Source organism: Coffea arabica, chromosome 1c, assembly GCF_036785885.1.
Source record: "Coffea arabica cultivar ET-39 chromosome 1c, Coffea Arabica ET-39 HiFi, whole genome shotgun sequence".
In the NCBI taxonomy this organism is placed as follows: Eukaryota; Viridiplantae; Streptophyta; class Magnoliopsida; order Gentianales; family Rubiaceae; genus Coffea; species Coffea arabica.
The window spans coordinates 58,922,256-58,989,175 of record NC_092310.1 but is presented as its reverse complement, the minus strand read 5'-3'; the positions used below and the strand labels follow the sequence as shown (position 1 = coordinate 58,989,175).

At 39.6% G+C, this 66,920-nt stretch overlaps 11 protein-coding genes, 1 long non-coding RNA gene and 1 pseudogene across 22 annotated transcripts in view; 4 read left to right on the top strand and 9 right to left on the bottom strand.

Moving 5' to 3' along the window:
- LOC113733313 (uncharacterized) overlaps positions 1-821 on the bottom strand; it is a 3,494-nt gene extending 2,673 nt beyond the window's left edge. Inside the window, exons 1-3 of the mRNA XM_027259639.2 lie at positions 611-821; positions 320-505; positions 1-165 (exon numbers count right to left, since the gene is read on the bottom strand). The exon at positions 1-165 is cut by the window's left edge and continues 16 nt beyond it. Coding sequence (XP_027115440.1) covers positions 1-165; positions 320-505; positions 611-744 — 485 coding nt within the window. The 5' untranslated portion in view covers positions 745-821. The remainder of the gene's footprint in view (positions 166-319; positions 506-610) is intronic.
- Positions 822-993: 172 nt separating this feature from the next.
- On the bottom strand, positions 994-5,913 carry LOC113733319 (F-box/kelch-repeat protein SKIP30-like). 3 transcript variants are annotated; one of them, XM_027259652.2, is made up of 2 exons: positions 5,685-5,913; positions 994-2,481 (listed from the first exon to the last, which is right to left on the bottom strand). In XM_027259652.2, the coding sequence occupies exon 2, from the start codon at positions 2,424-2,426 to the stop codon at positions 1,383-1,385; it is 1,044 nt and encodes a 347-aa protein (XP_027115453.1). In that variant the 5' UTR covers positions 2,427-2,481; positions 5,685-5,913; the 3' UTR covers positions 994-1,382. The 3 variants fall into 3 exon arrangements, with proteins under 3 accessions (XP_027115453.1, XP_071939335.1, XP_071939333.1); XM_072083234.1 differs by lacking the exon at positions 5,685-5,913 and adding an exon at positions 5,501-5,674; XM_072083232.1 differs by lacking the exon at positions 5,685-5,913 and adding an exon at positions 4,063-5,488.
- Positions 5,914-10,714: 4,801 nt separating this feature from the next.
- On the bottom strand, positions 10,715-12,037 carry LOC113730278 (non-specific lipid transfer protein GPI-anchored 5-like). Its single transcript, XM_027254907.2, has 3 exons — positions 11,545-12,037; positions 11,284-11,442; positions 10,715-11,065 (listed from the first exon to the last, which is right to left on the bottom strand). The coding sequence occupies exons 1-3, from the start codon at positions 11,873-11,875 to the stop codon at positions 10,947-10,949; spliced, it is 609 nt and encodes a 202-aa protein (XP_027110708.1). The 5' UTR covers positions 11,876-12,037; the 3' UTR covers positions 10,715-10,946.
- Positions 12,038-13,789: 1,752 nt separating this feature from the next.
- Positions 13,790-14,988, bottom strand: LOC140004269 (non-specific lipid transfer protein GPI-anchored 26-like). Of its 2 annotated transcripts, none has more exons than XM_072049175.1 (3): positions 14,564-14,988; positions 14,354-14,470; positions 13,790-14,210 (listed from the first exon to the last, which is right to left on the bottom strand). In XM_072049175.1, the coding sequence occupies exons 1-3, from the start codon at positions 14,862-14,864 to the stop codon at positions 14,080-14,082; spliced, it is 549 nt and encodes a 182-aa protein (XP_071905276.1). In that variant the 5' UTR covers positions 14,865-14,988; the 3' UTR covers positions 13,790-14,079. The 2 variants fall into 2 exon arrangements, with proteins under 2 accessions (XP_071905276.1, XP_071905278.1); XM_072049177.1 differs by having other exon boundaries at positions 14,354-14,467.
- A 3,915-nt stretch (positions 14,989-18,903) lies between these two features.
- Positions 18,904-20,605, top strand: LOC113689960 (non-specific lipid transfer protein GPI-anchored 16-like). 2 transcript variants are annotated; one of them, XM_027207789.2, is made up of 6 exons: positions 18,907-19,346; positions 19,528-19,554; positions 19,835-19,894; positions 20,023-20,082; positions 20,211-20,270; positions 20,351-20,605. In XM_027207789.2, the coding sequence occupies exons 1-6, from the start codon at positions 19,016-19,018 to the stop codon at positions 20,563-20,565; spliced, it is 753 nt and encodes a 250-aa protein (XP_027063590.2). In that variant the 5' UTR covers positions 18,907-19,015; the 3' UTR covers positions 20,566-20,605. The 2 variants fall into 2 exon arrangements, with proteins under 2 accessions (XP_071905273.1, XP_027063590.2); XM_072049172.1 differs by lacking the exon at positions 20,023-20,082 and having other exon boundaries at positions 18,904-19,346.
- A 1,699-nt stretch (positions 20,606-22,304) lies between these two features.
- Positions 22,305-23,329, top strand: LOC113730212 (uncharacterized). Its single transcript, XR_011814520.1, has 2 exons — positions 22,305-22,839; positions 22,968-23,329. It is a non-coding gene; the product is annotated as an uncharacterized lncRNA (long non-coding RNA).
- Positions 23,330-31,681: 8,352 nt separating this feature from the next.
- LOC140038033 (type I inositol polyphosphate 5-phosphatase 4-like) lies at positions 31,682-37,277 on the bottom strand. Of its 4 annotated transcripts, XR_011841851.1 has the most exons (13): positions 35,888-37,277; positions 35,686-35,773; positions 35,249-35,317; positions 35,007-35,094; positions 34,813-34,917; positions 34,083-34,707; positions 33,796-33,989; positions 33,560-33,668; positions 33,327-33,475; positions 32,839-33,083; positions 32,661-32,755; positions 32,508-32,577; positions 31,682-32,184 (listed from the first exon to the last, which is right to left on the bottom strand). XR_011841851.1 is itself a non-coding variant. In XM_072083218.1 (11 exons), exons 1-10 carry the CDS (start codon positions 35,915-35,917, stop codon positions 32,840-32,842), a joined length of 1,701 nt encoding a protein of 566 aa, XP_071939319.1. In that variant the 5' UTR covers positions 35,918-37,277; the 3' UTR covers positions 31,682-32,755; position 32,839. The 4 variants fall into 4 exon arrangements, 1 of the variants encoding a protein (XP_071939319.1); XR_011841854.1 differs by lacking the exon at positions 32,508-32,577 and having other exon boundaries at positions 31,682-32,464; XR_011841848.1 differs by lacking the exon at positions 32,508-32,577.
- Positions 37,278-39,108: 1,831 nt separating this feature from the next.
- Positions 39,109-41,028, bottom strand: LOC113716155 (CST complex subunit STN1-like). Of its 3 annotated transcripts, none has more exons than XR_003454110.2 (2): positions 40,159-41,014; positions 39,109-39,757 (listed from the first exon to the last, which is right to left on the bottom strand). XR_003454110.2 is itself a non-coding variant. In XM_027240450.2 (2 exons), exons 1-2 carry the CDS (start codon positions 40,711-40,713, stop codon positions 39,676-39,678), a joined length of 522 nt encoding a protein of 173 aa, XP_027096251.2. In that variant the 5' UTR covers positions 40,714-41,028; the 3' UTR covers positions 39,109-39,675. The 3 variants fall into 3 exon arrangements, 1 of the variants encoding a protein (XP_027096251.2); XR_003454111.2 differs by having other exon boundaries at positions 39,109-39,754; XM_027240450.2 differs by having other exon boundaries at positions 40,274-41,028.
- A 636-nt stretch (positions 41,029-41,664) lies between these two features.
- Positions 41,665-42,438, top strand: LOC113720864 (proliferating cell nuclear antigen-like; annotated as a pseudogene).
- A 1,691-nt stretch (positions 42,439-44,129) lies between these two features.
- Positions 44,130-45,419, top strand: LOC113716146 (uncharacterized). Its single transcript, XM_027240443.2, has 3 exons — positions 44,130-44,301; positions 44,424-44,607; positions 44,703-45,419. Exons 2-3 carry the CDS (start codon positions 44,442-44,444, stop codon positions 45,101-45,103), a joined length of 567 nt encoding a protein of 188 aa, XP_027096244.2. The 5' UTR covers positions 44,130-44,301; positions 44,424-44,441; the 3' UTR covers positions 45,104-45,419.
- A 366-nt stretch (positions 45,420-45,785) lies between these two features.
- On the bottom strand, positions 45,786-49,937 carry LOC113743400 (homocysteine S-methyltransferase 2-like). The gene is made up of 7 exons (XM_072083211.1): positions 49,375-49,937; positions 48,685-48,741; positions 48,361-48,590; positions 47,638-47,767; positions 47,289-47,492; positions 46,465-46,536; positions 45,786-46,146 (listed from the first exon to the last, which is right to left on the bottom strand). The coding sequence occupies exons 1-7, from the start codon at positions 49,570-49,572 to the stop codon at positions 46,000-46,002; spliced, it is 1,038 nt and encodes a 345-aa protein (XP_071939312.1). The 5' UTR covers positions 49,573-49,937; the 3' UTR covers positions 45,786-45,999.
- A 4,624-nt stretch (positions 49,938-54,561) lies between these two features.
- LOC113733253 (serine/threonine-protein kinase 52) lies at positions 54,562-58,267 on the bottom strand. Of its 2 annotated transcripts, XM_072083207.1 has the most exons (7): positions 58,135-58,267; positions 57,607-57,939; positions 56,172-56,293; positions 55,685-55,893; positions 55,292-55,466; positions 55,030-55,164; positions 54,562-54,911 (listed from the first exon to the last, which is right to left on the bottom strand). In XM_072083207.1, the coding sequence occupies exons 2-7, from the start codon at positions 57,935-57,937 to the stop codon at positions 54,705-54,707; spliced, it is 1,179 nt and encodes a 392-aa protein (XP_071939308.1). In that variant the 5' UTR covers positions 57,938-57,939; positions 58,135-58,267; the 3' UTR covers positions 54,562-54,704. The 2 variants fall into 2 exon arrangements, with proteins under 2 accessions (XP_071939308.1, XP_027115330.1); XM_027259529.2 differs by lacking the exon at positions 58,135-58,267 and having other exon boundaries at positions 57,607-58,079.
- A 2,089-nt stretch (positions 58,268-60,356) lies between these two features.
- LOC113733249 (sulfate transporter 3.1-like) lies at positions 60,357-66,713 on the bottom strand. The gene is made up of 12 exons (XM_072083205.1): positions 66,239-66,713; positions 65,704-65,911; positions 65,056-65,227; positions 64,853-64,918; positions 64,159-64,272; positions 63,312-63,428; positions 62,649-62,775; positions 61,605-61,891; positions 61,287-61,477; positions 61,080-61,165; positions 60,870-60,946; positions 60,357-60,715 (listed from the first exon to the last, which is right to left on the bottom strand). Exons 1-12 carry the CDS (start codon positions 66,561-66,563, stop codon positions 60,527-60,529), a joined length of 1,959 nt encoding a protein of 652 aa, XP_071939306.1. The 5' UTR covers positions 66,564-66,713; the 3' UTR covers positions 60,357-60,526.
- Positions 66,714-66,920: the final 207 nt, after the last annotated feature.

Genomic DNA, 66,920 nt, shown 5'->3' with positions numbered 1-66,920 from the left:
CTACAATAGTGAGAAAGAATCGGGATCCCTTTCTCATTCGTAGAACCCTGTTCTCCGCTAATCCCTTGAGTATCCACTACATATACAACGCCAAATTTGTCGGCAAAACATACAAACAAACCGTCACTTCTTATGGCAACAGCACTCACCTTCTTCTCCGACACCCTGAAATGCATACAGCTAAAATTTATTTTACCGGAACAGACAAAATATCAAACACATCGAGCACATATGATAGTAAATTTGATGTTCATGATTAAGGGGAAAAAAAAAACCAAAAAATTTCCTCGAAAAACCATCATCCAAAGGCGTAACTTACACGGTAGAAATACAACGCCAAGTAGTAGTAGCCCAGATTTTAACAAGTTTGTCATCACCAGCCGATACAAAGAGCGTCCCATTGTTGGCCCCATAACGAATTGCTCTTATTGAATCTTTATGCACATTGGTACTCGATTTCCCATCTAGGTCGTCGCCATCACCTAACGTAACCGCGCAACCTTCTCTGCAATGAAATTTTTATGTGGTAAGCAGCCATCTCATGACCAACTTCAAATTTTACACCGACGTTTTTTTCAAGAAACTGAGCAAAACGAGAAAGGCGTAGTACTGGAGATTGAAGACGCGGAGGTCCGAGCCGACGGCAACGGCCACTGATTGGTGGGCCGGGTGGACAGCTATTAGGGCTGGAGCTATCTCCGTCTCACGGTTCTGGTCGCCGTCGTCGATGTTGGGATCCTCCATTTTCCCCGCAACTCAGGCGGCCTGGCGGGTGTTAGGGTTTAAACTTTTTGCCGGGGTTTAAATTTTGTCTTTGCCTTACCTTTATCAAGTTAATAGGCCTATCGGACCATCCATTTCAGAATGGGTCGATTCTGTTATCAAGGGATTCCAATGGTGATACATGAGAGCCCAAGTTTGCCTGGGCCAAGTCTAAGAAAGAAATGATAGGAAAGCCCACACCTTGCGAATAAGAATAACAAAGGACAAAAATTTTCGAGGAAGCAAAAGAAAGAATCGGCTACAGAGCAACAAAAATTTCATCTCGTTCCAACAACAGATAACAAAAGAAGTACCGAAGCTATGAAAAAACAAATATGAAAAGGGCGACCATATCCATATCCTTCTTGCTATCACTACTGGTCTATCACAATTGACTGACATGTGATCAGTCGCAAACCATAACGATGACACCTTCTAAATATTCAACCAGGGAGCACCATCAACACAAAGCAATACAAAGTCAGATACATTCACAAGAGGGTGACTGCCAAAGGAGCACACTTCCCTTCTTTGAAGCAAAGAATATCCAGAAGCCCCACATAGCAGGATCTCATCTAAATAGGACAACATCATAAAGTCATGATTTTGCTTGGAGCAACCTAAATTCTCAGCTGTGTGCAGCCAAGGATGGTACCCCGACACCTAGTCATAGGAGCAACCTGACGCCACACTGGTCTGTCACCTCCGAGGGTCAGGACATCGACATCTGACATTAACTTAATGTCCCAGTTCCACCTCTCCGGACCAATTACCCCTCCGATCACATAAATATCTCCCGCCACCCCAATCATTGCAAGCCCAATTCTTCTGCGGAACTCTGATGCTGAAACAACTATTTTTCTTGATTCCCCTTCCTGCTTGTAGATGAGGCCATGGCCATGGCTCATTACATAGAGCTTCCCCTTGACAACTGTCATGGGACCTTGAAGCCAGCCATATTCATGTACTGTCCAACCTTGCTTTGCACTTTCTAAAACCTGCACAGTCGCCAACCCCTTGTGCAATACATGAACCTTGCCCCCAATAACCACTCCTGAGCAAGCAGAATTATGTGTATGGTGCAGATCAGGAATTGATGCCCAAACATCCTTTTCGGGATCATAAATCTCTGCTTTAGAGATTGATTTCCTGCAGCTGGTGAAACCACCTGCAACAACTATTTTTCCATCCAACACACCGCATGCAAACATTGCACGCGGAACAATCATGGATGCACACAGGGCCCAGTGCCGGGTGACAGGATTATACGACCAGACTTCATCAGTAGCAAAGCTTCCATCCTGATCACCAGTCAACGGATCCACTGCATCACTGCCACCACCAAGCACAAACAACTTTCCGGCAGTGGAGACAACACCGAAGTGGGCGAGATGCCTTATGTTTGATGGGAGAACCGGAAGAGTAATCCAAAGGTCATGTAGAGGATCGTAAAGCTGCCACAAATTGTCAGGCTCAAATGCACAGACACACAAAAACTCCTCAGTTGAGTTTACTTCTTCTCGAGCTTTAAATAGTTCGGTGCTACGAATGGCAGCTCGCCATGAGCGAGAAACAAGTTCTAGCCTTGGATGGAGGTAAAAAGGAACCCGTGCAAGACACCTTAGAGCAACAGCATCAGGGAGACCTTCAATTAGACCAGACATGACTACGACACTGGCATGTATTGAGTTCTTCTTGTAATAATCGTGACCTTTCTGCCTGAAAATGGAATATAAATCAGCGTCAGAAACAGGTTAATCAATACCATATTTGAACCAAAGTCGTCCCTGAACAACTGAAACTTTATGTGCAACTGTCAAATTGTTCCTGCCTGAAGTATGTAAGCATATATGCGAAGATATTTGGGAAAGAGGAGGCAATACATTCCTCAGGGTATCAAAGATAAGCATAAGACATTCCAGACCAGAATCCTATTACTAGCAAGAAATACACAGATAGGCTGGCTTTGTTTAGTCGGTAAATTACTTTTCTAAGAAAACATGTCTTGATAGATGTACTTGGTCTCATGCATGAGACAAAGCAGAGCTAATGATCCTGTTCGCCAGAATCAGATATAATAGATACAACCACAATCTAGGCTAAAAGATGAGGAGAAAAGGAAAAGAAGAGGCAACCAGAATGCAGAGCCTTATTCAATATCTCCAATGAAACAAGAGCATTCTAGGAAGAACATTGATGGAGTTTGCAAGTGTGTAAACAGCTAACATGTATTCAAGCAACCCATGAATCAACAACATCCAATACTCCAATATACACTTGTGCAATCATCATCCACCCAAAATAGCATGATTTTAACAAAGAATTACTTCTTTAGTCATGAAAGTTGGGCAAACTGTGCCTAAACTTTATATAACTTACAAACAGGATCCAAAACTAAAAGCACATTTCCTTGTTCATGACAAAGAAAACAGCAGCTTTAATTGTCATCTTCTATAACAGCTGCAAAAGCAGGAAAAAAGAAAAACCTTCCTTCTTGGAAAGGAAATAGCATCACAAGAATACATAAATGAATGACTTATCAGAACCATAATTTGACAGCACATGCTACTGTTTTAAGTTTAACTATCTTATATATACACACATTAAATTAATTTAATATTATAAAACAAACATAAAGGAGCAAATTAATCATCCATTCAAGAATGAAATCCAAGAAGTTCAGAAAAATTAGTGTGCTCTAGATATAAGGCCAAACACAATCATCAAGGAGTAGACAAAGAAGGCCGCAATCAGATAGTCATAAACACAGAACCTTCAAAGTAACTATCTACAATGGTTTAATCAATATCCTAACAGCAATGTTTTAAATAGGATTGTTTCTACCCAGTTCAACAAAATAAGTCTTCCGATTTGTGCATGGGTATGAAGAGTTGCACCATCAGCATGATTAGTTTTTATCCCTATCTGGAGAAATTGGGTCTTATAAGTTTGTTCTAGTTAAGAAGCAATAGAAAGTGCAATTTTATGAGATCAGTACAAAGATTCTTCAGAGATATTTCACCAAATATTATTATGAAGGGAACCCAACTACATACTCTTGCTGTGATACTAAGTAATTCCCAAACTTCAAATCACAAGGTGCCTAAATGAAGTTTCTCTTTATGCTCCCCCAACTGAATCTACTTCAAGTATTACATCTATAAGTTATCTATATACATCAAGTATTACATCACTTACTTTCACCTGAACTTGGATTGAAGGAATTGACCACAATTACATTGAATTCTGAATCAATAACAATACATAATTAGTTCTTCAGTTTCATGCAAGATTTCATACCTTTGGTAAACTAAAGTATAACCGTTAGATCTGCAGGAGCCGATCTGGAAAGCACCATAATTTCTATCACTTTCCGAAACCAGAAATGACGAGTACTATATAGAGAAAACGGTTTACGTGAGAAAATGAAAAAGTGAAAGGAGAAGCCACGCTGCACTGTTGCTAAGTAGACTTCACTGGTGCATCATTTGTCGGTCCTTTTGATAAAAGTTCACCAACATGTCGGCTTAACTACACAAGATAACAAATCCAAATGGCCATCCTATTCAAAATGTCGGTTTCAACACCGTTCAAGTTGCACTTTTTCTCAATATCCTGAATTTTCTAAAAGGAGCACGTCTGTATCCTACAGAAAATAGAGTAACACTTGGAGGCACAGAATCATCCCAAGATGCATGAACAGATTCATTTTTGCCCTTTGTATTCCTATGGAAACTATGTACCTAATCATGCATGGATATGTAATGAAAAGACATTAGAAGCTTAATTATGGAAAAATTACCAAGACAATAAAGGTTAGCTTTGAAAACCAATGAGATTTTTGAATAGGTTATCCATTCAAAAAATGGCTAAGTTTCTTGATTGGGGCTTCCTGGGAATACCAGATAAATCAAATCAAATAACAAGGCAAAAGAGTAACGCTTTACCACAAAAGCATGTATCATCCACCTAGGAAATAAATCTTTGCATCCAACGCTCTTTTAATCCCCCGATAACCATTCAGGAAATTTGTATGCGGTCCAATAAATGACTTGCCCATATTGCTTGCAAGTTAGAAGTCTAGGAACATTAAATTCTCTCTAAAGATAGCCTCGGATTGAAGGTTCAAGAAATCATGGACTTTAGTGAAGGAGAGCAATCTCAACAAGTAACTAACTACAAGTTGCAGGTGGGTTTGTTATTGTCAAGTGCAAATAACATATGATCAATTTTTAATCAGGAACAAGATGAGAATAGCTGTATCCTATGCTCTAAATATGCTAGGAAAGAAAAACAAAAACTTTCTAACTGAACAACAGAATAAGATTTCTTCTTCTCATTTTCTGATTCAGGCCCTATTTTCTGAAACTGAGAGCTAAACCTTCAACTCAACAGAAAACCTAGTAGAAACAACTTCCAACAAATGTCAACAAAACAAACCTGCATAACCAGAATTCAATAGCAACACCTATCACGATAGAAGTGGTATAACATTAGGGTCAAATTTACGTGCTAATGATCAATCCACAGGAAGGCAGAACCTACCATCAAAAATATTAGTCGACAATTTCACACTCCAAAATCCAATTGATTCCTGATTCGACTCTCCACATCTTTTATCATTCAATCAAACCATACAATCCGAGAACCAAAATAATTAATCAGACGCATGCAATTGGCCCTAAACAACAAAGAAAGAAGTATGCTTCAACCATTTTCATTACAAGCAATAACCCACCTTCAATTCGACGTAATGACAATTCGGTTTAACAGAATTCCACAAGGAAACAGTAACAACGATACAAAAACCCAAATGGGCTGACGCAGTTCATCTTAAATCCAATTTCAGATAGTCTGATGCCTTACAGAAATTGATTCCAAAAAAAAAAAAGGAGTCCCTTCAGATGGAGAAAACGATTTACCTGAAGAACAGACGTGAAATTTATCAAAGAAGAGATAGGGAAAATTGAAAATCGTGCGTTGGGAGGCTCTTGTTCCTTACTCTCTGACTTGAATTTTCGGTTGCTTTAATTTAATTCAAGAAGCAATAACAAAACTAGTAGTAATAAGGAAAAGGGAAACGCAAGAAAATGCTTGTGGGTGTTGTATTTGTGTGTAGTTTATGTGTAAAAAGGATAAACTTTTTTTATAGATTGATAGTATATATATATCATCAGTATTGGATACAGGATAATTTATTTAAAATTAAAATTTTACTCATATATTATATATTTAATTAAAAAAAAAATGTGAAAAATGTCATCCCCAATCCTAGAAGATTTTGGTTTATTTTACCCTAAACAGACAAAATTACCACAGACTTTGAAAAAAAAAAAAAAAACTTTTTTTTAACAACAGAATTTGAGTGCGCTATGCGGATATTCCATGCCGTCCGTGTAAGTTATTTAGAATTTTGGACAACCCCGGATTGGGACTTTGTAAAACACGTTTCTTCCAGTTGACTGTTTACATGAATTTTTGCTCCTTATTTCTATATTTCTTTTTGGCTTTTTTGTTTTGACCTCCCTCTCTCTCTCTCTCTCTCTCTCTCTCTTTTTAATTGATAATTTTTCTACTCTACGAGTCTACGACTACTACTAATCGTCTTTGTATGTGTAGGATTAACAAAGGTATTTATTTCTGTTTGATTTGGAGGGGAGGAGTGCAAGCTGGTTCCAGTGAGGATTATGGGGCACTAAAGTTGTCACATTCAGCATTTATATAGTTGTACCATATGGTACAAGTGCCAAGTGACTTTTTATGTCCCATGAAAATTTTGACTTCCTATTAACCAAAAAGTTAACCACCACCGGTCTTTGATCAGTGGCCACCATTAAAGTATTAAAGCTTGACAGGGTGGGAGGCTCCTTGCCTTCCACTAATTATCACATTAAAAATAGTTTTGTTTAAAAAAATTTAGACGGATGCGTAGTGCACCCGTTTGATTCAGCGGTGATTCAATTCCCTCTGAATTATTTCTGAACCTTTTTAGATCCGTCTCCTGCCCATAGTGTAGAATAGATTAAATTATACAACAATTATCGACTCTGAAAAAAAAATATTATTAACCAAAAAGTTGTGATTCTAGACAATAAGAGCGTACACTGCTAAAGAAAAAAAACCACTTCTCATATATTTTTATTTGGATATTACGAGTTTCAATTCTATTAATCTGTACTTTTGTGGACAAATTGATGTCATCTTTTCTCCTTGTGCCGTGTTTCTAATGTCTAGCATCAATTGCACAGACCAGTAGAAGCGTCTGTTTTTAGCAAGCCAGCCTGCATATTTGGCAAAAACATGAATTTGGGGTGATATCTTTCATCACATCCAAGAAGATGTGGTGGGGTCAGGGGCGGGGTGCGCTCACTGAAATCTGAAACAACAAAAATACCATACAAGGGCCAAGGGGATAAACTGTAAGGCAAGGTCTATTTGATTATATATGTATAAAACGCTATAAATTAACAACCACCATGATTCCATCTTACTTGTTTCCACAACTTTGAAGGTCAAATCTTCGGTCAACGGTAGTTCCTGTATGAAACATATATAAATATACGAGACCTAGCAATAGCATAGCATTCACGAGTGGAAGATCTTCTTCACGACTGTCATGTTATACACCAGCAAAGGGCAGGTCCGAGTCAATTAGCGATGTGGAGAAGGAGAAGCATCTGAGATGGAAGTGGACAAAAACTCACTCAGGCAATTGATGCCATGGCTCTTCAAATAGACTCCATTGTATAAGAGCTGAGGAGAGGACAGCTTGCTTGGTGCCCCTCCATCGCTTGATGAACTGGATCCGCCTGCGTAAACTCAAAGTTGATGAGAAATGGGATGGAATGATTGGCACTTGTCACTACTCAGGCACAATAAATAAACTGAGGCATTTCGTGATCTCCATTGATCATTTAGTAGAGAAAACTCGTTACTGCAATCGGGAGTTGAGACGTGCAACATTCTTATCAGTAGTTGAAACATTATGTCGAAATCCCCGCATCAAACGTTATGTTAATAAGCCACATGTTGTGTCATCTATGCATTCAGATACGAAGAATTCGTACGGACAGAAAGATGGCAGAAAATGGGAAAACACTCGCTCACGTACCTTAGGGATTGTCGTTATAGTCTAGAGGCTGATGGTCCAGAAGGACTCTATGAATTTGGGGCAGGAACCGTATTCCTGGAAGGGTTAGGGTTGGCCAAGAAAACAAAAAATTTTAAGTCGAACGCTGACTTGCGAGTGCTCAAGATTCGCTTTGAACTGTTCGTAACCCTGCTACGCACTAAGTACTGGTGTTTCAATGGTTATTGTGAGTGGTTAATACGAATTTGGAGACGGACTCTTAATGGGTTTTCGTACGTAATTGGAAATTTAATGCCTGCTACTTACCCTTCTGGGACGAACCGGGGCCGGAATTTGTAACCTAATATAAATACACATTTCAACAAGGGGTAAATAGGTTTATTCAGAATGTAAATCATTTTCTTAACAACAAAAATAAAAGAGTGTAAATCATTTTAAACACAGTGTAAGTTTAGTATATATTTTTATGGAACCCAAACATATTCTTAAAAATGATTTATAATTTAGAAATCAACATCGATATCGAGTTGAACTTAAGTTAGTTTGACGAGCTAATCGAGCTGAGTCGAGTACACAGATAGTCAACTTGGCCAGCTCGAATTTGTATAGTTTTAATAGTGAAATTACAATCATATCCCCTATATTTTTATTATTTAATAGGGTAAAATGTCTATTTTATCCATTTTAAAAATATATAAAAATCATTTTTATTTTATTTGAAATCAAATACACTCGAACGAGTTCGAGTACTCTTGAATTGAAGATCTAGCTCGAACTCAAGTTTTAGAACGAGAGTTCGTCAACTTTGAATTTAAATTTATACTTAGTCCAAATCAAGTCCCGCTCTCCTCATTTAAAGCAAAACTTGACTCAGTTTGATTCGTTTTTAATCCCATAATATATATATACTATCACATCCCTCCTTACATCTTTCTCATTCTCATTCTCATTCTCAATCTCCACACACAAAATCTAACTGTGAACGTAACAGTGGGAAAGATTGCATGAGCGCTCCTACCTTACTTGGTACTTCCAATGGAGCCCTCCCCTCAAGGAACCGTCCCCAGTGGTCGGATGTCTCCGAAGAGGCCCCTTTGATTTTCTATAGTACCATAGCAACGGGTAATGAAGGGGTTGGGCACATTGCAAGACGTGGGGAAGTTCCAAGGCCCGATTCAGCTAAATGCTAACACTCCGATGACGACCCGCCACAGACGTCGGGCTTGTGATCAGACAACGGCAACACTAGCAAGATGAGTGCAGCACGCCGAAGAGGGGGCTGAGGAGTTCCCTTATGTGTAGTCAAAGCATGGTAGTGCTAAGCTAACTATCACATTGCTGCAATCTGATTGAGCCATCGTTGATGAAAGTACTGTAAGAATGTCTGCATTCTGCCAGTGCCGTCTCATCTTATCTGATACTTTAGGCTTCTAATTGTTGAAAGTTGTCAATGTGGAATATTGCGGAGTATGCACGGCTTTCTGGAATTCTGAAAGTTAAATGGGATACGGATTTGCCACTGAAATTTCTTTGTGATTTACCGAAACAGAGTGAAAGACAGAGGATCAAAGGCCTTTTGGATCACAAACTTATTCCGCTTTCTTATAGATACTTTGGTAAACAACAAAATTTGTCGCCTTTTTCAAACAATTTACTTCGAGAAGGTTATGAATGCGTGTGACCTCGTAGATTTATTTGTGAATTGAAACATTTTTTTAATATTGGACCATTACACGTTTCCAACACAAGCTTGTACGATTATTTTTGTTTTATTTTTGATTGCTTCTTTCGTTTGATTGTAAAAGCCAATAACGTCCAGAGCGTATGTACCATGCGCGTACGTACTGGACTTTCCCTCTTCTTCTTCTTCTTCTTGTTTTTTTTCTGGGTAAAGAGGCTTGGCCATTTGTTATAACAGATGCAGCGGAACAGAAAAACAAACAAGAACAACTTGGGAGAAATCAGATTGTATTAGAGTTGTAATTGAAATAGTTTACAAACTAAAATAAGGTGTATATATATACAACCAAATAGACTGGGCTCCCTGGGCCCCCCAGCTGGGGCGCGTCGCTCCCTGGACCCCCGACTCGCTGACTAGACAGCGAGACGCCCGAACAACTCAGCGAAGGTCGAAGATCTAATGCAAGACATCTCAACACCATTCATTCACTGCGGTGCAAACCGTGCAGACACCATTCAAAGATTTCAGATTTAAAAAAAAAAAAAATTATGTGGTATCAATTCAGATTAGTCGAATTATGGTACAAGGAGACTGCAATCTCACAAGATGACATCGACTTTATTAAAAATTCTTGATGCAACCCATGGTTGAGTTGAACTACTTACCAATCAAATTCCATATCCATCAGATAAAATTTCTCAGAGAGGTGGGTTCGGGGGTTTGATGCCTTAAAATTTCTTTATCTATGTATCAGATAAAGTTTGTAGAGTTTGGAATATTTACGTGACTTACTTAACGGCAATCTCATGGGCAAAAAAAAAAAAAAAGAAACTTCGTTTTTCCTCAGCATTTGCGAACAGATTTGACCGTTGGACAAATATGGCTAGACTCTAAACAAGTATTGATTCAACTTTGTGTATGGTTGACTAAATTAGTTTGCCTATATTTCCACATTCTATATCTAGCATAAGCAAAATATGATTCTCACAAGTGTCATTGCATTCTTGAGAGTTTCATAGTACTGCCTTGTGACAAATGGCTGCAGAAATGGATTTTCAACACTTCTTACAGAACTGCCGGCGAATGCTTTCATCTTGGCCAATGCCAATGTTTATGAAACATGTCCCATGTACGTTTATGGGTTCTATCTAGGGCCATTTAGCCAAAAATAGGATAACAGATTTCGTGAAAAAATAATCCATGTTCTTTTATTCATTCAACACACAACAAATTTCGTGAAATTCCATAGAAATAAGCAGCAATTACAAATAGGTAACCCCGAAGTGGCCTCTAGGCCAGAGGAGAAGAAATTACTATAAATAACCACCACTTGGTCAGCTGGAAAGATGGGGGGATGGGGCCGCTCATTAGCAATAACAGATCGAGAATGAATCAAGTCCGCAATTAAGAAGTTCACAAATCGAAGACAGCAGTTGAAGCCAATGCAGCGAGGAGGAGGAAAAGAGCTGGCTTCACGAGGCTTCCATCAGATGTGCTTCCAGGGGCTGCTGGGACTGCCTTTGATGCTGTTCCTGCATCATATTATTGGTGCATTGAACTAGTTTAGTTACATGCATTTCTTTTCTTTTCTCGCCGGAAAAGTAGATGGAAGATTAAGCTTTAATTAACTGGTTTTGGAGAGGACAGTCGGAAAGAAATAAGTCGAAGTAGTTACGCAAGACTTGCTGGTAACTTGAAACTTCAGGGGAAAATTAATAATTGCATTTATGCTTGGAACTGTTTTGTGTACCTGAAGGAAGGGGAGGAGCTGTAGTTGGATTTGCCGGAAGTGTGGTTGGACTCTCCGGGGTTGTCTTAGGAGCTTCCGCTGAAGGACTTGCTGGAGAGGTTGCCGCAGGGGCAGCCGCTGGCGAACTTGCTGGAGAGCTTGCTGGTCCATTAGCAGCAGCTGTGAACAGCGGTATCGTTAGCCCATTCAAAATCATTACTCATTACATAATAATCGTATAAAACAGTATGATCATTTAGTCAAAAAAAAAAAGGAGCTGACAATTGCACTGGCTAATTGGAGGGGTTCGCACGTTGCAGGCTCCAGGAAGTGCGAGGGCAAGAGTTTGATTGATATTGAGACCCATAAAATTGCTGGCTCCATTGGTCAGAGTACAAAGGCAACGCGGGGCCGATTGAACCACGCCGGCAAGCTGTGTACAACACGCTGGAGATGGTGTTGATGAATTTCCGGTGACATAACTTAGACATGGGGACAAGCCCACGAGTGTGCTAGCGCAGCTTGAAACTGATTGAGCTTTTGCTCCACTCCACAGCGATAGCATGAGCACCAGAACCAGGACCAAGCACGTCTCAGTTCTTTTCGATGCCATGATGAATATTGTGTCAACTTCTTCCAGGAAAATTAGGGAGAAAATGGTTTAAGCAGTTAGGCTTGAAATCAAGGTGTGTTGATTGTCAGAACTGGGAATGGGGTGCTGGCAACCGAAACATGGCAATGCATTTATACAAGAAATTTCGAGGGGAGATGGTATTGATTGGTAATCTGGTTGGCCAACTTTTCCTAAATCAATGTATCTTAGTTAACTGAACTGGCGAAGATGTTGAAGATTAAGTGACAAATAAATTCAGGAAAATGGTTTCGAAAGCCAAGTTTTGGAATTGTACATTACGAAGCTTGTTATGTCATTGCGATAGCGAGAGTTTTAAATTATGTATTTGGTGAACTTCTTAGTTGTACCTTACAACTGAATGGATACTTGACTCTACTCTTTGACGGGAGTAGGTAGTCGTCCAATTCATCAATTAGTGAGCAAGAATAGGGTCCTCTCGCACCAAATCGACTTTTTCAATAACATATGCAAGACGAATTATTGCTTTTGCCCGTAATCAGAGTTGGAAATCAGGGATTATGAGTTCTGAGAAATTGCTTTCTTTTCTTTTTCTATACTTGGCTTGAATAAAAGGCAGAAAAATAATATTTAAAATGGAAACTAGGCGCTCAACATCTCAATCAAAATGTTTACTGAGCCTACAACTATATGGCATGTGATTTGCAAAACTTGAAAGGTAGGGTTTATATGCAAAAAGGAGATTTGCTTAAATTCCCAGCATCATCTGCAAAATCATTCCATTGAAAGGTACCCGAGGAGGAATTAGGGCAAAGCAACTTCAAGCTCGACTAGTGATAGCTTTTTAAAGAATGTGGCCTGGAATCCTTCGGAATCAGCAACAGAAGTTTATTGAGGAAATGACGGATATTACAATGGAGGTCTAACTGTGCAGTGCCTTTGCCATGAAGAGTGTTGAGTAGTAACTTCATGTACAGAGTCAAATCCTTTGAGAAGATTTGATGACTACAAAAACGATGTGGTTATTTTTTGGTGTAAATAATGAGTAGTTAATTGAACAGATTTTCCAATTCTGAGCTAGGAATTGGTCATTTTCCAGAAACATGGAGCTTCTGATATATATATATATATATATATATTGGTGGTATGATCCACCCATACCCTAGAAGATGAAGAATGTAATGGCTTTATTGTTAGACAAGACTCTACATAGTTTTAGAGAATTAGCATGATCAAAAGATTAGGATATTCCTAAGTGAAAAAAAAAAAAAAAATTACAACCACATGCATATATTGGTTTAACACTATTCTGAAAATTTTGAAGATACCGATGAAGGATTGAAAAAAAAAAAGGTCCTTGTTTTGATCAAGTCTTTCTGAAGAACACAACAATATTACATTCCCATTGGCGGGTTTGCAACCGGCCACGGAAGTTGGGATCGTTTTAAGTTCGAAAACCAAGTGCTGCCAAAGTACTTTGTATATATCAATATCGCAACAAATGAAATGTCTCGAGTTTGGGCCTTTTCAGGCATAAGGCGCAATGCCGGCTTCAACGCCGGCATTTTACAATGATCCACACCACAGTTTTGACCCCGATGTCAGTCCATTCTAGTTTCACCCGATTGGTTACTGAATACTGCCCAAAAAATGTCTCGTAGTGGCGGGGATGAAATTAATTAACTTTAACAATTAATTAAGCCACAAATCAAACGGTTTAAAGGGTCGTGGTATCAGTCTGTCGGAGTTGCGGATGAAACGCGGTATGTAGGACTGGTGCAAGGTGATGGATCAGATTTCGGTCCATTTTGGGGTTGATGCCACTTATCTGCCTCATTAATCTGATTATTGCCATGTTTTGAAGTTCTTAAAAGCCAGATGTATGCTAATAGATTGAATATACAAATTGATTCTCAATAATGGGTTCGGCTCATCTTCTTGTGATGACAAAAGAAAGTAATAGATACTGTCTATTCATAAATAATTAATCCAGGTACAGCAGTAGTAGCCATCCGACTCCTACTAAATCAAATCCCAAAAGCAGATTTTTTATATGTATTAAAACACGCACACACACACTAGGCCTATCACCGTCACTCCAAGAATTGAACACGAGGAAGAAAGAATGTGGAATCAATGGTCTTCTGTTCCTTCATGGCAGAGAAAGGAGACATTATTACGATACTAATCGTCATCTGCAATTCAAGGCATTGTCCAGTTAATGTTCAGAACCCTGCTCCAGATAGGACGCAGGACGCAACGAAGAGAAAGAGAGCTGTAAGTGGGAATGATGCATTAGTGTTGCTTCCGGCAGATGTTGAACCGTCTGTCGCAGGGGCTGTTTTCGACCCGTTTCCTGCAGTAACACGGCATTTCAACACTTGAAACAAACTTTTCCTTAGAGCGGGTCATGGACCCAAAACACAGAAAAGCGAAAAAACAAACAAATGTACACCTATAGATCGACTTCAAAATTGAAATGCGCCAATGAATAATTACCTGCGGGAGTATCTGACACTGATGGTATCTTCGGAGTGTCAGGTGATCCTTTTGACGGGTCTGCTGGAGGAGAAGTTGCTGGTGTAGCGGTTGAAGAAGTTGGTACATTTCCGGCTGCTAATGTTACTTGCGTCTTAGATTGGTTCCATATATGTATATATACATAAAGACAGATGATTAATCAAAAAAAAAAAAGTTTCATACTGTTACCGTTGCATTTGCTGCTTGGGGGAGTTTGCAGCTGACAAGCACCAGGCAACGAGAGAGCCAGAGTTTGATTGATGTTGATACCCACGGAGGATCCACCACCATTTAGAAGTAAGCAGAGGCACTGCGGCTTTGATGACACGACCCCAGCAAGCTGTGAACAGCAGGTTGAGCTCGGCTTAGATGAAGTTCCGGTGACGTAACTTAGACAGGGATACAAGCTGGTGAGCTCGCTGGTGCACCCTGACTGAGCTAAAGCTCCGGTCAAGCGCATCACAACAAGGACCATGGCAAGAAGACACATTTGAGTCACTTTGGAAGCCTTTCCCAGCTATCTCCTTGAAATGATTACTCTTACCTGCAGGAATAAGCCGACAACTGACGCTCCTAATAAGACATTATTAGATGCTGGTATTTGATGTTCGAAATTGAACGATGAGGTACTGGCGCAGGGCAGGGACTTAAATGCAACGAGGTTTTGCTTGGGAACAAACAAAATGGATAGTAGGTGCTTTAGCTCGCCAACTTCCAACTGAACAAGGTTGTTTGATAACTAAACAATTTATTTGAAAACCTATATATTGCTTCTTTGAATTAATTCAGGTTATGTTTATAGCAATGTTTCATTTGCTCAAATGACTGTTCATTTGGTGCAAAAGAATATTTCATGATTGACGACTATAGCTTGCTCAAAGTTGATAGGCTGTATATACAACTTCATTACATGGCTCCAATGTGCTACGTAAAAAACATCTGCATTGTATTTTCTTCAAATTTGGCAAAAAAAAAAAAAATTGATTAACTTCCAATGGTAGCGGCCTTAACTTGTTAGCTGAAGAATATTAGCAGAGTACAAATTCGAGAAGTTAAGGGGCAAGAAATATGCAATACAAGAATGTCTTCGTATGCTTAGCCACGACACAGAGGCTTAGTGAAAACCATTTTATGTGCTAATTATTTACCATTGTAAGTGCTACTTACTAGTTAATAATGCAAATTTTTAGTTGTCACTAAAGTTTTTTTTTTTTTTTTTTGTCAATTTTCCATATTTCCCAGGTTATTAATATGGTATAGGTAAAAGGTTTGCTTTTGTAAGGGGCAATTAGAGAATGAAAGAAATTTAATGAAAATTAGGGAGTAATTTAAAAAGGTAATAAACGATTTAGATAATTTAGAGGGTGTCTATTTGAGTAAATAAAGTGAAGTCTTTATAAAAAGAATTAATTCTGCAAAAAATCGTGAAGTTGATTTCTTATTCTTGTTGAATCCTCGTACCTAGGATGTCACTGGGGCAAGCTCTGGCATCCGGCCCTAAAATTTAAATATATGAACTGAATTGGTTTGAGCTTGAAGAATAGGCCCAATTTAAAATGGATTGAACTTGAATACTAAACAGCCCAATGTGAGCCCGCCCATGTCTTATTGTAATGAGTTTAAAAGAAATAAATAAATATATATATTTGTTAAATATATTAACATTTATAGTATATGTTACTAATTATTTAAAATTTAACATTATTTACTAAGTTTGTAATCCCAATTAAGATAATTCTCCTGTTAATTATTTAAAATTTGTTATTTTTAATTAAAAGTTTGTAATTTTGGTGATTTTTTTTAATATAAGCAGGATGTTTTATTATTTTATTATCTTAAAGTATGAATTTTAGAATTGACGCCACTTCGTTTATTTAGCCCAAAACCTGATAATAATAAAGAATTGAGTTTGGGCCTTCATTTTTTAAAACCCAACCTGATTATGATGTTTTCATATGGACCTAGGCTTGGACATTGCAAAAGCCCGACCTGTTAATGGTGAATGTCCTCGACTGCCTTCGATAGGTAATGGTGGATGTGTCGCCTCCAATGGCACGAGCGATAGCTATCGGCCTTGGAAAGCAGTAGTGAATGGGCATCCTCGAATCGCAGGAGAGATAGCTAAAGCCCAAGATTGGTGTAGATACTTTTGAACGGATAGGAACAACAACAATAAGAAAATGAGTAAATCTTATGTATACTGACAGTGTATACACTATCATCGTTGGATTCATTATATATGTATAAAAGTTAAATTTTAAATTCAAAATTTACATATTTGTCATTCATCCAACACTGACAGTATTAGTGTAGAAGAGATTAATTCTAAAAATATATATATATATATATATATATATATATATGTATAACAAGCTATTTTTTTTGAAAAAAGATAACTAAAGGCTGAAGTGCCCAAAGAGCAAAATGTAATGATTAGGGCTGAAGAATTAAGGAATTGAGGAAAATAGAATGAGAGAAAAGAGAAGAAGCACCGGGGAAGAAGAGAACAAAAATGATAGGAAAGATTGAGTTCAGAATAAGGAGAAAAAAGAGTAAAATTGATTGTTTGGATGAGGAGATTACAATTCACGTACAAACTGATCTTCATTACATCCAATCTCCTATATATAGATTCAGCATATAAAGTAGTTACATGTAGCTAACATTCCTCTTGAAACTAATTGGTCTACTTATCAGATTGGGGCATAACACAAAACTTGCTTATCCCTGTAATAACTACCATGGATGAGATTTCAGGTCCATGGGTAATTTTTCAAGTGTTCCACCAAAAACACCTGCAGTATCCTCCGTAGTAACAGTCAACGAAAGATCAACTAACTCCAAATTCATCTCTACAAGGACCAACTTAAAATTCCTCACATGCAGCAGCTATATAAAATAATTGGTGTTTTTGAGACGTAGGTTCTAGAAAGAGGGTTATTTTTCTAGCTATAATTGATGTTTTGCATATGAGTATTTCCCTCCTTCGGATTGATAGAGAATCAATACTGCACAAGAATATAAGAATTCTGATGGTATCAAAGTAATTAGAAATACTTTTTTTTATACGGTATCAAACGTTTTAAAAATATTTTGTATCAAATGTTAGTGATGTTTTTAAAAAAAAAATCATTCAAAACGTCTTTCACATTTTACTGAAATAAAATTTTTTATCCCTAAATTTTAACATGCTAACTTCAAATTTGGTTCAAACTCGGGTTTCTGATCACTTTTTAACTTCAATACACCATATGACCTATATATAGTCATTTTTATGTGCAAAAAGGTCGGATATTTGTAGTTAAACAAATTGCTCGACCCACATTCATTTTTGCTCCTAACAAAGATTTGTAATTAAATAAATTACCCAACTCACATCCATTTTTTGCCCTTAAAAAGATGAGTTTTAATCTTTTTGTCCCTAAAACAATGATTACTTATAGGTCACAAGATGAACTCATGCCAAAACTTAGTTGGAAACCTAGGGATCAAAATTGATCGACATGATTTTGTAAGAAATGTAAAGTTCAGCATTTTAAAATAAGGGATGAAAAAATTCATTTGCTGAAATGTAAAGGATGTTTTAAACGATTTTCCATGTTTTTCTCAATAGCTCATGCAATTAGTTATAAGTTTCAACTTTCAATTAGTATATATATATTTTTAACACGGGGGAGAAGTGGGATTTAAAAACGGATAGAGGTTTCAATTTGAACCATTAAGCTAAGCCCTCGTCAACTATAGTGTTATAAATATGTCAAAATAAACATTTTAATGTTCTACTTAATATTATCTTATAAATTATAAGCCATATTCTATATAATTGGGGCTGAATTAGAACTAAAAATATTTACTTAGCAATCCATGTTTCTTTTTCCTTTTTGGAACAGCAAATAACGAATGCATAAGAAATGTCTACAGTTTTTTCTTTTTTCCTTTTTCCCTTTTCTGAGAAGATATACATAATTTGATCTCCTTGAACCAATTAGTCATCTCTTACCGTTGTTAGAAGTTTAAATTGGCATCCCTACCTAGTAATTTCGTCACGGTATTTGAGCTTTGTTCCAGGCCCATTACTTTTTGGCCAAAATAATAATAGCTCAAGAGTTCTCTTCTTCATTTTCTTTTTGTTCTTTTTAACCACTGTTCTGATGATATGCAGGAATTAGCAACTAATGGCAGATGCATCTTGATCATCACAATTCCATTCTAAGCTCAAATCTTTATTTATTGTTCATATGATTCCGTGCATCCTAAGTCACGATATTCTGCTACTGCAGAAATAGCAGGCTTGGTTTCATCAAATTGCGCTGCAAGTTAGGTGTATACTACAAGTTTTTGAGTACCATTAGTCACTTGCTCACTTCTACAAGTTCTCCAACACCCATCTTTCATTCAGGTCAAAACTGTGCATGGAAGATTTGCCCGGCAAAAAAAATTGGTTTAAAGTAGTTGAGCTCCATAACCCACCTCAAATCTACCAGCTATTTTGCCTACAAATCTCCCTGAACAATCAAGTCTACAAATCTTCCGCTTCAATACGTTCAATTGAATTCTATTAAAGCCCAATTGATCTGCAATCCGTTGTTCAAGAAAGAGCAGTTGGTCGTTGTTACTATCTTAATTCTCTCAATTCAAAGCATGGAGAAAAATCCCCTACTGAAAGCAGTCGTTCTCACTCTAGTTATTCTCTCAAAATTTAAGGTAAATGGTCAAATTAGCACGCCATGTACAAGTTCAATTATCACCAGCTTCACCCCCTGCTTCAATTACCTCACCGGAAGCAGTGCAAATGGGGGGTCGCCGACTGCCCAATGCTGTGATTCGCTAAAATCCCTCATGACTGACAGCGTTGAGTGTGGATGCTTAATAATAACAGGAAACGTCCCTGTTTCAGTACCTTTTATTAGCCGACCCTTGGCAATTTCACTCCCACGAGCATGCAAAACTGGTGTGCCATTACGCTGCAAAGGTACAGCCTCTCCTACGGTCCACCTTTTTCTTAGCATTTCTTCTCCATCAGAAAAAAGAATCATTTTGCATTCAAATTAAGCTATATGAGCAATATACTTCCAATTCTAAAAGAGAACCAAACGCAACATCTGCATTTGTTCCTGCCAAACTAATGGTTTCCTTTCTTACGTTTTCTGCAGCCGCTGGCGTTCCTTTACCCGCTCCAGGTACCCCTTCAAACTAAATGGAGTAACAATTAGTAAAATCTTGTCCCGGATCCCACCTGTATCAACTCATTTTCTTCGACTCAAATTCAAGATTTCTTGCACCATAGATATAATCATGACCAGAACTTTGCGATTCCAAGAGTAAATCCAGTCTAAAATCTGGATGCGTAACTTTTGCCTGAATATGATTGTGAGAGACGAAGAGCGTGCTTGTGCTCCTGATGATTATTATGTAATTTCCCATGTTGACAAACAATACGTGTTTGCTTTCCGTTGGCAGGACCTGCTTTATTTCGGCCACCGCCGGCACCTGTGGCTTCTTCCCCGCTGAGTCCCAAAGGTAATATGCAAAATGCATTGCACTTTTGCCTGAATATGATTGTGAGAGACGAAGAGCGTCCTTGTGCTCCTGATGATTATGTAATTTCCCATGTTGATAAACAATACGTGTTTGCTTTCCGTTGGCAGGATCTACTTTATCTCGGCCAACGCCGGCACCTGTAGCTTCTTCCCCGCTTAGTCCCAAAGGTAATATGCAAAATGCATTGCACTTTTGCCTGAATATGATTGTGAGGGACGAATAGCGTGCTTGTGCTCCTGATGATTATGTAATTTCCCATGTTGACAAATAATACATGTACGCTTTCCGTCCACAGGACCTGCTTTATTTCGGCCAACGCGGGCACCTGTATCTTCTTCCCCGCTTAGTCCCAAAGGTAATATGCAAAATGCATTGCATTTATTCCATTAAATCTATTGTCAGGCGAGCACTGGATCCTGACATAATCTATTACAGCTTCCATCGGAACAGTAGTGGCTGCACCATCTCCAGTTGAAACAACTCCGGACAACATAGCAGCACCAGCATCTCCTCCCGTGGTAGCATTAGGTCCAGTGGCAAATCCAGGCATCAGACCAGTGCTCAAACCATTGGCTTCCAGTTCATCTCATGTTTCCCCACCATATCTTCTGTCAATAATATTAGGAATGTTGGTTTTCAAGAGCTATTGAGTTTGAAACGCAACCCCAACCCCCCCACCCCCCCCCCCCCCCCCCCCCAAACCAAAAAAACAAAAACAAACAAAAAAATCTTGTTGTCAGACAGGGTTTGGATAGGTGAATTATTTCAGGTAATTTCTCGTTTATATCGTAAACACTTTTTTATATTTTCAATTACCTTTTTATTTCATATACATTATATCACAAAAAAGTATTATGTATTTCACATACATCTATGTGTTTCTGGCGTGACTGTCTTCCCGTGACTATTTCCTATCAGTTAGTGAATGTCCTTCGACATTTACAACATATTTATTTGAAATATTATTTGAAATAGTTACTGTAACACTTTTTGTGATGTGATGTATGTGAAATAAAAAGATGGTGAAGAATATAAAAAAGTGTATTGAAAAATGTGTCTATGATACAAGCGAAATATTATTTAAAAAAACCTGCAATCCAAACACTTTACGACAGAAAAATGCAAAGAAAAACCACGACATTGTCGAAAAAGTGCCATTTGAAATGAGTAGACAGTTTGGATTTCCTGATTTGGTCACGAAGATTTTCTTGCAAAGGGCATATGTACTGCACGTCAGCTACATAGCCAACAATTTACTCGTTATCTTTGACATACAACTTATCCAGGAGGAAAATGTTCTCCTTTGATTGATTCCATTGATTTCTCTTTCCAACTTTACGAGCAAAATCCATCTCCCTCTCCGCTCGTGGATTATGATTGGCGAATGTGGAAACTTCGAGGGATATGTTCGCAAAGGATCTTTTGTCCGGTAATGACAACCATTTGTAGGCTTTCTTAGCCTGAGCAACTCATACGTCATAAGGCGTCAAATAATCTCACGAGATGCCAATCATACATCTCATAGTCTTTAAATTTAGTGGTTATCCATCCCAAAAGCTCGGATATCATTAATATCGACCTACCCTAACCGTCGAAGGATCCCTTTGGAGTTGCCATGTCTTATAAAAAATATACTTAATTAGTATAACTTTTTTTTATTATCCTTCTTACCCCAAACTATCATCACGTTCGACCTTGAACCCTAAATCTAACCGCAGGGAGAGTTCTAAAAGTCCTTCCCTGATTATTAAGCCATCCTAACTGTTACTTATTTAAGTGCTAAATATATATATATTTTTTTTAGATAAATGAGAGATTTTGAATTCAATATCTCGTACTTATAATTTTCTACACTTTACCGCCCAACTCAATCCTCTCCCAACTGCTTAATCATATTGTTTGGGTGCATACTTGCATTATTTCTTTTTCTATTTGATACTTGCAAAAATCCAATGTTAATTCTTTTTCTGTTTCCTAAGATTCCAATAACTAGCTAGTAACGGGGTAAAAGGCAAAATATAACTAGTTAAAACAACATTATTTTTATAGCCTGTTGTAATTTGTTTGTTACACTAGTGTTAGTTATTAGAACTTAAGTAAATAAAAAAAATTAATATAGGGTGTTTCTGAACAAAATTATAATAATATAATGAAGGGAGGGATAGAGAATGAAATAAAGGATCTTTTGCTGGCCATCTTGTACTTGGATTCATTAATCTACTGTGTTTACATTTAGTTATTTATTTATTGTTTTGAATTGTGGCAGCACTCATAAATCTCATTGAGAATGGCAACTGAAACAGAAAATTGGAGACCTGCCGATTTTTATTAATTGCAAACGGAGAAAATGGATGTGACATTTGAAATGAACTTTATTTGGCAACCCCAATTAGATTCCAACATTTTTATTCTCGTCTCCGAGTTTTATTTATAACTTCTCTGGAAAAATAATTTCCGGTGACCTAGTCCACAGGAGGTTTATATTGGTAGCCCTTATTTTTCGTAAAATCATTAATCACTTGCAAAGAATCCAGCCACAGGCCTTTCCAAACTTTAAGGTCCATCATCAGCGACCCAAACCAAGAAAACAAGATGGATCTATAATTATTTATTGCAGGATGAACCCATCCGAGCAAACATTCAAATATAAGGAATTTTTTAACGAAAAAGGAAGAAGAAAGAATCAGAAACTCGCACAAAAGATAAAAGGAGGAAAATGGCCAAGAAATTTGTTGCCGCGTTGCTTTTGTGCATGGTTGCCATCGCAGCAGTTCACATTCTGAAGGCCGAAGCCGTCGATGAGAACCAATTCAGAGACTGCTACAGTACCTGCCACAAGGAATGCTTCAATGATGGCTCCGGCAATGGCTTTACCTTCTGTGAGATGAAGTGTGACGCCGATTGCGCTGGAAAAGAGATTAAGGGTACGTAAAAAAAAAAAAAAATGCTTTTTTTTTCTTTCTGCTCGTAGCTTTGTGCATAGCTTGAACGAATTTTGAATTTCGAAATTACAAATATTATATCATGTCCCGATATAATTTCTTTTGTGCAGCCAAAATTGCAGAAATGGCATCTTGAAGGATAAACAAGGCTGCAGGTTGAAAAGCCCATCAGCTGTTGGGAAAAATAATTTTTCAGCCTTCAATTCGAGCTTTTCCACGGGATTATGGAGAAATAAGTGTCATAAGTTTTTTTTTTTTGTTTTTTGTTTTTTCTTTTTTGGAGCATTGATTGAAAGCAATCGCATGCTTGGTAGACTATAATAAGGTGTGGTCAGACATTAATATTCTGTGTCATGCCCACCATTACATTTCTTGTTGAACTGAATTTTTGTATTTTCCTAAAGTGGTTTTTACCAATTTACCTTTTCTTTGCTCTTTATTCTTTAAATTTAAAAGAAGGAGAAATTGCGCATCCAAGAGTATATTACGATTGACTAGTGCTCCAATGCTTTTCCGCACAATTTCTTGCTTGTGCGCAAGCATTTTGTTTCTATTCTTCCATCATCACAGATAACGTCAGTTAGTACTTTGAGGTAGGCATGGCCACGGTTCCAAGACCAACGGTTCTGGTTTTTCAAAGAGATAGAATCAGAACTGTACCATATAAGATGGTTCTGATTGTGGTTCTTCAAAGATAGAACTAGAACCCCATAGTTCTGATTTTGGTTTCTTATGGTTCTAGTTTTCAGTTCCGTATGGTTGTATACAATTTTATTTAATTTCTTATTCTTAACAATTTTAATACGAATATAACAATATATTTGAAATTTCAAATAAACTGTAAAAAAATAAATACAAAATAAAGATCATATTTTAATTTTATTATTATTCTACAAAGTAAGAAGTAATAAATAGATAATATAAATTTTATGAAAAGTACATTACATTGTCAAATTAAAAAATACTTTACATTATCAAATGGTTGTCATGTGTTGACTTTCTTGAGTTGAATGTTGAAGATTCCATTTGAAGAAATATTTCAAAAAGTATTTTTTTGCTTGCTTGATTTTGAAGATGAGCTGCTACCATCAAAACTTGTCATTTGATAGCAAATAAGCAAAAAAAAATTGTAAGTAATAATTTAATACTTACAAATTATAATGATAGATATTAGTTGAATAGAAATTATTAAATAATTAATAAAATATATAAAAAATCCATAAAATTTAAACTTTCTTAAAACCTATTAAACACAACTAATTTTTTTTGAATTATCTCACTACTTATATTAATTATTTTTAATTATTTTTAACGGTTCTGAAATCGGCTGTTCTAGTTCTGGTTCTATTTTTTAGAAAACTCGAACAGAAACCTTTATCCAAGATTTTACCACGGTTCTGATTCCATAATTTTGATTCCGCTTCTGGTCCGATTTCAAACGATCCGATTCCCGGTTTCAAATGAAACCATGGCCATGCCTACTCTGAGGCTCGTTGCGCCTTTCACCACAGTGGCTTGAGATATCATATTCACTGCAGCAGACACGGTAACAAAGCAAAGTCAATTAATTAATGTCGTAATTCAATGACCAATGCAATCAATGTGTACGAAGTCAATTTTTTTTAGACAGACTTGTAAAAGTTTTAAATTACTTTGACGAACAAGGACACGACTTGTACTTGGGCAAAACCCCATTATAGGTTTATAATTGAAATCCATTTTTTTTTAAACAAAAGAAAGAAAAAGGAATCTTGGATATGCACCACATTCACTTGTTCATCAAACAGATTTTGGGCTGTTGGTCACCATAAAATTCTTAAGGTTTGATGAAATGAAAAGTCAAGAATTTAAATTTTATTTCCTACCAATTATTATAATACGTGATTTCTTTAAAAAAAAAACTCATACGGCGGGCGGGCAACGACGAAGCGATTGCCATCCCCCATGCCATCGGGTCCGTTTGGATCTCTGCCTTACTGGGAAAGACGTGCTTTCGGGTGGGATCTTGACTAGCTACTTAGTTTTCTGTCTTTGTTATTACTCATTACCAAATCCAATGGGCCAGTTCATGAAAGCCCCATGGCTTAGACAATGGGCTGCGCAGTTTTCTTTCTGGCTATTTTCACCCCAATCAGACAATCTATATAAACAAAGATTCACAAAGACAGACGAAGGTAAGATAACATAAAGCATTAATGGATCTCAAAGAAACTCGAAGCCTTGCGGACTTTCCTAAACGACTTAGATGGTTTTTTATTCCGCAAATCCATCATACAGTCTCATTCGTGCTGATATAGGAGACGGTGAAAAAAATTAAAAGGACAATAGATGAGAACCGTAATTTCTCACAATAGTTGACTTTTTGCGCTAGAACAAGCGTTTCGCCTAACCTTAGAAAAATTGAAGTAGTAGAACAAATTGGGAAAAAACTACGCCAATCTTTGAATTGATAAACATACCTTTAGTTTTGACGTGTGCATGGCACACGCATGACAATGGTCTAGTTAATGGTGAAATAAAAACGAAATGGCCAGAAATATCTTGATTTATCTATCAGTTGAGCGGTCAAATTGAAACGAAAAATAATTCAATGGTCAAAAGTTGAATGAGCGCAAAGGTTTTTTTGCCATCAAGAGAAAACGAGCTACTAATCCATGCCTAGGGCTTAATTATTACTGTAATTGCATTGGATTAAAGGTCAACATCAGGTGAAAGACGACTGAAGGAGGCAAGGTTTTTGGATTTATGCAGAATTTGGAGTTTGCATGTATTGCTCAGAATCACTCGAGGGGTGAGCGAGCATGAATGTCACAAGTGACACCCTCCCTCTGGGCTTGCGTCTTCTGTCCGCTGGGAATTTTCCTGCTGCATCCACCCGTCCATCTGACCAACTTAATTCACAAGCAAAGCCTTACATATCGTACTACAACTACCAGAAGTAGGAGTACTACTCACTAGTAGTTATTGCCATTCCTCCGCCCCCAGCAGTCTGGATTGTGTGACGTCTACTTTTCTCTTGAATCTGCCACGCATACTGTTTTTGCGTAATCGCCAGAAAACATGTGTCCACGTAAACCCCTCCCCTCTTTAATTACTAGCACTGCTTAACTTTCAGTTTGACTGGCGGTTCTTCTGAACTCCTCAGCTTCCTGCCAACCCTTGATTGCATAATCCCTAACCTGTAACTGCTAGTGGTTGGCTAGGCGGACCGGAAACACCTGGTTGCAGGGAATCGGAGGCGCTTGCGCGAACACCGTCGGTCTTTTAACCATGCTAGACACGCGGCAAATCACATCACATGTAACGTTTCTCAGGTAAGGGGCGGACCGGAGCTGGTGTCCGTTGATTCACCCCGCGCCAGTACATTTTGGTTTTCGTAGCCCACCGGGCACCAACTCCGGCCGAATTAAGGAACCAGTAATTCATCAACCAATGCCCTTTGCCAATGCCAGCTTGATCCAAGTTCATCTATCAAATTAAACACTTGAAAATTGCTCTCCACATACGAAACCACAAATTTAGCAAGCCTTCGAAGGGTCCTCCTAATGAAGCGATAGCATCGCATCGTTGGACAAAATATCTCATCTTTTGCTCGACTTAACTCGCATCAATTTGACACTGCAGTATCACCAATTGTGACGCCAAGTTTACAGAATGCGTAGACTGTGGACTGTCCAAGCTCACATTACTATATGGGCAGGAGGAGCACCATGACGCAAGGATGTCCTTTCCATGGCACAATCGAGACAGCTACCTACATTCATTTAGCCTATGGTGGTATTATCACTCAGTATTTCAGTAGCTAGCAAATGCCCCATTCCTACCAGACTCTCGCACCAATGAATTCTGCTTCACTCAGGAACCAAGAATAAGAGACACACAACTGGCAGCAGCAGCAGCCACATAAATAGTGGCCAGGATCATACTCGCAGTAGTAGTTTTTTGCCATTTGTAGTTAAAGTCGTAGTTACTATTTTTATATACATATTTTTCTGAGCTGTAATGTGACGTTCAGTCCCAGACTTCAGAAGGTCCCACCAGATTCTTCTCCATCTTTCTTTAACACCCTGTGCTAATTGACCTCACCTGACGGAAGAAACACTGACCCTTCCTACGTCAAACTAGTACTACCAACTAGCTGCTTAACGAAGTGGAGTATTATGATTTGCCAGTGCAGAGACTCCTCCCACCGGACATGTACGCATTGTGGTCGTGTTTTATGCAGATTCATCCAATTGTTGTACGTGAAATATTTTATTCCTATACATAATTCTTACTCTCAGCATAATACTATAACGTAATTGTACATTGAGGAGTACAACAAGTAAGTACAGCAGCCACACGGAACCCCAATTGCACTGAGTCATTTCGATCCCCTCCCACACGGTTCCAATTTGGACTCTCAAAAGTTCCATGATCAATTACATGCTCTGCTTGTCCGTTGTCTCTCTGGGCTTTGTTTTCCGGCCTTCTGAATTAGGCTATTCCGGTGCTGGCGGCCTTGCTGAAGCTGAATTTTGAAACCACTTGAACTCCGGTAGTTTGTGGACACATAGGCGTGCATGTCCAGCCAAATTAACTTGGAGGGGCTGAAGTTCATTGTATTTCATTATTGTTGGGAACTAGCTAATTGAAGTGGTAAATAAATAGTGTGTGTGTTGCACACGGACATAGATAGGCTCAAAATTTTCTAAAAATTCTATATAGAATATTAGATTTAAATTTGAACTATATCATTTTGCCCTCTCAACAAGTTTTTATTAGTTAGCTAACAAGTTTTGTGAACCAAACATTGTGCATGCAATTTGTAAGCCATGCCATGCATATCACCGTAACAGATGGAGCATAAACTCAACTAGAGACGAGATTGTGAAAGTTTTCTTCGATTGTACTTTACAAAATGGCAAGACTGGTCGAGTCTGCGATGATTTGTAGTGGGCTATTACCGAAAGCATAAAGGAAGGTAAGCATTTGCATCTCTATCCCGCTGGAATGGTTTGTAAATTTGACGTGGGCGTGGGCTTTGATGGGCTTCATTCAGCGGGTATCATCAGTTTTATACTTTTATGCTCTGAGAAAGGGGAAAATTAGGCAAGCTGCTATGCTGAAGGCTGCAACTCCACCACGTCCCCGCCGGCCCCCCACCAACCGTTGCCCCAGTCGATTTTGAAGTCCCTGTCGAGAATCAACTAAGCAGTCGACAAACGTGAAGATGCAAATGATGGCAATCCTGTACTTGTTGGTAGGAGTAACAGTGTGAGCAGTGCGAATGGGGCCAAGAGCAGCCGTTTGCATGGTGGATATCGGCCGCACAACTTTTCCTCAGCATCACCTCTGTTTAAAGTGAATGTGTGACGCAAAGTCAATCGCTCAATTTTGGTAAACACTTTATTTATATATATATATATATATACATATAAAATATAATATTTATATTATAATAATAATAATTTTTATATTCACGAATTCGATGAATTCGTCAAACCTGAAAAGACCACTAATTAATTGATCGGACGCTAAAGAAATACAAAAATAGAGTTCCATACCTAAATGGGAAAAACATGAATTTAAAGAAAACAAAAGCAACAACGATAGAGGTACAGCTCGAACCCAGCAGAAAATACTATCTTTTTTAACAACCCATAAACATTCTTAAACGCAAGATTGCAAAGTTTGTACAATGGGAAAGGTACGTACAATCTTTTGACCACGGGCTAATTAATTACTGTACTATTTTAGTGAAAATCGCTGTGGCGACCAAGTGTACCGTGATTTATGGGTCATTACAGTAAGCACATTTACTACTACTAGTACACGGTAGCACAGTGCTACTACGATCCGAGAGGATTAGGTAGGATGATGGAAAGTAGTAGTAAATTAAGCACTAGACTAGTCGCTACGTAACAGTGCTTATAGTTCCCCAGATCCAGCATTCAGTGGTGCCCGGGTGGGATACCTTGAACGGGTTGTATTGAAGACTTGGGGGATTCAGAGTTCTTAGAATGGTCGGTGGCCGAAAATTATAGTAGTATTATCTTATCAGTCAACTAGTACCTGTGGTTGCAAATTAAAAAGAATGAACGAACATAATAACAAAAAGAGTAGTGAAAGCAAAACAAAAGAACGGAACAACAGTTGCTGAAAGGAAAAGTGTAGAACCCCCAGCATTTGTTTACTACTGCAATCATGGTTGAAAGTCGCGGTCGCGGTCGTAGTTTCGATCATTTTACATTGATTTTGACGTATTGGTCGCAATTTTGACGAAACACAAGTTTTTAAAATATTTAATATTTTAAAAAATTATAAAAATAAGATAAACAAAAATAATTTTAAAAAATTAACAAAAATAATAAAATATCGAATTGATTCGACCGTTTCTATCCGTCTCGAAAACATCTTCTCGACGATCCATTATCTCGAAATGATCTTGTTTCGATCTTTCAACCATTACTGCAGTTTAACACAAATCAAATGTCTGGTTAGTTAGCAGTACATTACCCATCCTTATGTAATATGTCTAGGAAAAGAGGAATAAAGACAACCCTCTAGACTAACGAGTAGAAGCTATTAATTAAACCATGCATTACCTAACAGCATTCAGACTTGAGTAATGTTAAAAAAAAATATATATTTTTTGAAATAAAGTATGAATGTCAAAAAAAAAAAGAAAAGAAAAGGTGGCTGCAGGGGGGAAAAAGGAAATGGTCAAAACAGAGCAAGGCAAGTTGACAAATGATCCAAGAAACATACGAGCCTGGGAATGAGTTCGAAGTTCCCCATGCAAACGTACAATAAAGAAGCCGAGGATTGAATTACCGGAACCAAGTGTCACATCTATCTGGGTCCAGACAGCCTTAGCCCCTTTATTTATGGGATGCTGCTGCCTCACTCCTCCTCCTGTTCCATCCCCTCCCCTGTCCTCCATTTACTATTTTACTATTGCCTTTTGGGAAACATTCACGCTGGCGTAGGGGATGGGTTTTGGTGCAACTCACCGTACATTTAACGATCCGGTATCGGGTAAAAGGAGCCTGGCTTAATTTTGGCTGTTGATCTCAAAATTCAACTTGATATCTTGGACCGATTTGGGATCGTCCATTGCAGAGTGTGACTGTTCTGTGCGCGCGCGCGAATCAATTCATTATAGAATCATGGTACTACAATTATCGGTGTGCAACGCGAAGCGTGCATTGTGTATTTTTTTTAAAGGGATAATTTGGTCAAAACAACAAATGATGTTTTGACCCAAAAAAATATATAGAATATTCCTATATATATATATGTTCATTGGATCTTTTTTGATTAACTATTTTACTTATTTGTGAATTTTTTTTTCTATAAGTAGGATTTAAATTACAAACCACACGTATAAAGAGATTATTTTAATTTTTAATATAATTTAAATTACATTATCTATTAAAACTTATTTCCTAACAAATTTCTCGACTGTTCCAGAAAAATTTTTAAGATATTATAACCCACCAAAATCCTTCCAAGTGATTGACTTTGACTAGATTTTATTTATCCACGGCTTTTATTTTCCCATCATCACCTCGATACAAAAGAAATACGGACCAGTATTGGCTAGCAATTTGATGTTTTATTTTTATCTACATTTTTTGGGTTAAAAATTATCTTTTTGTTTTGACTTTTTGGCTAAATAGTTATGAAGAGTGCAAGAGTAATGCTGTCAATTTGTGACCTTTAACGGGAACATTTGATCTTATCAAGCTGACAGGGGAAATAAGTAAGTGAGATTATACATCTATTATGATTTTGTACACATTACGCATTTAGTTTTGCCCCGGGCAATCATAAGAGTCCGTTGGTCCCAATGCTGCCAAGCTCTTACCTTGTTGTGGATTTTCCTTGATCTCTTACATTTTTCTAAAGGAAGAAGATATCTGTGTACTGTCAGTGTGTAACATTCTGTAGCAGGCAGAGGCAGACTGGAAAAAAGAAAGAGTCTGAGACTCTGGGCAAAGAAAAATGAAAAACAGAGGCATAAAAAGAAGTGAACGGAGCAAAGCTGCAGTGGCTCATTAAGTACTAAGAAACATGCTTCAAGAAAAATGAAAGTAGGAAAAGCGAACTACATTCTGCATGGATAATAGTTTATGTGAAAAAGGAATAACAAATGCTCCAAACTTAGCAGTAGAAGGGTTCCCTGTCTATTGCTTAGTCAGAGGCAGCGTAGTTGCATTTGCTATGATCATTCCTTTTTTTTTTTTTGGGTAGGATATGACTTGCATCTTTCTGGATTTGGGAGAAGCCGACCAATTTGAAAAAAAGAAAGAAAATGCCAACGTCCCTTTGCTCATCCTACCCTGAAATTATGACTAAAAAAAGCATTTTGGCCGCAGAAACTAATTTGAGATAAAAGATGAGCATGCGGCCCCTCGTTTGGCAAACCATGGTGGTGCAAAAATGGAAAACAGTGCAGACTGAGAATGCACAAGAATTCAAAGTAGTGGAGGGAGCAACGAAGAAGTCAGATTTCGGAGCAGAGGGGCAAGCGTGTAAAAATGTGTAGTCGGGAGTCTATTGCAGTTTTACTTTGCACCCCCACAAATTAGACCGGTGGCAGTCTTATTAATTATAAAAGCCCGACGATAACCTGACACCCTGCACTTCTGAAACGTAATGCTCCTTATTTTTGTTTTCTGCAGAATTCCAGCATTTCAACTAGTCAAAGGGGGGATAGAGAGATAAAACAGTGACCATCGATCGAATTCATTGTCCAAAATGCTTTACTTTTCAGTTGAACCAGAGCAAGCAAGCAACACATAATTTGATTCACATCATCTTCTTCTTTCACTTTACCTTTTGTATCATCTATAAAAGAATAAATATATATATTCACCACAGCAAAATCTCTCTCTGGCGGTAGAAAATTGCAGCAAAATTTACAGATTATTATTATTCCTGAGCTACTTTCTCAATCTAAAGAATTCCTAATATTCTACACTGGAAATAAGCTAACGAAATCAGATATACAAAACCAAGTCTGACTTTTTTCCGGTTGACAAATTTATTTTCATGGTGCAGTGTCAACCTTTATTGCAAGAGGTCTTTTTCTGTACATGTAAATAAAAAATCTATGGGAAGATTGGACATCAGAAATATTGGGTTGAGTCAGACAAACCATGGTCATCACTAAATGAGAAGAAACCTGTTTGGGAAATGAAAAGTCATGGAAAACATGCAAGTCTGCAACGCATCCCATCAAAAGAGCCGTGGAAGGTAGAATTGCCGACGACAAACCTTCTTCTGGGATGTGGCGCAGCCAGATTCGGTCTTCCAGTTCAGGCAATCTTATCCGCTGACCTGGTTCATGAAAGAGATCTTTTAAGGTTGAAATCTTCAAAGACTCTTTTAAGAATTTTTGTATGACTAAATATTTTTGTAGAAGCGAAAGTAAGTATTGGAAGTCTCGATCAGAAAGGCATTGGCTGCTGTACTATCTCCTCAGGAGGAAAAGCAAACCAAATACACAACAAACCGACCGTCTCATTTAAGTCATTAACCTCAAATTGTTCGAAGAAATATCCGCTGGGTGGGGGTAGTGCGCTTACATATGGGAACGATGATCCAAATATAAAATCAACTGTGAAACAAGACACAAGAACAAAAACAGAAATGGAAATAACCTGTTATGATGGCAAACAGATTCAGATTAACCAATCTCATTATTTGAATTTCTGATGGCATTATGAGTGTCTGCAAAGTCCTTTTCACATTAATTTTGGTTTAACTTCCAAGAAAAAAAATGAAAGAATATGCACTAAGATGGAAAGTCATACCAATGCTGCCCCATTTTGGAAGCTACTTGCAGAGCAATAGCTTCATCTGGTTTAGATAGTCAATTTCTCTCAAATGAGTTGGTGAGAATGAGTCCCTAAACAGCCAGAAAATGTTCAAGTGAAAGGAAAAACCAAAGATGAGAAATTAGCTTTATGAAAATGAAAGTAAAGAGCATACTTCACTGAGAATTCATGCTGGAGAAAAAATCTAGTTGACTGTATCCATGGTAGCAGGGCAATAGCTCTTCAACCTCAACTCGCGAACTGGAGCAACCCATGCTTTTCTTGATTCGGCTACGATTAATGGACTCAACCTCTGCTAAAAAAATACTGTACACTGGTCTGTGATCAGAGAACCTCGACTCACCACGAACATAAGATAATTGTTGGATGCCTCGGCCATACCACAGTATACGGTCACACCTTCATCAATTATTACAATAGCTTTGTGATTCCATGTAGATGGAGCAAAGAAGAGAATGAAATTATGAAAGAATATTCTTTTACCTTATTCCTTTATTGAGGCAGTGAGTGGTGTGGGATATGTATGAGCAAATATACATGGATTCATAATTAGAACTTGGAATATAAATTACTTCAAAGTTCAAACTATGAGGTTCCCTCACATAATATAACCATCGAATATTCTGAAGAAAGAAGTATTACCAGGCAGGTGTTCTCCGTTTCTCTTTTGGGTGCATATCATCGCCAGCATATCTGTCTGAATTATTTGAATACTTGTAGGTGGGGGGAAAATATATTTTTCCTTCATCCCATCCATCAAAGACACGACCTTGCCTCTGTTCTATCCTCAACTGGAAACAAGTTAAACGTCTTTTTAGAGCAAGCAATGTACAAAGAAAAGCGCATTCAAGTCATTCCTTGTTGCATTTACTTGCCTGATCATTTTCTAACAACACTCTCCAGTTCTGCATCTCCACCAGTGCCTTGGCAGTTCGATAGGATAATGCAATCCGATAATTCAAGTCCCCAAGCCATATAATTCGACTAAAGAAGCAGATATAAATCTTAAAATTTTAGAAACTGTACTGATAGAGGTTAATAACAATGAATTACTGACGAAATTTGAGACAAAATAAAACTGAACAGGGTAGTAGGACTGATAGAGTCATACTCATGCTCGAGAACAGTTTGAGGAGAGTTTTCATCTCCCATGCCACGAACTCTTGGAAACCTTGTTTTCCTCAAAATTTCCATGACATCAGCATTCCTTCGCAGCTCATCACCCTCCTTCTGCCCAGAGGTCAAGTGACTACAAATGAAGCAGAAACTTGTTTGGTGCAAAGACATGCTAATCGAAATTGAACCCTGGAAAAGCCCAAAGAGTGAGATTACCACTTTGGCTTACAACTTCACAACTTTGATCCCAATTTAACAAGATTCTGTGAAGAACATACGCACCTTGTTTCCCAGATAACCCATCAATCCTCTGCCCACGCAAGACACTTTCATGTTGCGGACATCATCTCTTAGATCACTCTTTATCCATACAGTGAGAAAAATCCCAACCATCTGCTTACTTGCCACCAAACAGTACCTTGATTGCCCAGGTTGTCTCTCTCTTTCTTCCATTGAGACAGAACCATTGTATGAAACTGGTGAGTAGTGTGCCGAACAAGGTGACTCGCCTTCTTCATTTTCATCATCAGATGACCCTCCCCATCTGACATTCGGGTCAAACTCATATTGTCGGTTCCCAAACATAACCCTGTCACAGACACTGAATCGACGATCAAGTCGAGGCTGCGGCATTGACATATCATTTTCTGTCATTCTCATGCTACGGCTAAGTGACTGGAAGGAGTGGCGATTGAAAAAAGAAGAGGCCTTTTGTCTAGTTGACCCTTCAAAGTCAGCATCCAGTTCCACAATAGGATCAGGGACTGGGGAAGGCGTGTAGTAGCCACCACTTGTGCCCGGAAGACTATTCAGAGTTTTCCTAATGAGTGCTAACCATTTTTTAGCTGGCCCGTTGTCTTCTGTGCCCAAGACATTACCAGCGTTTAAAGGAACAATTTCTTGAAACCTAAATGTACAAGGGATTAGACAGGAGTAATCATGAAACTTCATTACTTAATTTTGGATGTCATTAGAGATAATCAAGGGCTATCTGTTTGCTGATCAAACTCACCCGAGAACATAGATGTCAGCAGGAGGTGATGTGTGCAGCCAGTCTTCTAGATTCAAATGACAAGGTGGAGATTTTCCAGCCACATTCCATGTAGCTACAAACATCCTGATCCAAAAATGAATACAACCAATTAAAGCCAGATCTCAATTGAGAAAATCCTAAAACTAAGAGTTGATCCTAAAAGATGGGCACACCTATAATTTTGCACATCTGTGACCTGGGAAGCATCGAGGTCAATCTTTCCACGGCTGATGCGGTCGGAGCTCCTTTTACTTGATTTTTCTGTCAATTTTATTTAAAGTGACATGACACAAGAATCATGATTTTCAAAATAAGAGAAAATGAAGATTCAAATTTAGTTTTCTTGATATGCATTAATTAGTGCGTTAAAAGAATGTTGTGGTCCAAAAGCTTCACTGCTCGTCTTATACTGCACCTGTTTTGCTTTTCTTGATGGTGCAAGTATTTCTCTCCGAGATATTGCTCCTCCATTCTTCATCAACACCTGAAAAAGCAAAAACATAAAGTTGTTAAAGCCGTGTCATTTCACAGTTACTCCATCTAACCAGTAGATTCCAAACCTGAAAACAATAACAATCATTAGTTTGGGACCATAAAAAAAAAGCAAAAAATATCATTGTCAGAAAGAAGCAAAAAACAAAGAACAGATCTCAAGCTGCCCCCAAGAATTTCCAGCTTCATTAGATATACAAACGAATTTGCATAAAGAACAGACATTGAACAGAATATGCTAAATGATTTCAAGGACGACTGCCAAGTTAGCAAGAAAAATAAATCCAACGCTAAAATCAACATCCAGAACCAACTAAATGAACCAGAATTTGAAATAATAATAATAATAATAATAATCACCTCCATAAACGACGTCGTCTGCATGAAAATCATCAGCTTTGCTCTTGATATTGAACCATTTTTTGACCAGTGTCTTGGGCCATGAAAGCTTCATCAACATAAGAACCCCAACAAATCAGCAATCTTGGAAACATCAGTGCAGAGCTGAAACACTAAACCAAATCAAGTAGTTTAAGTGATCCGCATGTATTATTCAACAAACCTTGCTTTTCTTCGAGTTCCCATCTCTCATTGTTTCAACTTCATATGGAAATTATACACAAATGATCTAGAGTGATACAAAAATTCAAACTTTCTGGTCCAGTGTCCGAAACGTCTTGGAAGTTCTTCCACAGAATGCAATATCAATGAAGAAAAACAAATGGGTTCACCAACTTGTTGATGAAGAAGACGGGGAATTCCCTATCAAGTACTGGATACAAGCTCAGAGGTCGGAACCAATGGAACCAAGAATCAAGAAATGAAGTAAAGAAGCTGCCTATCCTATGGTCTTAATTCACAAAGAGTACGAAGCTTGGAGCAGAGCAAGACTGAATTCTGGGAAATAAGAGGAACTAACTGGAGGAAAGAAACAAGAAAATCCCATCTAATTGGCATTTCAGTTACTGGATTTCTGTTTTTTTCCCCCCTCCCCAAACACCAGTCCAATCAAAGATATCCAGTTGCCAGTTGGGTTTAATTTTGTCTTTGTTTCTATTCTGTAGCGAGGAGTCGAGAGAACAGAAAACAGGGGGAAAAGGGTAGGAAAGAAAGATGTTCAAAGAGAGGGACAACACTTAAAGATGCGTGGAAGGAAGACTGTTAGATTCTGTCAAACTAGAAGAAGACAATGCAGCAAAGTGATAACTGATAAGAGAGAGAGAGAGAGAGAGAAGAGAACGTAAATAGAGGGAAATTGGCTTTGTTCGTCTGAATGGGGGAGGTTTGCAATGGTTCAACCCATGTACTACTAAAAAAGATCAATAAAACCTCGTTCTGGGAAGACAGCAAAGTATCGAATTTTGAAGAGAATAAAGTGCAGCATTGAGTTGGGAGCAAACTCTCTCTTCTCTCTCTTTCTCTCGAGGCTTTTTGCCTCAAATCCAAGGCCCCTTCTGACCCAGATTGCTAGTGCCAGAGCCAAATAGTCCTAGGAAATAGGCAATGAAATTAAGCCCCAAAAAAAAAAAAAAGGCATATATGGATTCTTCAGTCACCCAAGCTGCCCGGGTCTTTTCTCTCATGAATTTCTGCCCGCGGTCAGCAAAGTGAAGTGGGATCTAAAATCCAAGCAGCGGCCATCATCATTTTCATTTTGGTCTTCCAAAAGCAGCTCAGAAGAACCGGGGGACAAAGAAAAAGAAAAAAAAAGGGGGACAAGGGGAATGCAAACGGAGTCGTTCGTTCTCCTTTTGAGATCTACATCTACGTACCCGCTGCAAGATTACTAGTCGATCCTTTCACGTCTATGGAAATAGAATTTAAGAACTAAAACTCAGACAAAATTTCTATTTTCGGTTCCTTGGTAAAGGCCAAGAACACATGTGCATGAACAGATCAGTGCTATTTTTTTCTTAGCAGTTGGCTAGTAGAATGTTATGCTAATAAAGAGTAGTATTTGTGAGGAAAAAAAAAAAAGAGTAGTATTTCTCCAAGCTGCGTTATTGGGTTTTGAGAAACCCCTTGCCTTATAGATTTTGGTGCAAGGAATTTTTGTGTGGGGAATGGCTGTGTCTCCAATGTAGATTTTGGGTTTGGGAAATTTGTTCGAAGTTCATACGGACTGGAACTTTAAACTTTGAACTTCGCTGTCACACGTAATTCTGTAAATTTTTTTTTCCTAGGCTGTGTCTCCTGGTGTAAACTAGTGAACAAAATGTTTGTTTGTTTGGGAACTCAAAGCCAAAGGCTCTGTGTCTCTATTTTCTTGGCTCAACCCACGCATCTGTCTAACGGATCCAAAGCAGTAACCCCCGTTTGATGCCTCCTTGCTGATCGGAAGGAAGGTGAACCACATTGCCACATATCTTGAGCTTAGGCCTGGATTAATGTGAAAATCTTTGTGCTTGGAGGATGCTCCCCTCTTCTTCTTCTTAAAAAAAAAACACATTATCACATAGACGTGGGATCTTGTTAAGCCAATCAAGGTTCTGAAATCGACCCACCACCCACGCCATCTCCTAGGGCTTCGGCCAACTCTCTGGGATGGGAATATATAAATATATATGTATGTGTATATATATATATATACAAGCCCTCTAGCCAGAACAAAAAAGTAATTTCTTGGATTAAGCTCTCCTGGCTTGAAACTCTTGATTGACTCATCTTAATACACATGCTGCATGTGGGAGACCGTGTCTTTCTTGTTCCCAAGCTTGGTCTTAATTTTCATATTCCAAGGTTCTTCTAAATTACTAAGTGCTAAGACTGGTTCAAGGATTAAACTAATGATACAGACACCGACGACGGTGAAACTCCCTGCGCGCCCTAATCCTGAATTTTCCAAATACACAATCCTCTCTAGTAGTGAATCTTTTCCATCTGCATATAAATTATACTAATTAGAGGCAGCTGTTTGGCCCCAGCAATAGGCTGTCAAGATTTGTCAACCTCAGCGCTAGTCGTCCGGGGCAAAACCGCAGCCAGCTCTACCATATAATATATCCTGGAAAGGGCGTAGAAAGAGACTGGGGCGGCCTTCCATTTTCTTGAATCGCAATTGATTCTAAGCTTTGATTACCATGATTGGTAGACGACGTGCTTCTCTTTCCGGCATGAACCCATTAGTTTTGGAAATAGTTTAGGCCCTTTTAATTTATCTACTGTAGGTTGTCCTTGCTACAACTTGCGTTTATCGCCGCCAATCACATCATATGATTGCATAACATAATAGGCAATCCAAATCAGCAGGTTGTGTAAAGAGCGGACCCTGTTTTGAGTTCCCTATCATCCAGTGTTCGAGCTTTCAATGTTCCCCCCTCAATTACACAAAAATTATGCAAGAGAAAAGCAACACAAAGATGGAATGAGAAGTGAAGCGTCTAACCCTTTCTATAGGGTGGTTTGCCGTACCAGCATTGAACCGCAAATCAGGCTATTTCTTGTCTTCTAATTAAGATTGTGAAATAACAAAAGAAAGAGTATAAAAAAAAAAAAAAGTTGGGAGTACGATTTTTATTTTTATTTTCCCTATGTGCCTCCCGCAGCTCAAGAGCATGAATACTGAAAAAGTAATTCTATCCAATGACTTGCTTGGTCCAGCTGTCCAGATGAGTGGACTAGAGCTAAGATGTTGTCATTGTCTCTCCTGTTCTCCATTTTTCAACCCAAACTCCACCACCTTGTTGCCTTGAAATCCTGAGGCTTGTGAGTTGTGACCCTGTGCAGTTGCGTTAATTAATCTACTAACCCAGTTGTTATAAAAATGTAACTTTATCATCTACGTACTTAGAATCATCCCGGCATCACTACCAGTGCACATACGAATATAATATGACAAAATTGGTGTCACATGGCGGCTATGTTTTCTGTCCGACAGTTATGGTACATATTTCCCTGTTCTATCCATGGAAACATAATCAGACTTGAGATAAACACCAAATAGTAGCCTGCTCTGAACCACCTACAGACGCTTAAGCTACTGCAATCATTATAAATTCAAGCACCAATTAATCTTAACTCTTGTTTCAGATGGAGTGCTTGTTTGCTACCAGATGAGTCCAGCAGCTCCATAAAACTGGTTTGGAAGAAAACTCCCAACATGACTGTCTATTCTCCTGCTGGTTCAGTATGGTCATAAGGGATCACTAGAGCAATGATTTGGTGAATCAAGTAAACAATTTCTTTTGTCTTGCTAATCTACATATTGAACTCAAACGTCTACTCCACAGCTTCAAGAATCCAAGGCCTTCAATTTTCTGATCAGTCCATTCTGGAAACCAATCAGGGTAAATCTAAAAAGTTTTGGAAATCCACATTCACTTGGTGGTCCAAATCCACATGTCTCCGCCTCTACCTCTCAACTCCGCAAATTCTTGCACATGATGCTGAACAGTCACTATCCAAAATACGAGCTAACAGCATGACCAGACTTCTACAGCAAAAAAAAAAAAAAAAAAAAAAAGAAGAGATCAAAATCCATCCTATCACAGCGGTTTAGACAGGTACAAGTAAAAGAAGATGCTCCGAGCAGGGTAAAAACTCAACCATACAATAATGACCTACAAGATCAGAAAGCACGGCAAAGGAATTACCAGAAAATCAGAAAAGGGAACAATGTTACGAAAAAGACAACAACAAATTAAGGATTGAGTTTGATGTCTAGCAATTTATCCCCGCAATGAGATAAAACTGCGAAGATCCAATAAAGCAAAAGCACATAAGAAGGGAACTTAATCACTCTGCTCTGCCCTGTTTAATTGGCCAAGTGCTAGAAAATCCAATAACAGAGATGCAAACAATAATATTTCCACCAAAATAACAAATTTAACCTACCCAAATGGTGTCCGACTCATAATCCATTTGTCTCCCCTGAATTAAATACATCTGCCTAGCAGAGTTAATAAAAGTAAATAAGTTGCAATATTAGTCGTAGCACTGGCGCGCCAACCTCATACAATCTAGCCAATGCAGAATCTGCATGTTGGGGTCCCTCTCCACGACAACATCAGACACGGAAATCTGAAGAGCGCCTCTGTAATCTGTGATCCTGCCGCGGACTCGAGCTAGAACGCCGAGTTGGAGATCAGAGGCAAAATCAGTGGCCGCTTGGGCAATTAGTCGAACATCCGATGGGTTGCGGCGAGAGAAGTAAGAGGAGTTGAGCTGATTGAGCCACAGAACACAGGAGATGCAGCCGGAGCCGTCGTCAATTGTGAATTTGACGAACTTTCCCGGCTTGAGATCTCGGGTTACCACGATTCCTACAGTCTCCGCGCGCGAGAGGCGCTTGCCTCTGCGGAAGAAGGAAGAGGGTTCCGTCGGTGACGGCGTCAGTTTCAGGAAGTCAAAGGCCAAGAGCTTAACGTGAGTATTGTACAAGGCGTCCATAAGGGAAACGGAAAGTTGGTCTCTTTACCGCCAAAGGATGCTTGGCGGGAAGATTACTATATATTTTATTTTAGTACTTCTCGTACTCGTACTAGGTCTAATAATCTGGGGGGTTACCACGATAACGAGGATTTGGGCTCTCGACGCGGTTTCTTGTTCCCAACATTCCATTGATTAAAGCCCTGCGCCACACTTTCATCCATTTCGTTTTCACAATCCTTCCTACTGTGAAAGAATATACTAATCCATACGAGTACTATAGAGTACAAAGTACTACAACTAATATGGACATTATTCTTTGAAGGCGACAGATGCTCTTTTCTTTTTTTTTTTTTTTTTTTGGAGGCCAAATACTTCACCTGCCATAACGTACGTGGGCATAGAAAGTACTCGTGATAAACAATCAGAAACTGAGGCATTGGTGTCGTCGGGTACCAATAACATTTTATTACAGGGAGAGAAAGAGTCCAAATGGCCCTCCAACTCTTTTACAAGTAAAGTTTTAGTCCTCCAACAATTAATATTAAAGTTTTGACCCTCGATCTAATAAAATAGTATATTTGTGGTCCTTCCGTCAAATCCAACAATTAAAATTGACGGAATAAAATAGTATATTTGTGGTCCTTCCGTCAAATCCAACAATTAAAATTGACGGAAGGCATCATCTTGTGAGAATATCAAGAGCATTATAGTCTCTAAGCAAAGAAAAGTAAAAATACTTTCATCGCTGATTTTTTCTCCAACAATTTTCACTTCTTTTTCACCACTAATCAATCCCTTGCCTCTCCAATGATGGTCAGGTCGCCTTCAACTTCAACAATCTCAAAGGGTGCCAGTGGAAGCTCAAGAACCACTACATCGGCCTCTGCTAGTGGTAAAACAGGCCAAGCTTCTTTATTGGCGACTCTTTCCCACTTTCCCTCCAAAAAAAAAAAACTCTCCGACCTCTCTACAACCTAACCCTAGCAATTTTCCCTCTGAATTTCCCTTCAGAGATGTTTGAATTAAGGCTGGTTCAGGGTAGTTTATTAAAGAAGGTTCTGGATGCCATAAAAGATTTGGTGAACAATGCGAATTTCGATTGTTCCTCGAGTGGCTTCTCCTTGCAAGCCATGGACTCCAGCCAAGTCGCACTGGTGGCTCTGCTGCTCAGATCCGAAGGCTTTGATCACTACCGCTGTGACCGTAATTTTTCCATGGGGATGAATCTTAACAATATGGCTAAGATGCTCAAGTGCGCCAGAAACAATGGCATCATCACCATTAAAGGCGACGATGGCAGTAATACTGTTACCTTCATGTTTGAAAGTCCCACTCAAGATAAGATAGTTAATTTTGAAATGAAGCTTATGGACATCGACAGTGAGCACCTTGGAATTCCAGAAGCAGAGTACCAGGCTATTGTTAGGATGCCTTCGGGTGAGTTTGCTTGTAAGGATCTCAGCAATATTGGTGATACAGTGGTGATATCTGTGACAAAAGAAGGCGTAAAATTTTCAACAAGAGGTGATATTAGGTCTACAAATATTTTTTTGCCGGCAGAATACAACTGTTGACAAGCTAGAGGAAGCAACTATTATAGAAATGAATGATCCAGTGTCCTTGACATTTGCCCTTAGGTATTTGAACTCTTTTACCAAGGCAAGCCCATTGGCAGAGATGGGTTATATAAGATTTTACCTGACGCCTAAGATTGAAGAGAATGAAGAAAAGACAAAGCCTTGAGTTTGAATGTTCCAGCAGTGGACCCAAACCTTTTGCTTATAGACTATAATGTCCTTGATATTTGGTCGTGCATCTCGTGAGATGATACTTTCCGTCAATTTTAACTGCTGGATTTGACAGAAGGACCACGAATATACTATTTTATTAGATCGAGAACCAAAACTTTAACATTAATTGTTGGAGGGCTAAAACTTTACTTGGGAAAGAGTTGAAGGGTCATTGGGACTCTTTTCCCTTTATTATATAATAATGATGGGCAAATATGGCTGAGAGTAAAACTTGAACTGCTCTACCAGACTAGTAATCAGTAATGTACTATTTATCACCCATTACAAACACAGTGCCCCCCCTCAAGGGTTAGTTCGAGCGGTCAGCTCCCCCTCTTTAGGATATGGTAGATTTATCTGGACAACTAGGATTTGAATCCCTTTGCTACCTAGCTCGGAGTGGAGTGGCGTCTCCTGTCCTGGGCTGAAGTGAAATTAGTCGGGCCGAAAGCCCGGATACCCATTCCGCCAGGAAAAAAAAAAATAGTGCCCAGTTTATACTACACGCTGCTCTAAGTTCTTGAAATATATATGAAATAAAGCTAAGTCACGTTATTGTGTTTGGGTTAAAAAAAAAAAAAAGAGGACCATTTATATATGAAGCAAATTCCTTCAATGCTGACATTAGTCTTTGTTGTTGCAAAACAAGAGGAATGTAAACTTGTGATGAATGCTAAGAAATTTGCTTCGAGCCGTGAATTAGATTCACTTTCCCTTAGGTCATATTCATCTTTTATTCTGTGCAATGCAATAGACAAATTAATTCCCTTTCTGATAAAATGAAGTATGCCTTGATGACACTTTGCATTAACGTTCAAGACCTTATAAAAGAAGTGCTTGGTGTAGTTTCTCAACATATCTAGTATTATTGATCGGATATACTGCATATTTTTTACAGCAAATGAGCCCTCAATTGATTCTTTATAGACTCGGGAAGTCACAGGAAGATTACAACCATACAACAAGTCAATGCCTTCTCACTACTAGAAAGCAGTCATTAACCTCGTGAGAGTGCTTGTATGATTGCAGCATTTTTACCTCGTGAATGAACAATCACAAACTTCGTTAGTCTGTGAAACCTTATAACTTTCGTCTTTCCAAAATCTCCAACAATCTTTTGAAAAACTGCAGCTCCTAGTTCCTAGAAAACGGATCATTCCATTGTACTTGTATGATATGATGTATGTGAAATAAAAAAATAATTTAAAAAATCTTTAGAGGTTAACATAATTAATTTTCTAGAACAATTTCTCAATCCAAACATACTGGAACTCCTTTTTTTTTTTTTTTTAAGTTTTGGGGCCATTTGGAGGCCGAACCCTGATTTACATAGTTCTGCTATGGGTGACATTTCATCTATGGATCGGAGAAGCCGGAATTGGAAATGTGCTATCAGCTATGAGCAACTTTTGGCGGGAAAGCAATTTCTGTGCGATTTTCTAGCAAAGCATTCGCCTCAATTTCCAGATTGGAATGCATCTCTTCCGGACCCAACGGATGCAGTAGCATTCTTTTCGTTTGTACCCAATATGAGACAAAGTGTCACAAATTTTGGGCCCAAAACTACACAAGAATGCAACTGCCAAGGCCCAAGCCCATTGAATAGCTGGTCTCTTCAGAGTCCAGAGAAGAAGCGTTTTGAGTGGGACGAGAATCATCTGGGTCGGGTTTGGGTAGATCAACGACGATTCCCCCCCGACGTCGTTTTTCTGGAACTGATACGTACAAGCCCTAACTTCATCTTTTTGATTGTGGAGTTTCTTCCTACCTCCCTTTGATTCAATTGATAGCAATCCCCTAATTCTCCATCCAGAAGGTCAGTTAGTTTCCTCTCATGTCAAAGGCGTAATCAAATATTGCCCACAACCTTTTCTTTTTCAGTTTTTATATATTTTTTTTCCTTGGAATTAAAATATGCCCGTGTTTGGTGTGCAACAGGGAAGAATTGCAGCAAATATGAAGAGGGCAGCGCCCTGGAGCGATGGGGAGGAGGAAGACGATGACCGTTCACCCTCCGATACTGATTCTTCAACCCTCGACACCGACACTGAAGATGAAAAAGATTCTACTGAGAAAACCGCTACTAAATCCAAAGCTTCCTCCAAACTCAAAGCCTCTCAAGGTCAGCTTAGCCGCTTTCTTCTTGTATTCATAACTAACTGTTAAAGGTTGTTGAGTGGACATTTAAACAAAATCCTGGCTTGGCTAACTCTACAGTTGAGTCGGCTAATAAGAAGCAGAAGCGCAAAAAAGGCATAGATTTGGAGGCACTGAGAAGGCATGGGTATAAAGGCGGGCTATCAGTCATGGGGGTGCCTCCACCGAGGGAGGCCGTTGATGAGAAGCAGGATTGGTCCTGGTCTAGGGGCCTGGAAACTCGGGCAAAGGAGACTGAAGAAACTTTTACGGATAGGCAGATGACTAGAGCTGCCATCCTCCAAGGAGAGCAACTGTTGCCCAATGCTGCCTCAACTGCTAGAGACAAGAGGGAGCTGTCATTCTCACAGAAGGAGAAGAGGAAGAGAGACCTTGGTCAGGCCAGTAGGGGCAAGAATTATGTTGAAGAAGAGAAGAGGCTTTTGAGGGAGAGTGGGATTTACTCTGGCTTTGATTCTTGATTTGGAATATAGACACTGTCAATATTTTATGGCGGTCATTTTTCTGCTGTCTGCACATGGAAGAACAAATTTTACTTGTATCATTTCTGCAGTGGATCTCCCTGCCATGGCCATAGCATTTTAATGCTGTATTGGTCGCTCCACTCTCCAGCCAAATTCCTAACGGTTCCCCATCCTTTCTCCAATTGTGTACCTTCGTTAAGTTGCTTGAATATTCTTCCGTTGATCACAGGGGATTAGATCTGGACTTTGTAAGATGATATGTAATCCCTCTTTTTGGTCGATTATGATGGCTATGCTACAATTTTGTTTCTCATCTTCATGAAGTCATCACTGTTGTTAATTGATTGGTGGACGAGGCAATCTCATTGAGACTTTTGTTACTCGCAAAAATCGCAAGGCTAGTCTTTGCAGAAACTTCCATCAGAAGGCCGAAACTTCATGCTTCCTCTTTAAGCAGCATTCTTTCAGGATGTACTATGCAATTTCATTAGAAGCTCTCTCAATCAATCTATTTCTGTTTCCTTGATACCCGTCAATGAAAATTCAGAGGTTTTTTTTTTCACCTTTAATATAGAGAGAGGCCATAGTAACTGCTATGACCTGTATCAGTAACCTAAAGAATAAGAGAGAGAGAATTCAGAGGTTCGGCTTAGTAAATGCAACATGGAATGCCAAAAGATTTCACAAAAACAGCTATATATAAATTTCCTGAACAACAGCTTAATGCTCAAGTGGCTGCCTTGACACGAGCACCTGCGAAGAGCCAATCGGCGGGGTACCCCGACCCCTTGATTCTTTAGCCTCAATTATGAGTATAACGTCAAACTACCCCTCTATCCATTTCAATTAGTGTCAAAATTTTCCAGCATCAGCCCATTCTATTAATTAATCTCCTAATGTGTGGGATATCTGAGTGTTCTATAAATTTCATTAATGGTGCTGGGCGTAGTTCTGCAGCAACCTCCAACAAGGGACGCCCCTACTTCACACCATTTATTCACATAGGATACGAAGTCTTCATCTGAAACCCCAGTGTTTTGCTGCAAGGGGAAAACAGCAGTCAGCAAGGACATGCACTTTAAGCAAGTGATACAAAGATGTCAAACAAGCAATGATATAGTATTTGACAAACGCAGAATAGTCAAAAAGAGGATCAGCTAAGTAACTATCGCAGTTTCTACACTAAATGATCCATTAAGCATGATTGTACCACTGTCACAACATGGTTTGTGCATGAGTTAATACTTTCTCTACCAAAGTATGAAGACGTTCCCAACTAACAAACGCAGAACCACAACCAACATAAAAAGACAAATTTATTAGCCATGAAAATGAACCAAATATCAAGGAAAACTGACCACCCACTCCTTTCGATCAGCATCATAACTTTCACCACTATTTGGATATATAAGTATCGGTTTGGCTGTCACCTGAAGCAATCACAATTCCAAGATAAGAACTAAGCTCCGGAAATAATACCAATCAACAGTAACTAAAATTAAATATTAAAAAAAAAATTCAGTACCAATACAACAAGTTAGCATTTTATGGACAAAAGGGCTAAAGCCATAGCTTAACTAAGGTCAAAATCTCTGAATTGCTTAATCCCAAAAGAAAATTAGTAAACAGGAATTCTTTTTTAAAATTCTCAGAAGAGCATGGGCCATGGCTCAGAAGTTAGCTACTAAATAAAAAAAGTATACATCAGAACTTCCTTGTTCCTCTACCACCAATAACTGATTGTCAACTACAAATAAAACTGAGCAGAAATAGCCCATCATGGATGGACTCAAGGTCAAGACCCCAGATCTCCAGGAAGCTAGTGTTCATCGCCAAGATTTCAGAGGACCATAGAGGGTAATGATGAAAGTATAATAGGTACAGAAAAGTGAGGCAAAGCTGGAAGCAGTCATGGGGGGTAGGGATTATAGGAGGTGCTTTGCAGATTCTTCTTTTTGTTCCAAGGAGACGTGTGCTGAAAACAGAAGCATTTGCATGTTTTCTCCGAGAATGCATCCATGAAAATTGATTAAAGAAACATCTGACAGCGGAGTTTTACGTATCAAACAGATGATGCCCAAGGTCTATATTGATAATTCTAACCGAAATGAGAAGGAAAGCGATTTGGAAAAAATTAGGAATAAAAGAGCAATAGCAATATAATATAGAAACAAAAGACTACCTTCTTAATGGAAAGAATCAGATCCTGAATAAATCTGGGAGGCGTACAGTTAATTCCTACAGCGACAACCTTCTTGCATGATTCAGCAATGGCAGCACATTCAGACAAAGAATCACCGCTGACAACATTTATACCATCCTTGGAATTGAAGGACAACCACGCAGGAATGTTTATGTCTTCTTCCTCAAGAAGCTCAGCAAAAGCCTGATCAAAGGGAATGGGGGTTCTTGTCAATACCAAATTGCTTACATAAAACTACTCAAAACAACTCTCTTTTCTTGATGAACATGCAACAATAACTAAAAATGGAAACAGGTTTACCAAAAATCCTCATCAGTTTAGCCATTACCTGTGCTTCAAGCTTATTAGGTACTGTTTCAAAAGCTATTAGATCAGGACCAGAGTCTGCAAGAAGCTGAACCCTTTTTCGGTGAAAGTTCTTCAAAAACTCCAAACTCATAGCATCACCATAGTCCCCACTGTAAGTGTTGGAAAAAGGAAATTAAAATCAAAACCTCAAACGTGTCAAGTGGAGTTTTAACATGATATAAAGTTATTTTTCGGAGAGATCTTTCTTGTTGTCAAGGCCATCAACTTCAGATATGTCTGCCTACACACTGTTCATTGAGATATCTCACAGGAACAAAAGTTATTTCTATTTTCAGGCATACCTAGAAGGATGTGCATTGCAGTTAGGAGTATGTTGCAAATATAATTTGTCAAAACATGTTTCTTAATTATTATGGATAATATTTAGAAAGGGGATAGGGAGTTGACCAAAGGAAGCTCGACCAAAGGGATAGGGGGTAGGGACAGAAGGGTGGAGCGGTCCTTTGAGTTTTTGTATGCAAACCCAGCTAGTGGTAGGACCTTGTCACAAAGTCTTGGATGTTCACCACCTACTAAGCTTCGCAAAAGGTTTCCAGTGAACATACTCTTCATTACTTTAGAGAATCTTTAATAAAGCAATACTAATCCCAGGTTAAAATTCAAGTACAGTCAAAGAGAAAAGAACCATATGGAGTTATTTGGACTCAAATAAAGCATAGAAATAGTTTAAAGACACAATCACCTGTATTCAGAACCATCAGCTAAATAAGCTCCGTAACTTCCCACAGATGCAGCAACTAATATAAGCCGATGTTTGAGAACTTTACCATCAGCAGGATACTCGGTTGAGTTCTTGTGGCATCTATCATAGTATATACTCCGTGCCTCACAAGCTATTTCAACACTTCTCTTGAGCAAAACTTCACTTTCTTCTTGAGAAAATCCTCTGGCCTTGAACCCTTGGATGGTAGCCTGTTCAAATTGATTTCTCCCTGAGGTTCAACTTCTTATTCACATATTACGATAGAGATAGACAGATGGCTTGACAACTAGGGGAAGGATTTACCTGGTAAGATGCTGTAATTATTACGTCGGCACCAGCTTCTAGGTAATCAAGGTGGACCTGCTCAATAAATTTCTACTTGGTCATGCATAGACAACGATACATACCAGCAACAATAAGCGAGCAACATTGTGCTCATATGTAGATAGAAAGTAATTAATTAGTAGTCAACAATCTCAACAATAATCACATGCTGCTTGTAGAACTGCAGACATCTTATCCACCAAATGAAATCCATGATGCTTGGGAGCGAAGAGAAAAGTAAAATACACATCGGCCCAATGTTTGCTCAAACTTCTGATCAAAACCACACCAGAAAGCTTGGAAGTTGGAACAGATTAAGCGTAACCTTAGAAATTGAAAGTTTCAACTATCAATTGGCCCACAAGTCTGATCAAATTGACACGAGACAGCTGACAGTGCAATTCCACATTTTATCCAAGTACATCTTAACTATGCAAATTCTCGCACCCTAATTCTCTCCCAAACATGTCTACATCCTAACTATCCGCACGCAAACTGACAGCATTTCCAGACTGCTGGCCTCCATCACACGGTTCAATTTAAAATGAAGAATCCAACCGCAGAAATTACAAAACCTCAAGCTATACGGGAAAAATATGAAGGATTCCCGAACTAAAATAATTATATGAAAATATGAAGCAAATCATCAGTCACGTGAGCGTATTTTACCGAGCGAATGAGGTGAGGGGAACTGTGGAGACATTTGGCGCTCCAGAGAGGATCGTTAAGGTCAGCGCCGTGTCGTTCGAGTTCCGTCGCCAAGCCGCCGTCAATCACCGCTACGCCGCCGGATTTACTCAGGAAATCTGAAATCAACGATGACGACGATGACCCGGGATTATCAGCAGCGTCGTCGACAGGTCCCATTCCGTACAAACGGAACCAAGAGGTGCAGAGGTTTTTGTTCGGTTCCAAGTTCCACTATCAGAGGAACAGTGGATGGGCTTACTTAAAGTAGTAGGCGGAGGACTCCGACTACCCAGCTCCAATCTATAGATTTTGGGACTGAACCAGGTAGCTTGATTTAACTCGATTACATTTAATTAATCTTGAGTTCGAGCGCAGGGCAAGCTAAAGTCAAGTCCGAACTTGAGCTCAACTTCTAAAAGCTCGACGAGTTTAAACTCAAACTCAATTATTTTATCTTGAGTTGAGCTCGACTCAAATGCACCCACCCTTAGCACAGGATTTTCATTCTACCCTCTCAACCTCAATACGACACACCAGGGTCTATTCATTTTTGTCAACATGCTCAGCCTACTTTATAATTTTGTTTCGATAGAAATTATTTATCAAAATTTATTTACTGGTGAAGAAGCACGGAACTTCCCCTGACCGAGCTGACCTGATAAGCTCGGAGTGCTGATGGAAGAGCTCGTCCCAAGCCTGCAAAACAGAAAGAAGTGATCTCACAAAGGAGGCCCCGAGGTGGTTCCCGAGGGCACTCCGACGGTCAAGTTAATTTTCCGTCGAGCAGTGTTCACGGGAAGTAACGTAGTCAGAGTGTATTGAGCATCAGGAGTGAGCGTACCTTAGACAATGGATGTGTAGCACTATTTATACCTGGGCCAGAGTCCGACCTCCGTACGTTCCGGGACCTTCCTGATATAATCTCAATCCCGCGCCGAGCGGGATCTCCTCCGACCTCTGCGGGACGGTCTCCTGATCCCCCTGGAGCCCTAGCAGGGGTGCGGCCCAAGGCGGTCGCCAGGAGCCTGGGGCCGGAGCCCAGTTCGACTATACCTGAGCTGCCACGTGTCTAGGTCCAATACGGGACCTCTGCACTAGCCCCCTAGATTAGGTAAGGCTTCCAGGCAGATCTAATCTATACTCTGCCACGTAGGAGACCAGCGTCGCGCACTGCTCTGCCCCGGTCACCTCTGGTACAGTGCTGTCACTGAGAAAATCGTGCCGATCTCTTGGGTCGAGCGTCAAACTCCCAAGTTTCGACAAACTTGATCAATGCGTGCCGACCTCATGGGACCGAGCATCAAATTGTCACTGACATGGTTTAAGCCCCCGATTTTTAAAGATTTGAGCCTTGCCGACCTCCTGGGTCAAACAAACTCATTCAAGTTAAGGCACAACGTGCCGACCTCTTGGGGCCGAACATCGCACTTTCCGACTTCAAAATTTCAAGCCGTGCCGACCTCTCGTGGCCGAATATCATACTTTGAAGGCAGTCACGCCGACCTCCCGGGTCGAGCGTCGAACTCTGATTTTAGCGAATATGCTAACCTCTTGGGGTCGAGCATCACATTTCCAAGGCAGTTATGCCGACCTCTTGGGTCGAGCGTTGAACTCCCTGATTTTAGCAGACGTGCCGACCTCTTGGGGTCGAGCATCACATTTTCCAGGCAGTCATGCCGACCTCCTGGGTCGAACATTACATTCTCAGGGCAATCGTGCCGACCTCCTGGGCCGAGCCAGCGTGCTCCCTGGTTTTGACAAACTGCCTCAAAGTAAGTCACGGCGTGCCGACCTCTTGGGGTCGAGCATCACACCTTCAAGACGGTCATGCCGATCTCTTGGGTTGAGCGTCAAGCCCCCCGTCTTTAACAGGCGTGGCGACCTCTTGGGGTCGAGTATCGCACTCTCAAATTTCGCAATTTCAAGCCGTTTGCGGACCTCATGGGGGGTTTTTCCGTCCTCTCCGCTCTCCGAGACCCCGATCTGACTTTTTCTTCAGGCGAGCTGCCTCCTCTGCGTTGACAGTCGCGTGCGCCCTTGTCAGGAGCTGCTCCAAATTTTTGGGAGGCTGCTCGGCCAAATCATAGAAGAGCTCCTCTATCCTGAACCCGTTCGTGAAGGCGGCCATTACCACTTTTTCGTTTTTGTCCCTGACCTGCAAGCTCTCCGCGTTGAAACGGGTCATGAAATTCCTCAGCGACACGTCGGGCCTTTGCTTGATGGACATCAGGTGGGTCGCGTTCTTCGCGTAGGTCTTCGAGGAGACGAATTGGGCTGCGAACTGCCGAGCCAACTCGGGAAAATTCCGTATAGACCCCCGCGCCAATCCTTGGAACCAGAGCTGTGCTTTCCCCTTCAGGAACATAGGGAAAGTTTTGCAGCGAATTTCGTCCGCGGCGGTTTGCAGAAGCATGTGCGTCAGGAAGACCGAGAGATGGTCTTCCGGGTCTGTAAAGGCATCGTACATCTCGATGCTCGGAATCTTGAACATCCGGAGTAGTGGGTAGTCCTCTATCTCTCGGGTAAAGGGCGAAATAGCGTAGTCGTCCTCGTACAAACGCGGCCGCAGGATCTGTTCAAGCTCGTCTTGAACGGGTTTCCGCTGAGGGGGGTCCCGTGGTCGGCTCTTGACAGACCGGGCGGAAGAGCGGTCAAGCCCATTCCGCACAGGCTTCCTCGGAGAGGGGTCCCTCAACCGGCTCCCCGCGGACCTGTCACGGGAGTACCTTTCACTGTCCCCGACCACCGAGGGTCGCGGACGAGGTGGAGTCCGCGACCGTTTCCTCCTGGGGGGCTGATCCCGTGACTCATCCTCCGAAGGGTCAGGGGACAACTCCTTCTCTTTCCCCTTAGCCTTGGAAGTTTGCGCGCTTCCAGCCCCCTCTTTCTCCTTCGCTTGCCGGATTAGGTCCTCTAGCATCGAGAGGTTCTCCGTCACGAACTGGAGGATCTGCTGTCTTCGCTCCCCTGAGAGGGCCGAGCTCCTCGAGCCCCCGGCCGCCTCGGTCTCCGCTCGCCGGGATCCCTCCCTGGCTCTCGGGCCGGTGCTCTCAACGGTTCGCTTGGATCGTGTTCTTGCCATCAACACAACAATAATTACCTTGCGTTTCCCACAGACGGCGCCAACTGAAGAAGCACGGAACTTCCCCTGACCGAGCTGACCTGATAAGCTCGAAGTGCTGGTGGAAGAGCTCGTCCCAAGCCTGCAAAACAGAAAGAAGTGATCTCACAAAGGAGGCCCCGAGGGCACTCCGACGGTCAAATTAGTTTTCCGGCGAGCAGTGTTCACGGGAAGTAACGTAGTCAGAGTGTATTGAGCATCAGGAGTGAGCGTACCTTGGGCAATGGGTGTGTAGCACTATTTATACCTGGGTCAGAGTCCGACCTCCGTACGTTCCGGGACCTTCCTGATATAATCTCAATCCCGCGCCGAGCGGGATCTCCTCCGACCTCTGCGGGACGGTCTCCTGATCCCCTTGGAGCCCTAGCGGGGGTGCGGCCCAGGACGGTCACCAGGAACCTAGGGCCGGAGCCCAACTCGGCTATACCTGGGCTGCCACGTGTCTAGACCTAGTACGGGGCCTCTGCAACTGGCAATTTCAATATATTTTTTTATTATTTTTTTATTTCATCTGCATCGAATAAAAAATTAGTACTATAATTTTTTTTCAAAAATTTATCCAAAACAATCTATTATCCAAACATACCTGTACAACTCGTAAGTCCGTGGATTTCTTGATTCATACCCAAAAAAAAAAAAAAAGAAATTTTTTTGCACATGTCATCAAAACTTTATCACGTTGTTGACTTTCTTTAGATGAATGAAGGTGGTACCATTGGCAATGGGTCCACGACATACGAATCCATGATCAATGTAAGTACTAATATATCTTCTTTAATTGTAAAATAAACTCATTAATACTACTGCCTGCAGAAGCCATCATTATCCATTCCAACGAGTCCACACCCGGTTTTGTACTTCTAACGGTCTAAATGCAGCAGCAAATCGTATCTCAAACTTACCTTCTTCTTGATGACAAACGTTAAAGAATTCTACGTCATTGCGGGGAGCAGAACAAATAATGCTAGAGCCCAAACGTTAGTGTCTGCATGGGATCTGAGTATCCGCCTCCCTTCAATTTGGAAAGCATATATGCCCCATATATAAGCAAATTGACGCAGACTTTTCCAGGAAGAGAGGAGCATCTGTAGATCAAGATGGAATCATGATAGAGAGACCTGGTGGAAGCCTGAATTAATACCTCAACACGTTTCTCAGCTCAACCCGGTGTCCATTTCGTTGGAGAGCATATCGGAGGTTTACAATTCCAGATAGATATTCAACAATGCTAATATGCATTATGATAAGAGTATTTGCGTCTGGTTGGATTTTGGAGCTCAGCATCGAATATTTAAGAGATCTTCATGTGGCATGCCATTTAGTTTCCTATATTCCTTCAACCTTTTCTAAACTTTTTTCTTGTGATGGTGCATCAATTAATGTCATAGATTCTTGACAAGACAGCAGGATGCTCACTGGATAGTGGAAAGGCAATAATAGAAAGAGCTTGGGAGAGAGGAGAATCTGTGCGCTAGCAACAGGCTGCATAACTAAAGGGAAAGGGTTTTCTTGGAGATGATAAACTATTAAATGTTTTTTTGGAGCTACAAACAGATAATTTTACTTCCTCAAAGGAAAACATACCGGAGATTCAGAGAACACTGGTAAGGTAACAAATCTAATCTACTGATTCTCTTAGACTTTCCCAACAGCAAAGTAGTTAGTAGTGTCAGGTAACTAAGTAGTAATCTAAAATCGTTCGTTCTCTTCTTGCTCAAAAAATTAATAGTAGTAGTTATCTAAGAATGTGCAATTACTCTGGGGCTATCTACTTATCAACTGCTTAATTTCCAATGCTAACTTGCATCATATAATAATAACAATTCAACTTTTATGCTTACCGTTAAAAGTTAAAGAAATCTAACTGACATTGTATGTACTCAGTTCTCGACTGCTGGAAAGGATGACAAAACTGGTAAAAGAATCCACAAACTCCATCCATATCAAATAACACTACCATTATGACAACCGGTTAACCACTATATCTGCAATTGAATGAATTTCAGGTGCAAGACTGATAAAACTAAAGTGTCTACCTACTGAAACCCTCAAGGATTCTCCAAGATAAAAACACGTTCCAAGAGGAGTATAATCTAACTATGTGTCTTCTTGATGGTGCAGGACAGCAAAGCTAAAAAGGCAAAGCCTGCACCACAGGGATGCCTGATCTCTAGCTGAGTGCACTAGGTCAGGGACCCCGCTTCGGGCCGAAACAGAAACACCCACGAGCCAGGTCTTCAGGTACCATGCCACCCCCCTTGCTAGTATCTATGGCCGCTAACAACCTCACAACCTCATCCATCTCAGGGCGTTTATCTGGATTCGCATCCCAGCACTTTCTCATGACACTCGCTAACGCACCAGGGCAACATCTAGGAATTTCCGGTCGCAAATTCTATCAAAACAAGCAGACAAACATTTGTCAGAATATCTAACAGGAGTATTCTAAAGGAAGAAGACAGTGTAGAGCATAAAAGAATCGCTCACTAGCACTTTTCATATTTAACACAAACCTGATTAACAACTGCAGAAGACAAGTCAGCAAAGCTCAGATTAGGATAAGGCATGTCACAGCAGTAAATTTCCCATAAGCATATGCCGAAGCTGTACACATCACATTTCCTATTGTACGGCTTGCCATCCAGGACCTAGAAGTTGGTTTTGACGTCATAAGAGATTGAGCTGCTTACTCAAAAAGGGTTTTAGCACTAAAATTATTCACCCCGCTTCCTTTAGCAATCAAGGAAGAAAACTATTTAAACAAGAGATGCATACCTCAGGGGCCATGTAACCAAGGGTACCAGTTTCTCCAGTCATGTCCCTTGGATTCTGAGCTTCAACTCGAGCAACCCCAAAATCAGCAATTTTTAAAGTCCGATTTGCGTTGAGCAACATATTTTCTGATTTAACATCACGGTGCACAAATTTTTTGGAATGAAGATAACTTAACCTGCAAAGTTGGAAAGAAAAGAAAAAAGTTAAGACCCAGATAAAGAAACACTTCATTCCAATTAGACTGTTACAGTTATGCCCTGGTTGAGACCCAGATAAAGGGACACTTCATTCCAATTAGACTATTACAGTTGTGCCCCAGAAAGATAGAAAAATTAATAAAATAATAAACAGCCCCCAGTCAATATCAATTATATAAAACAATAGCCGTCTCACCCTCTTGAGAGATCCAAAGCAAGTTGGATCACCACCTTGAAAGCAAGCTTCTTTCTATAATTTCTGATCAAAAATCTTTTTAACGTCCCACCTGGAAGGTATTCTACAACAACACAACAAGCCCTAGATGGTAGGGAGTTATGATCATCGGTTGAGTTGCTTTTCACAGGAATCTTAAGATTTGATGTTCCCATTGAAGCTCCAACAAACTGCATGAAATATTGAGGATATCAGGACAAGGGAATTCATTACCATGTTAGGGAAAGAAATCACTCTGTAGATGCCATCAAGAAAGAAAGAAGAATCCAAGTAAGCTTTAAATTCACCAAAAGTTCGCTAAACAAAGTCACAGGATATATAAGGTATGAGTACCATATTTTATAGCTGACCACGTGATGATAGTCCAAAAGTATTACAGAAATGGAAAACGAAAACAAGAGGTAATCACACTTCCAAGAGAAAATTAAGTTTGGGAGTAAGAACAAACCGTTGTCACATTAGGATGGTCAAGTTTATGCCAAACAGCAACCTCCTTCTGAAATGAATCACGAAGAATACGAGTTTCCTCCTCTGTTGCAATACCATCCTCTCCCCAGTCCAATACCTTCACTGTTTCAATTAAAAATCACATAGTAGTGATAATTACCAAGAGAAATAAACATCACCATAGTAATTAAGCTCTATTAGTGAATCATCATAGAAACTCGAAAACCAAACAATAACTGTGGTTTGTGAAGCTAAAACATAAACTGATGATATAGCCTTGACATAATACATCACAGGATAACTCATGAAACTGCAACGACTATTTGCACTCATGCAATCAACAAGAATGTGCAAATTCATATTAAGAATATAATATCCAGAGTATATGTGTGTGTATGTGGTTACTCCCATGTATATTTGTGTTCTTTGACTATGCGGCCATGATACAATACCCTTGTGATATTATTCTTCATCTAAAGCAGGAAAAAAGCATCCGCGGTTTTATTAACAACATTACTATCTCTGTTGTTATTCATTCACCAATTCCTCCCCCCGAAGCCATTTACTTTACCTAGAAAGTGCCAAGATTTTCCTGCTTCTTTTCTGGGTAGAAATAAAACTTGTCTGGAACCATTAGTTTACCGTCTGACAACCAGAGAACAACTTGTTTAGTCTCGGGCAGTGCTTTTCTGTGGAAACTAAGAATCCAAGGTTTTAGCTGTTGTCCTCAGACCATTGATTTCAAAACTACAATAACCAAGTCGTTATATTCTTTCCAAAAGAATCAAGGGATTTCGATTCTTATTGCTGTGATTTGCAGGGGTCAGGCGTTTCCTTCAGCAAACCAATGTTAAGGCATGTTAATGGGTAAAACAAGAAGCAATGTTTGAGATTGAGTGAAAAAACTGTGCAGCTTTTACCAGGTTTACAAACTTTTGGATAGATACTAAAAATTTCAGCAACTGTTTCTTCACCAGCGTCAACTAACGTGGTAAAATCCATTGCTACCACCCGAGCAACAACAGCTTTTTTTTTTTTTTGGTCGCAACGATAACAATTATATAATCTACTCTATCCTAATCAAAGGGGAGGAGGGGGAGTCGACGGGAAGCCCGGTCGAAGGAAGCCACCCGAAGGGGAGGGGGAGTCAACAGCTTTTGAGAAAGCATGCAGGACACATTCAGTGGTAGAGCAACAAGTTAACAACAGAGCTAGTGATCCAAAACCAATATTTGATTAAGTGCATGCATAGTAGCAAAACCGAATCACAACTTATTAAAAGCCGAAACCTGTCCTTACCTTTAAAGATGACAAAAAGGCACCATTTAAAAAAAACAAACTTAAAACTGGGCACTAACTCAAATCGTGGGGACAAAATTCATATCGGATGTACATCCTGGTACAAGAATCCAAGAGAGAGAACGTATAGAAATTACCTGCAACATCAAGGCCATCGTAGACACCTTTATAGACGGTTCCGTAAGTACCATGAGCAATAACATTCCTGATATCCAACTTAGCTAAATCTATTTGCCACTCCTCCTTCACGTGGGCTTCTCTCCCCGTCGTCGACCAACTCCGGTTTCGAGTTAGCTGCTTCTCAAATTGCACGTCCCACTTCTTGAAATCAATCATATCTGCTCTCACAAGCATGTCTTTACTGCTCAAACTACCCAACCCCTTCAACTTTGATACCTCTTCTTTGCTTTCGCCATTCTTGGCCCTCTCATCAACAACTTCCCCTTCATTGCCTTCCTTCGAATCCATCCCTTAAATCCACCGAAGCAAAGCTAAATATAGGAACTTTTTTTAAAAAAAAATCAAATCTAATGAGTAGTATACTGTACAATCTTCTTCAAACTTGCAGATACTCAGTTGATGCTTTTATAGGAGCGAAATTGCATGATAGATAAACAAACAAGTATCAGAAGTACTAACATCCAATTAGGAACAGGAAATCCTACCGCAAGAGCGAATAGCTAAAGCAAAAGCGGAACAGGAAAAGATTAATACCACCTATATCGGTTTATCAAGAATACTCGCACCAAAAAAAAAAAGGGGCGAAGGAGGGGAGCCTTGAGTAACGAGGATTTGATGGGACAGCTAAAAGAAAGAAAGAAAGTGAGGCTTATGTGGAGAAAGGGACCACAAACAGTCTCGTGTATCGTCTCAAGACTCTTCAACGCGCAAAAGCGAAGTCGAGGAAGCTGAGTTTGTGGAGGAGTAGAAGTGTCCAACAAATTGAAGTTCTAATTGTTACGGCAATCTGTGAATCCATTATACATGGGTAATGTTCACGACGATTTGATGGTGGTGGGACTCTTGTGCTGTCAACTGAACTGTGCTGGGTTTCCGTGATTGACGAATTGGGCTGCTGTTCAATTGCTGCCCCTTCCTGTGCTGGCAGCACCTCACTGGGCCATCCCCACACCCAACACCATTCCAAGAGTTTTATTACTAACAATTTATATGATATTTGCAACTTTTGAATATACTTGACTTATTAGATTGAAAGAAAAAAAAAAACTCACGATCACTTCGTAATTAATCGTGTTTTAACTTTTATTCTTTTTTTTTTTGGTCGAGTTAACTTGATTAAGTTTTGGGATAATTTCAGTGACCTCTATCTATTTCACTGATCTCACTTTAGGTTCCAAAAATCACAATAATCTTTCTTGAAATTTATTATCTTGTAATATTTAGATCCAATTAATAATTAAAAAGTGATATTATAAGAAAGCGGATAATTTGATTCTACCGTTGCCTCTCATCTCCTATGTTATTTAGCTAAACTAATATAAACCCATACATCAAAGGAAAAACAATATAATTTACTATTTATTTATCATCGGAGATCAAATCACATATTAAATCAAAAATTAATATATCATTTTATATGTTCCACTTAATGTAAGATTTAAATTACTCTTTTTTGTTATAGACCTATTGTCAATCATGATCAACAACAAATAATCAAAATATTTGCAATCAAAACATTATAAAGAGCAAACTTTAATACCACAAAAATCTCAATAACCGGTCTTAATATGTTAACAAGAATAGTTTCTTAACCAAGGCCCAGGTAGGCGGCAAAAGATCATGGGCTGCTTGCTTTTGCAGGCCTAGAGTCTAAACTCCAACTTTGCCATGTCCAGTTAATTGCTTAATAGCCCAGAAAAAAGAGAACAGGAAATATTTATAAGCGTCCTGATTGGTTGCAACTTGTAAACAGAAACTATTAACATGGCCACTATCACCACACCGCATGGAATAAAAGATTACATTTACAGTACGCGGGAAGATAACTATTAGAAATTACACAACCCTTCCTTTTCGTCTTGATACTGATGTGACCAAATTCACCCTCAGGAGTATCCAAATAACCAAATTGCCCTCGCATGGTTGTGGTCAACAAAACAATATTCTAAATGCGAGAAAAAGGATATGATTGCAAGTGTAATCTCTTTTTTCTGCTTCTTGGCGCCAAAACAGCTGGTGGTATAAAAGCTTCAGGCGCCAAGAACCGACTGTAGTATCATTATTGCCGCGAAAACTAAACTAGCTTTTACAAGAGAGAACTCAAGGAATCAAAGCATCTGCTGTTCGTGATCCTTCATCCGGCGAAGGATCTAGATATTAAGGTGCTTGATATATAGCTGTTTGGGCTCCATCAAAATCAATATAGGTAAAAGTTCAAAACTTACTACCGTGGTTTATTGAATCTAGTTAGAAGTTTTCTAAGTATAGATTGCTTATAAAAGTAGTCCAAAGAAAGGATCCCGAATTGTAGCTGTTGATTGTTCAATGGAGATGAATCTGAGGTCGTGTCAGTTGCTGACTAATCGTTTGTTTATGGAGGAATAATGTACTGTTTGGATATATATATGTGATGATGATCTAATGCACTTCTGGTGAGATTTTAGCAGAAATAAAGATGATGGATGTTTGATTAGTGACTTGGTCAACTTAAATCTATGAGTTATTCATGTCTTATGTTACAAACTTGTTGCCACTGAGATTTGGCTGAGAGACTGGAACTTGTCTGTTTACTTAGCTTCATCATCATGTCTCATATTTGGGCGTTTACATCTTCTGAACTATATGGCGGCTTTGAATGATTAGATTCCGAGACCATTTGTAAACTGTGTTCTGACACTTGTAATTAAGCATTACAGGCAGGCCCCAGTTTCTGTTCATGTGAGAAAAATTTCATTCCGAGACCATTTGTAAACTGTGTTCAAGGAGGTTTCTGAATTTAAAACCACGAATTAACTGAGCCATGTGGCCAACATTTTCTGCATCGAGATGGTAGAATATATATATCTATCCTACAGCTACACTTCAAACGTCAATTTTTCATACATTATTGCTCCACTTTTCTGTTTCATCCGTCGCAGGCTTTGGCTTGTATGTGTGCAGCCAGGAGTTGCATGCTCCAACAGCCTCTCCAACAGTCAGGAAGATCCACTCCTGCCCTATTGCCTCGATAAATTTCGCCTTGTTGAGTTTCTTCATCACCTCTGCTCCGGGATTCGCCAATGCAAGCTATGTTAATTTAAGAAAACAAACCAGCGGGGGATTCAAATTAGTATTAAGATGAAGGAATACTTGAAGCAAGTCATTTTTATATATGTCACAGTCACAGAGATTTGTGAAAGGCAATTAAAGATGTACGCGAGCAAGCAAGTTCTACTTCTACCTTCAGCCCTCTTCTATCGATGTTCTTCTTAACCTCTTGTAGCATACTAATCCCGCTGGTATCAACGTTTCCAACGGCTGCCCACAGAGGATTTGTGACATGATCAGTGCTTATAAATTTTAGAATATTTGGATAACGCTTTTTTGCAGGACAATTAACCAAAGCTACGTACGGGACAATTAACATTTTGTTGCAACGACTTCTACTTACCACTCATATCAAGTATAAGAAATTGCAGGTTGCTATCTCCGCTAGATTTCAATTTATCTTCCTCTTCATCGATCCATCTCGAAAGTCTATTGGCCAGACCATCGTAAAGCAACGCTAGATGGTTAGTGTTGTCTCTAATCGAGTTTTTTTTTTTTTTTTCGGAATAAATAATCCGCTGAGTAGTATAGCTGATTTTGTGTATATTACCTTTCTCGCAAGTAGCTTGAGTTGGCAAAGTAAATAGGTGCATCAATTTGCAGGATGAGCAGCCCTGGGACGTTTCTGGTGTCGGGGTATTGATCCACATTACGGTAGATGTTAGTATCTGGGATGTTACCAAGAGCCAGCGTCCTTGGTCTTGCAATAAACAGCAATACCCTTAGCAAAGAGAGTGCAACCTGCAGTGCATTACGTGGTGAACTCGAAATCAAATCGTAGCGGCCGCCGCCGATGAGAGAGTGATAAATAAAACGACGTCCACCAGAAAGAAATTTATGAGAGAGTGATTGTTTTAGCGGCACGTACCGCGATGACTAAGCCAATCTCGACGCTGCCAAAAACCACCCCAACATAGGCACTCATACACACGAAGAAGTCAAATTTGTCAACTTTCCACAGATGAATTGCTGCTTCGTAGTCTATAAGGCCGAGCATGGCGGCGATTATGATGGACGCCAGCACCACAATTGGGGTGTAATGGAAGAGTGGAGTCAGGAATAACAGTGTCAGCATCACTGCGAATGCCATAACAATGTTGGACACCGCAGTTTTGCATCCTGCGTTGAAGTTCACCGCTGATCGCGAAAATGGTCCTGAAGTTTGTTTGTGTCACCCAAAAAAAAAAAAAAAGAGTCCTTAGGTGCCATCAAATAAGTAAATTTCAGGCGAGATAAACATCTGACTTTTGTAAATAGAAGAAGCCCTAATGCAATACTCAGTTGTCTAATAGTAGTAATTAATGCGTCCTCCTCTGCGACAGCTGCTATATAAATCATTTTTAACATAAATCAGTCTTTTAATCTAATTTTAAGCTTATCCCTAATTGTAGATATATTTATCCCTAAAAAGTGAACACTCTGTGCAATTTTTTACAACTGAGGCGTTTATATTGTGTTTATAATTTTGAAAATTACAGCAATGTTTTTTTTTTTGTCAGCAACGATACATTTGTATAATCTACTCTATCCTAATCTAGGAGGAAGGGGAAGCCTAAAGAGGCTGTGGTAGGGAGTTAGTGGGTATACTGACCCAACTAGACAAAAGGGATGCTCTGGCACAACCCTTAGATTTTTTTCGCTGCAGGTCAGGGTCTTTTTTGGTGCAGGTGAGATCCGAACCCTCACCCTACAGCAATGTTGAGTTGTGTGATTAATGTGTTCTTACGTGAGACAGCCGCATAATTATTATTTGGTCCATACAAATTATGTTATGGATTTGACAAGGGTATATGGTGAAAAATGTTGCTTTTTTTTTTTTGGTAGGACTAAAAAGAAGTAGAGAATGGCGTGTGCAATTGGTTAATATCCTGCTGTATAAGTAAAAAAACGGTGCGTGGCGAGTGATCAATACCGGTAGTTAGATAACAAGAAGTGCAGGAGCCCACAATGTTCATCATCCCAAAAGCAATCATCTCTTTGTTTCCATCGATATGGTAATTCTTGAACATGGCGAAGCTTCTTCCGACCGCAATCCCTTCCTGTACCCAGAAATAAACGACCAATCAGGCTGCAATTTAAAACATTATCAGGATAAGCTTATCTGTCACACATTCCAGTGAAAATTAAAGGTCCACCCAGCCAGCTTCTTCCAGGTTCAGGTAGAATTTAGTTCTCTCCCTATGACGTCCCATCGTCGACTAGCTAGCTTCCCTCTTTACGAAAAGATTTGTGATTGGGCCAGTGGTGCATGCTCTAATTCCTTTTCTACAAGTGAGTGAGTGAGGATCTGACTTTAATTAATCAATTGAAAAATGACAGCCAATCTCGCAGATTTAGATACCCAAATTTCACTTGACGTTGAAGTTTTCAACGCTCGAGTTGGTGAGACGGCGTAGCAAAATTTAGACCAAATGATTTACAAAAACTTCTAGTTCTACTCAAGTTTTTGCTGACCATCTAACCGTAGCATACTGCGTTGATGTAAATGTTCGAATTGGATGGAATAATAGTTAGGCAAGTATTCTGAAGTTCAGAAGGGAAAAAAAAAGTTAGGCAAGTGGGGAAGGAAGCTTACAGCAAGAGCGATGACACCCGTGACTATGCCAGTTTTGATTGCTGTCGACAAAAATGGTGATCCAAACGCCAGGTCCATTATTGAAGGCGGATTTAATCCTTTCTTCAAGTGTCCTATCTGTGTACACAGAGATGCATACTTCTAATAACATATACCGTAAACTCAGAAACAGCTTATCGAACTTTTCACGCAGAATTATTACGACAAAGTGAACAAATTGCTAGCACACCCGGAGGATTTCCAATCATTCATGTCCATGGAACACAAACAATATATCTATTTGCAGGACCCACCGCTTCAAGGAGAAGTATCGTTTAATGTTTTCGTCGGAAAAAGGCAACCATTATTGGTAAAAAAAAAAAAAAAAAAAATGGCCCGCCATTTTCTTTAATGCACTAACTAACAAATGGTCCAAAGATAGAACAACTGGCTACTCGAATCATTTTTTATCCCAAAAAGAGAAGAAAAAAAATAACCCGAAAGGGACATAGTGCCCAAAAAAAAAAAAATGCATGTTTGCCGTGCTGGGGAGGGAAAAAGGCAAAAAAAAAAAAAAAAAAAAAAAAAGAAGATTACTCGAATCATTTGCATGAGGATGGAGAAAGATGCAGAACCCAAGGGATAAATTATTTCATCTCATCTACTTCAAGTAACCGTAGATTCGATGATAAGAGAAAGATGTGACTAATGGAAAGAGCTAGGCGGTGGCCCCCATGCATGCATGCTTTGCTTTGCTAAATGGCCAGCCTTGCCTAAGTCGGTGAGTGGAGATTTGAAAAGCAAAAAGAAGAAAAGAAAGAGATGAAATAGACAGCCAAAGAGAAGGGCTTGGATTGGAAGGGCTCACCACTTCAACGCCATGTTTTTCAGCGTGTGTGAGGAACACCAGAAGACTTCCCAAGATTACAGTTGTTAGCGGAGCCATCGCCGATATCCAGAACAGCCACGGCTTCCTTTTACTCTGCGCACGTACGAGGTCACTCAAACATCAGTCATTACAATAATGGTGATAGGTGTTCATGAGTCGTATGATCATATCCTCAAAAAAAGAAAACTCTTTAGAGCCATTTGATTTTTTTTTTTTTTTTTGGCTCGATAAGTTCCCTTTAGGGCACGATATGGTTTAACAACTAATTTGCTGAAATCGTGATTAAAAAGATGTCTTTTAGTATTTAACATGATGCTAATTAAGGAAAGGTAGAAGAAAAGGTCTTAAAAGGTACTTACAATATTTTAACCTAAGGCCTTGTTTGGATTGTCGTTTTCCGTCAAAAAATTACGTTGTTTTCCGTGATCACATTTCCCTATTACCTTTTTTCCTCGTATACATCAAATCGCTACAATAATTTTTTCATGAAAAATGATAAAAAATGCAATCCAAACGAAGCCTAAATGTTTAATGCCTTAGAGTCTACCCATCGTTTGGAAAAAAAAAATCCAATAGGCAATTTGACAATTTCATCGGATTGATAATTGATGATGCACTTTCTAATGATTGGTTGGTGTTGGGCTTGGGGGTATTAAATTACAGTAGTACTTACGAAATATCTAGCCAGCAGCAGGTAGAAAAGGAAACAGCCCCCCAACACAGCACTTTCCCATCTCCACTGCAACACATTATACATCACCATTGCCGTTAGGAAAACGGGACACCAAAAAGGTCTTTGTAGTTGGTGAAAAATCATTACTTGTAGTGTCCGTCTCAAACATAGACCTATTTCCTACCGTAAATAATAAAATATACCTGGTGGGTTTGACTGAAAACAGAACGCATGACGGAGACAACATCGGTCTCATGAGTGAAATGGTCCAGCCCAAGAATGGCTTTTAGCTGTTGGAGGCACACCACAGTAGCAGCACCTGCCATGAACCCTACTATGGTTGCGTGCGATAGAAAATCCACAATGAACCCTAACCTGTATCAACATCATGATAAGAGAGTATATGGTAGTTAAGAAAAGAAAAAAAGACAACTTTTCATCAAATCCAATTGGTGAAAACATGAGGTTCTAATACAACACCAAAAGTGGATTACGTTCTAATCCTTCCCTCTACCCTAGTTGTATCAAAAGGAGTCGTGAAAATAGCTACCAAACAAATTCCTACTAAGTTCTGGCGCTTTTTCTGTCTGCGAGTAAGCCTGCATGAACATGTATGTGCTTTGGTGTCCCAGCATGTGAGCCAGAGTATGCTAAAATTAAATTTCAACCGTCTGATCGTACTAACTATTCGATCAAACAGAAAGCTTAATTTTCTTAGGACTTTTTTGTGTGCTTGCAAGCCGAAGAATTTTAGGGACTTCATAACTGACAGCAATAAGGAGACGAAATTTAAAAAAAAATAAAAAAAATTACTGCAATGAGCTAGTGCACGGTAAGTTTTTAAAACCAACCTCACAATGCCCAAAGCTGCTTCGAAGATCCCGGCGAAGAACGTTGCCGTGAAAGCCAGATGAAGATAAAGTGCAGGATTTTCGGCTGCATTAACTTCGCGTCCCAACATGGAAGCTGTGAGAAGGGATGCAACCGCTACAGTCCCCACTGCTAAATCTCTGGAGCTTCCCATGATTGCATAAACCAGCGGCGGAACGAAGCTCGAATCTTGGAAATGAAACAGTTCAGCAAAAGCATCAATCATCACATGATTTATTTGATTCTCTTTTAGAAAAATGTCAAGGGGAGGGGCGGAAAGGAAGTCGCAGGAAGTAGGGCAAGTACGGGACAGCGAGTATCGAACTCATGATGAGCGTCATAACTAAGACAAAAGAACAAAGACCTACTTTTATTACTTGGGTGCATGTATTGTAGCGAGCATTTACTCCTAATAATCTATGTTCATCTAAGTTAAACTCCAAGCGATGTTAATGGTCTTTGCTTTCGTCAGAATAGTAAATAGGACAAAGCTTGCAAAATATAGAGCACACTCACAAAGGCCAAGAATCGGGGGCAAGTTGGCAAGCTTTGCATAGCTTATCCCCTGAGGTATGGCAAGGCTGGCTATGGTGATTCCAGAAACGAGGTCGGACTTGAAGAAGTCCAAGCTGTAGCGGGGACCCCATTCGAGAATGGGGAAGAGGTACTGAAGGCCTAGGATGAGCTTCCTACCAGGTGGCTGGTTCTTGAATTGGCGTAAGGGATCATCAGGAAACAAAGTCTCCTTGACGGCGTTCTGGAGTGATTTTAGAAATGGTTGTGGTGGTGGAACAGCAGCGCGATGTGTGCTCTCACCATTCATGAAGTCGGCGTTGCCCATTTCTGCTCTCTCCGTCTTTTGGTGAGGGATTCTCTAAACTCACTTCGACGGGATGCCTTAAGAAGGAGCAGTATGGGTGCCAGTAGCTAGTAGTGATATTGTGGAATCGCAGCAGTATGATTCTGCGATTCCAGCTTAAAGTGGCCAATCTAAAGCAGGTTGACTTGGATTTTTGTGGATCGGATTTGGAGAGGCGGTTGGCGTAGTAGTGAATGTGGCATGGGGAAAGCTTTATAGGAGAAGGGGTGGATCAGTACGTAACAGTAACACCTACGGCTCACTCGCAGGAACGGATGAATCCACTCAAAGTGGTCTGTGGGGCCAAATTCCAATATCACTCACAAATTCTTGATTGTG

Coding starts and splice junctions, on each gene's coding strand:
- LOC113716146 (XM_027240443.2), top strand. CDS start 44,442: ATGAAGAGGGCAGCGCCCTGGAGCGATGGGGAGGAGGAAGACGATGAC. Junction 44,608..44,702: donor CAAACTCAAAGCCTCTCAAG/GTCAGCTTAGCC, acceptor CTAACTCTACAG/TTGAGTCGGCTAATAAGAAG.
- LOC113689960 (XM_027207789.2), top strand. CDS start 19,016: ATGGAGAAAAATCCCCTACTGAAAGCAGTCGTTCTCACTCTAGTTATT. Junction 19,555..19,834: donor CGTTCCTTTACCCGCTCCAG/GTACCCCTTCAA, acceptor TTCCGTTGGCAG/GACCTGCTTTATTTCGGCCA. Junction 20,083..20,210: donor TTCCCCGCTTAGTCCCAAAG/GTAATATGCAAA, acceptor TTCCGTCCACAG/GACCTGCTTTATTTCGGCCA.
- LOC113743400 (XM_072083211.1), bottom strand. CDS start 49,572: ATGGGACCTGTCGACGACGCTGCTGATAATCCCGGGTCATCGTCGTCA. Junction 47,493..47,637: donor CTAATAAGCTTGAAGCACAG/GTAATGGCTAAA, acceptor CCCTTTGATCAG/GCTTTTGCTGAGCTTCTTGA. Junction 46,147..46,464: donor CTGATCGAAAGGAGTGGGTG/GTCAGTTTTCCT, acceptor TTCCCCTTGCAG/CAAAACACTGGGGTTTCAGA.
- LOC113733253 (XM_072083207.1), bottom strand. CDS start 57,937: ATGGATTCGAAGGAAGGCAATGAAGGGGAAGTTGTTGATGAGAGGGCC. Junction 56,294..57,606: donor CGATGGCCTTGATGTTGCAG/GTAATTTCTATA, acceptor TAATTGAAACAG/TGAAGGTATTGGACTGGGGA. Junction 55,894..56,171: donor ACCATCCTAATGTGACAACG/GTTTGTTCTTAC, acceptor TATTTCATGCAG/TTTGTTGGAGCTTCAATGGG.
- LOC113733249 (XM_072083205.1), bottom strand. CDS start 66,563: ATGGGCAACGCCGACTTCATGAATGGTGAGAGCACACATCGCGCTGCT. Junction 65,228..65,703: donor GCAGCTTTGGGCATTGTGAG/GTTGGTTTTAAA, acceptor ATGTTGATACAG/GTTAGGGTTCATTGTGGATT. Junction 60,947..61,079: donor TCTTATACTTGATATGAGTG/GTAAGTAGAAGT, acceptor CTCTGTGGGCAG/CCGTTGGAAACGTTGATACC.
- LOC113716155 (XM_027240450.2), bottom strand. CDS start 40,713: ATGGACGCCTTGTACAATACTCACGTTAAGCTCTTGGCCTTTGACTTC. Junction 39,758..40,273: donor CATTGGCTAGATTGTATGAG/GTTGGCGCGCCA, acceptor TTTTTGCTGTAG/AAGTCTGGTCATGCTGTTAG.
- LOC140004269 (XM_072049175.1), bottom strand. CDS start 14,864: ATGTGTCTTCTTGCCATGGTCCTTGTTGTGATGCGCTTGACCGGAGCT. Junction 14,471..14,563: donor CCCAAGCAGCAAATGCAACG/GTAACAGTATGA, acceptor AAGTAACATTAG/CAGCCGGAAATGTACCAACT. Junction 14,211..14,353: donor AGTGTCAGATACTCCCGCAG/GTAATTATTCAT, acceptor GTGTTACTGCAG/GAAACGGGTCGAAAACAGCC.
- LOC113733319 (XM_027259652.2), bottom strand. CDS start 2,426: ATGTCTGGTCTAATTGAAGGTCTCCCTGATGCTGTTGCTCTAAGGTGT.
- LOC113730278 (XM_027254907.2), bottom strand. CDS start 11,875: ATGGCATCGAAAAGAACTGAGACGTGCTTGGTCCTGGTTCTGGTGCTC. Junction 11,443..11,544: donor TCCAATTAGCCAGTGCAATT/GTCAGCTCCTTT, acceptor CGCTGTTCACAG/CTGCTGCTAATGGACCAGCA. Junction 11,066..11,283: donor AGCTCCTCCCCTTCCTTCAG/GTACACAAAACA, acceptor AATATGATGCAG/GAACAGCATCAAAGGCAGTC.
- LOC140038033 (XM_072083218.1), bottom strand. CDS start 35,917: ATGAGAGATGGGAACTCGAAGAAAAGCAAG. Junction 35,774..35,887: donor GGAACTCGAAGAAAAGCAAG/GTTTGTTGAATA, acceptor ATGTTGATGAAG/CTTTCATGGCCCAAGACACT. Junction 35,318..35,685: donor AGACGACGTCGTTTATGGAG/GTGATTATTATT, acceptor TTGCTTTTTCAG/GTGTTGATGAAGAATGGAGG.